Source organism: Capricornis sumatraensis, chromosome 9 (assembly GCF_032405125.1).
Source record: "Capricornis sumatraensis isolate serow.1 chromosome 9, serow.2, whole genome shotgun sequence".
NCBI classification, from domain to species: Eukaryota; Metazoa; Chordata; class Mammalia; order Artiodactyla; family Bovidae; genus Capricornis; species Capricornis sumatraensis.
In genome coordinates, this window is record NC_091077.1 from 50,273,978 (window position 1) to 50,344,150 (window position 70,173).

Sequence of the window (70,173 nt, forward strand, 5' to 3'; positions counted from 1 at the left end):
TTAGGTCTGACCACTGTACCTCTATGGGGTATACGGACTCAGCTCAGTGTGATGCTGCAAGGAAAAATGACAACATTCTCTGGGTTCTATGATGGACTAGGGAAACTGCACTGAACAGCTGATGACTCAGACTTGCTTTTTACCTTCACCCCTGGCCCGTTTGTGTGTGTCCATTGAACTGTTTACTCAGTAACTGTTAATTTCTGGGCCCTCTGTAAGAGAGAGGGTTAAGAAAGTAAAAGGAGCTGAAATCAGGTAGTTTGCTAATGCCAGTAACTGAACAGAGATTAGGCAAATAGCAAACTGTGGACAACAGTTTGTGTTTCTCTGCATTCCCCTTTGAAAATGGAAAGCTGAGTGGTTACAACAGCTGCATCTGGTGGGGAGGTGACTCTAACAGCAGGAGAGGTATAATTCTCGTTGCACATTGTAAACAACCAATGTTAAGCTGCTTTGGCTAAGCCTAGGAATGACTGGGTATCGAGACTTCACTGAAGAAGGAAGAAAATAGGAATCTGCTCTGGGATGCCGTGAACTACATTCCTAGAGGCAGGTAGGTACGGCTCAGGGGGCTGGATCTAATGCTTGGCCGTGAATTTAGATGACCTGCCCCTTGTTCCTGAAGCCAATCCCCAGGAAGGATTCTGTGATGACAAGTCTGGCTCCATGCTGAAGCGCCTCCAACTCTGCCCACCAAACAAAGTTAGCAAATTGTGAAATGTTCATCATTTCCTAATTTTGTATTATAAAATGGAATTAGGAACATAAACAGTAACATGTAGCAAAACCCCGAGCCTGCATAGGACTATCGGCCTCTCAGCCACCTCTGCGTAGGCCAATAAGTTTGGAAAGTTTTTCACAGTTTTCAAGTTTCAGCGATTCTGCTTTCTGTTTCAATCGTTCATCTCTGTATAATCCTGCCAAATTGGTCAACTCCGACTCTGAAAGATAAAAGAGGTAACCAATTCATCAAGAGAGTTGAGCTCCTTTGTTTCACTTCAATACTTCTGGAAGCAAAGCTCCTTTTACTTTATTTAATGCTTTTTCTTTCAATTAAGTTTTAGAAAAAAACTCATTTACTCGAGAAACATGTATCAGGAAGCTATACCACACCAGGTGCTGAGGATTAAGGGACACCTGTGATCCTGGAGTCCGACAGTATCTGTGCTCCATTACAAAAGCACTGGACTTAGTTCTTATCAATAGAACATTTGGCACCAGACTTAGGAAACCTGCACGTGTGCAGTAAGAGGAGACTCTGTTTCAAGGCTTTCCTACGAATGGTATTCAAGTGGCAATTGGGAGAGAATGGAGTCCGATCGCCTGTTCCTGTCATCTGAAACAAAGGCAGCTGCTTCACCCTTCCCGAGTCGCTGGAGCATAACTCACATGCGCTGCTGGACACAGAGCCCTCCTCTGGGGGCCTGCCTGCTCTAGGTGCCCAGGCTGCTGGCTGCATCCTTCATGCCCTCACCACATGGGGGGCCCCCTAACTCAAAGGGCAAAGGCAGCTGGATTCTTTTAAAAGTGAAATCATCTGGATCTGGTGACCTCTATCTCCTTGATGAAATATATTTCATTTTCTCCTCATAGTGGAGAAGGTCATTCTATTTTTAACCAGAATATAATCTCTGCTGTCCTCCTGGACTCAGCAGCGGTTTGGCTACCTCTCTTTTTTATTCTTTTGTATAGTTTCAGAGACACTCTGAGGAAGGAATGCCTGAAGAGAACCTCTAGAGACATGATGTGTATTAACAGGAAGGCATGCTTGGAGGGCCTGTGTAGCTTCAACAGCAGACAGCTACTCAGTGTTTAAAGGCCCACACTTGTGAAAATGCTATTTTAATCATTCTTAAATATGCCTATTCATTCTTAATCACCTTGCTGACAGATTTTGTTTTTCTTTGTGAACGAGAAGCACCTGTCTGATTAATCAGCAAACTGACTGGAAACAGGACTTAATACTTAGCCACGGGGAACAATGAGCATTGGTTTCTGAATAAGTCTCTATCAACACAAAATACTGGCATTTCTGCTCACAATGATTCCGTCTACACCAAGTAAGGCCCAAAGTGCAGATTAAGTGGAGGACTTTAGGGTGAGGGGTGGGGATGCATGAAAACCCACCCTCTACAATAGGGGCTCAGAGCCCGGGCCCTGGCCCAGCAGTTGCTTGGCAAGCAGCAAGTCTCCTAGGCTCCAGAACAATGTGCTTTCACCCCATGGCGTGGGGCCTGCATTGCGTGCCAGCCAGAGCTTGCCTTGGCATGGGCATCCTCGCGGGTGATGCAGCTTCGTGGAGGATCATGGGCCGCACCCAAATGAGAGTCCTTGCTGCCTTGTTCCACCCAGAGCTGGGCACTGACTCTATTTGTCTGGCTGATTTGGCATGTGGGAAACCTGTTCAAGAGGACTCTGTGGTCCTCTGGAGTCACAGCTGCACCAGTATGTAGAGCAGATTCTGTGGCTCAGCTTTTCCTTGAAGTGATTTCCTTAGGGTTTTTTGTTACTGACCTTATCCAAATGTCTCACTGCCTGAAATCTCATTCCAGAAAACATTAACGGCTAGTGATTCTTTCTATTTTCTACACTGACAACCACTGTAATAAGCTGATGAAAGAAAACATACGTGCACATATATGAATGCTTTCTCAAAACATGCTCCAAAGGTTTAGAACCCTGCTCCAGAGCAATGACCTTGCACAAGGACAGTGTTTCAAGGAACCATGCCCCACACCCCCATGATCATGGTTGGAGAAACTTCTCTCCAGATAGCCACTGAATCCTTTTGTACTTCAATGAACAAAAGCTCAACTCAAAGAATATGTTACTTCTGACAAGTTCTGTTAATATTCAGTACCTTCTAAGGAAAAACAAAATCTTTGGCAGGGGCAGAATCCAGGGAACATTTTTTTCTTCTCTGCATAATGTTTCCCCTGCCCTGAATGCCAGTGTAATAGATGAACTGAGCATTGAGCTTTCAGAGTAAACTGACTTGGGCAAATTGCCAAGAGAAGCAAGTCCCAGAGCCTCCTCTCCCAAAATACTCTGCCCAAAAGCTCAGATGGGAGTCCTGACAGATCCCAACCACCCTCATGATCCAGCCCTGTGAGTCAGAGCTACATCTAGTTGAGCAAGGCCAAGCAAGGTCTGGATTCTGTTAGGATCTGGGCACTTACTATATGCTAGACACTATGCTAAGTGTTACACTCATGTCATCTTCTATAATCCATACAGCCTCTTTGGGAGGAAGTTCATTTTATCCCCATTTCAAAGCCTAAGCTCCTGCCCTCTCTGCTATCCTGCTCCAGAGCATGGACAGTTCTCCTCTGCCAGGCAGGGCTGGGGTCTCAGTCCCGCTCAGCCAGGTCGGGAGGCAATCCTGCCTTTCATTTCAGTCTGTGCCAGCCCAGGGCCATGGCCACCTCCCCTAGCACTGGCTTTATTATCTAGATGCAGCTGTGAAGGAGTAGACAGGGCAATCAGTGTTTACATTAAAGGAGTACTCAGAAATTCACTCTGATGAAGCATTCTAAGGAAGAGCAGAGCAAAGAAATTAACAAAAGATTTTAAAAGACAATGGCTAACCTTTGCTAAAAGCAGTTTCCATTCGATATTTTGCCAAGACTGAACTTTGTTCTCAAGCAGGTTTATTTTTACAACCTCCATCCATGTGCTAAATTTAACCACGTTGGCTCCACTTGCTGTTGGATCCAGAGGGCAGATGCTGCCTGTTCTCAAATGGCACTTGGGTTGTGTGGAGGCTCCGGACAGCCACCATCCTTAAATGCCAGAAATAGATTTTTAAGGGGTGTGTGCTGATAACCCCCGGTTTGGAACTTGTGGGTACATGTGTCATGCTCACCCACTTGATTATACCTGGAGGGTGCCAAAGCCCTGGAAGCAGGCCTCATGAGGATGGGAACACAAGGCTAGAAGCCGCTTTAGGTGTAATCCTTTCCATGAAAGTGAAAGTGTTAGTTGCTGTGTCCGATTCTTTGTGACCCCATGGAATGTAGCCTGCCAGGCTCCTCTCTCCATGGGATTCTCCTGGCAAGAATACTGGAGTGGGTTGCCATTTCCTTCTCCAGGGGATTCTTCCTGACCCAGGGATCAAAACCGGGTCTCCTGAATTGCAGGTAGAGGCTTTACCATCTGAGCCACCAGGAAATCCTAACTATGAGCTCTTTGCATAGTTCTAGCCGGTGTGGGTCGGGGGGGAGGGGAGGATTTAAGAAATATATATTTTCATCAATTTCTTGCATAAAGCAATAAATTCAAAACCCTCTCAGGGCCTAAAACAATGGAGACTCTTAGGACATACACTGACCCTCACCTGATTTGGATCAGGCGATCAATTATAATGCCTTTAAGTCTAAGGCCTCTATCTTGCTCTAAAATTATTTCCTGGTTTTTGAAACTAGAAAAACCTAGTTTAACAGTGAGTAGGGTTACTTCCAGACCCCTTGTTTTTTGTTTTTTCAATAAAAAAAGCAATCCCCTCCTCCTGCTGAATTCCCCCTTACATCCAAGTCAATGCCCACTATGCTCCTAAGGCACTGAGAAGTCAGGTGGGCTCCACCCTACAGGAGTAGAGTGTGGATACAAGGTCCCTCAGGGCCAGCGTTAGGACACTAGCCCTGCTCAGTGATCCCTAGCCCTCAGCGGTTTCACTTTTTCCAGTCCTGAGAATCCTCTCTTCAAAAGACATTTGTTGAGCATCTGTTCTGAAGCAAAGATTGTGCCAAGGGCTTGGGACACAAAATTAGTAAGACATGGTTCTTGACCTCAGAGAGCCCAGAGTCCAGCAGGGAGGCTGTCATGTACCTAGAGGACACAAACACTGTGAGGATGGTACTGTCTCAGTAGGATGAGTGAAGGGCTTTAAACACACAGAGGAAGGAAAGATTAATTTGGGGTGGGGTTGGGATGCAGATGGGTCAGCAAGCGCTTAGTAGCACTGTGACTGAGGATCTAAATTTATCAGACACTGTTAGATGTTTAATAATACCCTGTGATAAGTTTTTAAAAATGAGTTAAACGAATTGCCAGTTCAGGTTCAATGCAGGATACAGGATGCTTGGGGCTGGTGCACTGGGATGACCCAGAGGGATGGTATGGGGAGGGAGGTGGGAGGGAGGTTCAGGATGGGGAACACATGTATACCTGTGGTGGATTCATGTCGATATATGGTAAAACCAATTTAAAAACAAAAAAAAATGAGTTAGTTTGCTTTTTAAAAATTAACCAAAGCCAAGTTTTATACAATTACTAATGCCTCTGTGTGTGTGTGTGTGTGTGGGTGGGGGGAATTCAAGTGGGAGGAAAGGGAGCCTGTTGGCCGAGGCAGGGCCGCCTTGTTACAGCACTCCCCATGAATGCTCACTGGAGTCGTAAGCCAAATCGTAAGCCAACACCGTCACCCTCGCTGTCTCCAGACAGGGAAATGGTGTGGAAGGCCTGTTCCAGTAAGACTCACTTTTGTTCTGTGTGGCCACAGCTGATTGGAGGGGAAGAGAAGGGGCACCAGACTCAATAACAACAACCTATCAAACTTTGGTTAGGCTGGATCAGATTTCCCTCTGGGAAATGTGGAATTAGGAAACCATGGACCAAAGCAGCGAGCTACTTAAAGAGGAAGCTTGTGACATAGAAAGGGGCCAATGACTGGTGGGGTTGGGGAAGCTGGGAGAATGAATAGGAGGGTGGCAACCAAAATAAACTAGGGCAAATCAAGGCTGTGAAGGAGAGCCTGAAAAAACGTAGGAAAGCAGTTGGCAAAGAAAGGACAGAAGGCAGATAGGCAGACAGATGTAGCAACTCAGAGACAGACAGACAGGCAACTAGTACTGCCTAAGTCCCTAAAGATTTCAAGCCCTGGCCACACGTATACTGTCGTAAGCCTCCCTCTTTATCATATTTCTAATATGCTGAATGGGGCTCTGTCCTGTCCGTGTTCACATAAACATGAGTAGCTCAGAAAGAGAGGAGAGATCACTACGCTGGGGATCCCTTAGGGTGGCACCTTGCTTAACAGCCCCTTTTAAGCCTCTTACTTTGTTGTTTCTCCTTCCAACAACTGGTCTGGATGTAATCAATGTAATCCTTCTCTATCGTCTTCTCCAGGTCACGCAGAGATGCACCTCTGTAGGCCTTGTCAAAGTTTTTATCCACGAAGTAAGGCACCTGTAGGTTCTGGGTTTCTCTAGAAATGGTGTGGCCCAAGGTCCTAAAATAAGGAGAGGCTCAGGTGTGTTTGTTATATTTGGAAATATCACTCTTAGCACTGGCCTCGCTGATATCATCATCACACTCACCTCTTCATAGATGCAGATACCATTTCTAACACAACAACATTCATTATTTCCCAAGCAAAGCAGTAAGTACAATGTTGTCATTGTCGCTACTCTATGAGCATGTTCAAGTGGATTCAGTCTCAGCATATTTACTTTATTCTCTTAAGTGAGTCATCTCCCTCTCTTCTTTCTCCCGCTTTAAATTTAAGACATATATCATGTTGGGTTTACATATATTGTGAAATGATTACCACAAGGTCTAACATGTCTAATAGGTAATCTGCTAACATCTGTCTTCTCCTAGAGATACAATAAAAAGAAAATAAAGAAGACCAAAAAAAAAAAAAAAGATGAGGATAAAGGAAAAAATTTTTCCTTGTGATGAGAACTCTTATTACTTAGTCTCTTTAACTTTTCTATCATTTCCTATCATACCGCAGTGTTCACTACTGTAACACTGTATTGTAGGTGACATACATCATATTTACTAATATTTCTCTTACAACTATTAGTTTGCACCTTTGACCATCTTCCTTCAATTCCCCCTCCCTCTCTCTTCCACCTTTGGTAACCAGAAATTTGATCTCCTTTTCTGAGTTTTTTTTTAAGATTCCACATATAAGTGATTATATTATACAGTATTTGCAGTACAGATTATACAGTACTTGTCTTTCTCTGACTTACTTCGTTTAGCATAATGCCTTCAGAGTCCCTCAGTGTAGTCAGCAATGCTAGAATTTTCGTTTTTAGGGCTGAATAACATTCCTCTTTGTGTATATGTGTGCGCGTGTGTGTGTGTAGGCTTTTTCCATGTCATGGCTACTGTAAACATTGTTCCTATGAACATGGAGGTGCAGCTACCTGGATTCACCTTTCTTAGACTGTTTTCTCTGTTAAAAGTAGAATGCTGAAAGTTTAAAAATTAATTTATATATTCTGCAGGACCTGGCATGGCAGCTGGCACAGAGTGGCTACTGGTAAATGTTGGTTGAATGAAATGATCGCTACTGTAAACTATTCACAAATAACTAGACAGCTTATACCAACTTAGTTCCAATTTTTAGGACATGATAAAAAGTACTTCACACATAGCTGTTAGATGAGAACTGCAAAAAATTGAGACAAAAGATTTCAATTATACCTCCAGGCTAACTCTTAGTGATATCACAAAGTCTTTGATGTTCAGAAACTTTAACAGGTCGTGGGGTAACTAATGTCTAACCATAAGAAAGTATAGGAGGGAGCTCGAATTCCAGTTAAAACAATGTGATGGTACTGTGCAAATCCAAGCTTTGTTCAGACTGAACAAAGTCTATCTTAAAGGAGTTATATTTGACCTTTTCCTAGCTTTTTCCTTTGATCTCTTAGCTCATGGATCTTGCTGGATGTCTAAGAGCTCAGGCCATGATTGCTCTTGCCTCTTTCTGGAAAGCTGAGGGCAGGTTCCTGCCTACCTCACTGGCCTGATGAGAAAGGAGGTGGCAGTAGCATATGGAGAAATATGGGAAGTCAGGAAATCAGAGGGACTCAGGCCAGCGTGACCTGATAGCAATAACCTCTCTCTGAGTCTCAGCTTTCCTCTCTGTAAAATGAAGATATTGATCTAGAATGATAGCCTTAAGGCTATAGTGATCACCAACAAGAGCTCTTCCTCTTAGGTACTATTCCACAACAGAGTCCACATTTGAAAGGTTTTTGTCTGCTAAACTCTAATTGTGAATAATAGCTCATTTCCCATTATTAATTAAAAAAAAATAAACCAGTGATTCTCAAATTTAGTATGGACCAGAATTATCTGGAAGGTTTGTTAAAACTCATATTGCTGGTTCTCACCTCTAGAGTTTCTGATTCAATAAATACAGAGTAAGGTCTAAGAGTTTGCACTTCTAACGTTGCCATTTAATGCTTGGTCTAGGGATGCTTGGTCTAGGGATCAAACTTTGAGAACTGATTTAACTGAAATACTTAATTGAAGAAATTTAAAAATTCCTATCAGAGCTCATATTTTTCATGCAAAACAAACTTTATAATGATTTCTATATTTTTAGCAAAAGCAAAGAAATGAGATACTATGGTTTGACTGTACAGCCTTATGAATAAAAGTTCTAATCTTGCAGTTTCTTAAATTGGACATAATCACTAGATCTTAGTTACTATGTTCTCAGATTCACAGGGGTGCAGCGATATTTTCACAAGCTCATTAAGGTCCTTTCTAACCCTAACATGGAATGTTAAAGATTTAATCTGAACCTGGAGTTAGTCTGTTAATCCCTCAGAAACCAGCTGTTCCTCTTCCGCAGTTGACCAGATGATGTCGCTGTAGAACAAAACTATCCAGGTCCTGAGTGCATGGGAAACTGCCTGAAGTAACTTTGAGTCTCTGCATTATTACTATCCAGCTGTTCCTTTAAACACAAAACCAGTGTTTTCCACAATGAAAGGTGACATGAAATGTTAGTAATGTACCAGCTTGTTGTTAAGAAAGGTTTTTAAGTATTTGACTTACGATTTATAGAATAGACTATATGGGGGATTAGCAGCTAGCAGTTGAGTAATCACAGATATAATCACAATCACCAGAACTGGAAGTAACTGAATAAATGCAGAATATGTAGTCTGAAAAAGAAAAAATATCTGGTGTAAGTGCTCTTCATCAATATAAAGCTTACTGAAAATAGGACAGTTTTCCCAAAGAAAATATGCATTACTAATGCATTGCACATTACCCAAAGTTTTTCTGAGAAGGTTGTATTTTCTGCTGGGAAGTACCAAACAGCTCCATTCTGTCTGCTGAAAAGGCTGAAGGGGGCCCACCGACAACCTGGACTGACACTCAGGAATCCTGCAGCCTCCTTTTCCAAGACCAATGAAGCAGACACCTGTGCGCTAGTCTGCCCAGCCTGTGAACCTCACGAGGTCATGTTATCATGCAGTTCTGTTGCCTTGGCCTCAGCTGAGCAGACTGGGGGACATCTAGCAGACATCTGATCATAGCAGGGATGATCACATTCTCCCTCCTAAGAATCTGGGATTGAGAGTCATCACCATTCACTGCTAGGCAGTCACTTGAAAGGACACATACTCGGAGGCACTGTAGACTGGACACTTGCAAGGGGAAGTAGAAAAGCCAGGCTGCTTAGAGAGAACAAAGCAGATGCAGAGAGTCAGGAAAACTGGAGAGACAGTCTGGCCCCAAGAGTCACAGAGAGCACAGCTGCGTGATGCCTGACAGCACCCCAGTTCCTGGTTCCCATCTGTCACAAGGCCCAGCGTGCTTCCTGCCCTTGAGCTTCATGAGACTCCTTCGATCCCTTAATTTAAACCCCCTTTAGAACTGAATATTATAAAGGGGGTCCCTATTCTCTGCAGTCAAGAAAATCTTTTTCAAGACAGCCCCATAGGGGAACAGATTTCCTGGGATAGTCACCAAAGAATGGGTGGGGGAGGGGGTACCATTCTGGCCTATTTGGGCCAGTTATCCAGCTCTTCTTACCATGCTTTCGCTTTCCTAAAGCACACTTTAGCATATATCTCAAGCTGAACTTTAAAAACCTGATCTTACTCCATAAAGGTCAGTTTCAGTATGGGCGTTTATGGGCAGCTATTGTCCTGTCCTCCCCAGGTACCTGAGGCTTATGTTCTTCCTCTTCCTTCCGTGTCTGCATTCTTTCATGTCGGTGCCGCCGGCGGTAATAGTGGGTGTCATCTGTCACATTTGAAAACATATGAATATTTCCTGGAAAAGAAAGAAAAATACTTAGCACTCAATATGGCACACACCTCTTCCTTGCCTTTTCCAAGGTCCGTGCTTCCAACTAGGCTCTTTGAGGGTAGATTATTGTCCCATATTACCCAATAGAAAAATAAGACACTAGGTATATCAAGTGAACTGGCTGAAAATGGGACATGCTAAGCTCTCTCACCCTTATTTAAACAGTCCTTTGTAACTAGTGAGTGAGAGAAACCCAAGAGGCAGAGAAAGAAACAGCACCAGGGCCATGAATCCTGTCTGACATGCTCTTATCTGCCTTCTTGCCCAATATCAGATTATGTCACTAGTATCTTTAATAGCAACACCACAAAATTCAATTTACTTCCAATTCTCTGGGGGTATTTTTCTAACCTTTATATAAGTGCTAGTTTACAATAATTATAATAAAGGAATTTTGCTTCTAATTTATAAAACACTTAAAAAATATCCAATCCTTACAGCAGCCCTGTGAGGTTGGTATTATCAGCCCCATTTTTTGGTAAGGAAACAAGATCAGAAGGACTAAGTAAAAATCATACATAGTTGGAGGCTGGAGACGACTTCAACCTCAGCTTATCTGATTCCAAAGTCTTGTTGTTTCTACCATACCATGGACCCTCTATCCAGATCCTGAAAATATATATGACTGTTTTTGGCCACACCACATGGCATATGGGATCTTAGCTCTCCGACGAGGGATCAAACCTGAGCCCCTTGCAGAAGTGCAGAGTCTTAACCGCTGGACCACCAGGGAAGTTCCTAAGACTTTTTAAATGAAAAAAGTTGGGATACTAACCTGTAGGAAAATGTCCTCCAAAGAAGACATTGAACAGCTCTTCTGGAGTGATGTCGGTTTCAAAGTCCCTGTAATAATTATAAGGTCTGGCTCGAGGGGCAGTGAAAGTCACCTGTTCATCCCCATATTCATCATAGCGGAGTCTCTTGTCAGGATTGCTCAGGACTGCAAAGGCATTTCCTATTGCTGCAACAAAAACGAAAAGCACCAGAGTACACAGTCTGTTGCAGCTGAGGGTAATCACAGTAGTAGCAGTGAAGAAGAGCCCAGAGTAGCAGTGAAGAGCTGGTGCTGGACAACTTCACAGTGACCCAAAGAGAGGTCACTGGGCCTGGAAAGTTCACCAAAGTGCTTGCCCTTGAAATCTTCCCAAGATCTAGTTTGATAAGCCTTAAACAACACTGGAGTCAGGATAAACTTAGAAGTACTGTTCTCCCTCAACAAAAATGTGTTATTTCACTTGAGAGCAATAGTTCATGATCAGAAACAGTTTATACATAAGCAATGGTATTCTAACATGAAGTCACATACAGTCTCCTGAATAAAATAATAAATAAAAAGCCTCCTACTTGGTTAAAAGCAAAATCCTCAGTCATCAGTCTTATTTCAGCTTACTTTTAAACATAGTTTTTAGAAATTAGGAAATGTATCTCCAGGGAATTCCCTGGTCATCCAGTGGTTACAACCTGTGCTTACACTACTGAGGGTCCAGGTTCATTCCCTGGTTGGGGAACTAAGATCCCACAAGCCAATCATCATGGCTTAAAAAAACAACAAAAAAAATATGCCCAGTGCCTCAGTAAGGGATCAAAGTCTGAATAGACTACATAAGCATACCATCACTTCTCCTTGTGCACAAATGTGCAAACTTTGTCCAATTTCATTTAAACATACAGTCAGTTCCACCAATCAAAGAATCACCAATCAAAGAAATCTTAAAAAAAAATCTTTTAAGTCATTCCCACCTGCCTATCTTTAATTCAGTCAACACTATCAGAAACATAGTCAGAAAGAGCATTTCCTTGTGAGTCTTCTAGTCAGGGAACTGTATTAAGTATTTATAGCAATAAAACAGTTAAGCAGAATAAAAAAAACAAACAGAAAAACCTAAACAGAGTTGTTTAAACATTCACATCCCTTGAAATCTGGCAGATTTCTTAGAGAAATGGCATTAGTCTGTGACATACTCTACACGAAGGTACGGGGAGAATGTGGTTTATCTGTTTCCTTATAGAAACTGTGGGGAGAATGAGATTCACAAAGGCACATCAACAAAGGTAGCTTGTCCTCTAAGGTAAATGCTGACTTTAAAAAAATGTCTCAGATCTATCATTTTTGTTATTTTTTCTTTTTTACAAACATTTATTTATTTGGCTGTGCTGCATCTTAGTTGGGGCATTAGGGATCTTTAATCTTTCAGTTGTAGTACGTGGGATCCAGTTCCCTGACCAGGGATCAAACCTGGGTCCCCTGCATTGCAAGCACCAAGTCTTAGCCACTAGACCACCAGAGAAGTCCCTACTCTTCCTTTTGAAAAATTCAAATCTCCAGAAAAGTTGAAAAAAATAGTACAATAAACACCTTTACCCTTATTCATCAATGTTAGTATTTTACCACTTTGCTTTTCTCAATGCTCTACACATACATGCATATATATATATTATGTATTCATTTCTTCTTGCTGAATCACTTGGAAGTAGGCTGAAGATATTATGATACTTCACTCCTAAATATTTTAGCATACATCTCTGAAGAAGAAAGATACTCTCCTACATGATCAAAATATCATATTACAGTTAAGAAAATTAACACCAATTCATTATCACCCAGTAAATCCATTCAGGGTTAATGTACTGCCCTTGGTTTCACATCTCTAGTTTCTTTTCATCTGGAACAGTCTCCCCACCTTTTTTGCTTTTCTTTTATTGAATTTTTTGAAGAGTAGTTCAGTGTTCTTTGTAGAATGTTCCATATTTTGATTGTTTCCTCTTTATTAGATACAGGTTAAACATTCTGGCAAGAATACCACATAGTATTACAACATGTCATGTTAAATTGTTCTAGTAATGGTGATGATAAATTAGATCACTTGCTTAAAGTAGTAACAGCTAGCTATCTCCATTACTTAGAAAAATTTCCTGTGCAGTCTGGGCTTCCCAAGTGGCTCAGTAGTAAAGAATCTACCTGCTAATGTAGCAGACTGGGGTTATCCCTGGGTTGGGAAGATTCCTTGGAGAAGGAAATGGCAACCCACTCCAGTATTCTTGTCTGGGAAATCCCACAGACAGAGGAGCCTGGCGAGCTACAGTCCATGGGGTCACAAGAGAGTCAGGCATGATTTAGCAACTAAATAACAACAAAATCAGTAAGTATTATGTGGGGTGATACTTTGACATTATGTGAATATTCTATTCAACAACAACCTATTACACAATGGTTTTAGCATCCACTGATAATCCTTTCCTGAATCAATGACATGCCTCAGGGTGAAGCTCTTTAGTAAAATTTTTTTTATGTATTGGATCCAAAATATTTTTTGAGAATATGTTTCTGAAAGTATCACAGAAATCAATGGAAAAAGCTTTGATCTATAACTATGTTTTTGCTCTTTACAAAGTCTCATAAAGCCTTTTTATACTAACCACATGTTTATAATGCAGGTTTCATGAACAAAGAGTTTCATGGTCAAAGAAGTTTTGAAACGCTATCTAGGCCCTGCCTGCAAGTGGCTATCAACCTTTAAGTTCCACAAGAGGAATCATATCACTTTTACTTACCCTGGCACCTGACACATAGATCTTCAATAAATATTTGCTGAATCAAAGAATAAAAGGTTCTGTAAGGTATTACAGAGAAACCATTTTTTTTTTTTTCCAAAAGAAATTAAGGAGAGAGCTATGCTAATAATCACTATCTAAGAGGTGTGGCAGGAAAAAACAAGACCCTGCTGATAGCCTTAGAAAACAATTACAAGGGAGGCTGGAAACAACTTGCTGTGACCAAACATCACAAGGAGGGCATAATTAAGCATTAGTTTAGGATCAGACCTTTGAAAGCATCTGTTGCTCCAGGAGCACAGTTCTTGTCAGGATGAAATTTCAGGGCAAGTTTTCTGTAAGCTTTCTTAAGCTCTTCATCACTAGCATCTCGTGAAACTCCCAGAATTTCATAGTAATTTCTGCATTTCTTGATCCTAAAAACACAAATCAGAAACATTTTTGGGGTATGTCTACAAAGGTCCCTTTTGTACAATTAACTGCAAAATAGTAAATCAATATCCAATCTGTGAGACCCAAAGCAGAAAGAAAGAGAGAAAACTGGTGAACACATTAATGAATCATTCAGTTCACTAACAATGTCCTCCTCCCAGTGACAGCTTAATTCCTTTCAAAGTATTTTTACATCTAGTATTTTATTCTTTCTATATCCCTGTAAGTGAGTAGAACAAGTATACTACTCCTTATATTAAGGCCCAATCTAAGGTCCTCAAAGTTGAACCACAGGACAGCAAAGGCAGAAGAAATACCCTAACCATTTTTTTTAATGTATCTCTTTTTATGGCTATCTTTTTAAACTTTATTTTAAAAAGTTATAAAGGCACCTTACCTACCTCCTGAGAAATCTGTATGCAGGTCAAGAAGCAACAGTTAGAACCGGACATGGAGCAATAAACTAGTTCCAAATTGGGAAAAGAGTACGTCAAGGTTGTATATTGTCACCCTGTTTATTTAACTTATATGCAGAGTGTATCATGCAAAATACCAGGCTGGATGAGGCACAAGCTGGAATCAAGCTTGCCCGGAGAAATATCAATAACCCTTATGGCAGAAAGTGAAGAAGAACTAAAGAGCCTATTGATGAAAGTAAAAGAGAAGAGCTAAAAAGTTGGCTTAAAAATCAACATTCAGAAAACTAAGATCATGGGATCCAGTCCCATCACATCATGGCAAATAGATGGGGAAACAATGGAAATAGTGAGACTTTATTTTTGGGGGCTCCAAATTCACTGCAGATGGTGACTGCAGCCATGAAATTAAAAGATGTTTGCTCCTTGGAAGAAAAGTTATGACCAACCTAGACAGCATATTAAAGAGCAGAAACAACAAAATTCTGTAAAGCAATTATCCTTCAATAAAAAATTTTTTTAAAAAGCAGAAACATTACTTCACCAACAAAGGTCTGTCTAGTCAAAGCTATGGTTTTTCAAGGAGTCATATGGATGTGAGAGTTGGACTATAAAGAAAGCTGAGTGCTGAAGAATTGATGCTTTTGAACTGTGGTGTTGGAGAAGACTCTAGAGAGTCCCTTGGACTGCAAGGAGATCCTAAAGGAAATCAGTCCTGAATATTCATTGGAAGGAGTGATGCTGAAGCTGAAACTCCAATAATTTGGCCACCTGATGTGAAGAACAGACTCATTGGAAAAGACCCAGATGTTGGGAAAGATGGAAGGCATAAGGAGAAGGGGATGACAGAGGATGAGATGGTTGGATGGCATCACCGACTTGATGGACATGAGTTTGAGCAAGCTCTGGGAGTTGGTGATGGACAGGGAAGCCTGGCATGGGGTTCCAAAGAGTTGGACATGGGGTTGCAAAGAGTTGGACATGACTGAGCAACTGAACTGAAACGATGGTAGAAGAAAAATACCCCCAATACTAAACTATATACAGTGAAACAACTTCCTGATTCCCCATTTTCTGTCCCCCAATATCCTATGCTAAGAATAACCACAGTTAGAAGTTTTTCGTGGGGATTTCCTTGGTGACCTAGTAGTTAGGAGTCTGAGCTTTCACTGCCATAACCCAGGTTCTATCCCTGGCCAGGGAACTGAGATCCTACAAGATGCATAGCACAGCCAAAAAAAAAGTTTTCTGATTCCCATGTACAGAGACAGCACATGTATAGAAACGGCCCCATTTTTTTTTTTTTACTTTTTTTTCTTATTAATACCTAAATGTAAGCATATTATAATCACCCTTCTACATCCTTTTTTTAAACAACACTTTATCTTGGGGATTGACCAGTAACTTACAGAGATGAGAAGTACAGGGATAATAGTTTACACCACAAGAGCAGCAGTTCTGAACTTTTTGATATAAAAAGTCTTTTATACTCTTATAAAAAGGTATAATTGGATATTATATAGCCTCTCAAGTGAAAAAGGCAAATATGTGTTTGTATTATTATGAAGAGATTATGTGTTTTTTTTTTGGGGGGGGGGCTGCACCAAGCAGCATGTAGAACTTTCCTGATCAGTGGTCAAACCTGCACCCCCTGCAGTGGAAGCAAAGAATCTTAACAACTGGACCTCTAGGGAAGTTCACAAAGATAGTTTAAAACTTGCAGACCCCTTTCCAAAATGGTCTTGGGATTCTCAAACCACACCTTTGAGAATGGATGGACTACAATATGAACTCTGGAGTCAAAATGCCTTGGTTGGCATCTGAGTTTAATACTTGCAGACCCCTCTCCAAAATGGTCTTGGGATTCCCAAACCACATCTTTGAGAATGGATGGACTACAACATGAACTCTGGAGTCAAAATCCCTTGGCTGGCATAGGACTTTGCTGTGGACTTAACTCTGAATTGTGTTATCTTTTGAAATGGGCTAATAATTATACCTATATTTCACAGAGCTGTTATAATTAAATTAAGTATTCATTAAAATGCATGATAGCATCTGACATGATGTAAATACTGGCTATTGTTAAAAATCTACCACATTCTACAGATGGCCAACAGGCACACAAAAAGATCTCAACATTGCTAATTACTAGAGAAATGTGAATCAAAACTACAATGAGGTATCTATCACCTCACATTGGTCAGAATGGCAATCATCAAAAAGTCTACAAAATACAAATGCTTGAGTGGGTGTGGAAAAAAGGAAACCCTCCTACATTCTTCGGAGGAATATAAATTGGTGCAGCTACTATGGAGTACAGTATGGTGGTTCCTTAAAAAATCTAAAAATAGAACATATGGTGCTGGACATACATCCAGAAAAGCTGAAAACTCTAATTTGAAAAGATAGATGCACTCCAGTGTTCACAGCAGCACTCTTTACAATAGCCAGATGAATGGACAGAAAAGATGTGGTGTATATATATATATAGTGGAATATTACTCAGCCATAAAAAAATGAAATGCCATTTGTAGCAACAAGGATGGATCTAGAGATTATCATACTAGATGAGGTAAGTCAGACAAAGACAAATATATGATATTACTTGTATGTGGACTATAAAAAGATGACACAAATGAGCTGATTTACAAAACAGATACAGACTCACTGACACAGAAAACAAATTTATGGTTACCAGAGGGGAAAGCTGTCTAGGCTGGCCATAACTTCCCTTCCAAGAAGCAAGCATCTTTTAATTTGATTGCTGCAATCACCATCTGCAGTGATTTTGGAGCCCAAAAAATAAAGTCTGACACTGTTTCCACTGTTTCCCCATCTATTTCCCATGAAGGGATGGGACCAGATTCCATGATCTTAGTTTTCTGAATGTTGAGCTTTAAGCCAACTTTTTCACTCTCCTCTTTCACTCTCATCAAGAGGCTCTTTAGTTCTTCACTTTCTGCCATAAGGATGATGTCATCTGCATATCTGAGGTGACTGATATTTCTCCTGGCAATCTTGATTCCAGCTTGTGCTTCATCCAGCCCAGCGTTTCTCTACTCTGCATATAAGTGAAATAAGCAGGGTGACAATATACAGCCTTGACGTATTCCTTTTCCTATTTGGAACCAGTCTGTTGTTCCATGTCCAGTTCTAACTATTGCTTCCTGACCTGCATACAGGTTTCTCAAGAGGCAGGTCATGTGGTTGGTATTCCCATCTCTCTCAGAATTTTCCACAGTTTGTTGTGACTCACACAGTCAAAGGCTTTAGCATAGTCAATAAAGCAGAAATAGACGTTTTTCTGGAACTCTCTTGCTTTTTCCATGATCCAGCGGATGTTGGCAATTTGATCTCTGGTTCCTCTGCCTTTTCTAAAACCAGCTTGAACATCTGGAAGTTCATGGTTCACGTATTGTTGAAACCTGGCTTGGAGAATTTTGAGTATTACTTTACTAGCATGTGAGATTTGTGCCAATTGTGCGGTAGTTTGAGCACTCTCTGGCATTGCCTTTCTTGGGGTAGGAATGAAAACTGACCTTTTCCAGTCCTGTGGCCACTGCTGAGTTTTCCAAATTTGCTGGCATATTGATTGCAGCACTTTCACAGCATCATCAAGGTCTGTCTAGTCAAGGCTATGGTTTTTCCAGTAGTCATGTATGGATGTGAGAGTTGGACTCTAAGGAAAGTCAAGTGCCAAAGAATTGATGTTTTTGAACTGTGGTGTTGGAGGAGACTTTTGAGAGTCTCTTGGACTGCAAGGAGATCCAACCAGTCCATCCTAAAGGAGATCAGTCCTGAGTGTTCATTGGAAGGATTGACACTGAAGCTGAAACTCCAATACTTTGGCCACCTGATGCGAAGAACTGACTCATTGGAAAAGACCCTGATGCTGGGAAAGACTGAAGGAGGGAGAAGAAGGGGATGACAGAGGATGAGATGGTTGGATGGCATCACTGACTCAACGGACAGGAGTTTAGGTAAACTCCAGGAGTTGGTGATGGACAGGTAGGCCTGGTGTGCTGCAGTCCATGAGGTCGCAAAGAGTCAGATACGACTGAGCGACTGAACTGAACTGAACTGAAATGAGGGGAAAGCAGGGGTGGGGGAGTGGGAAGGAGGGGGATAGATTAGGACTTAGGGATTAACAGATACATACTACTTCATATAAAATAATCAATAAGGTCATACTATATATATATAGCACAAGGAACTGTACTCAATATCCTATAATAATCTATAATAGAGAAGAATCTGAAAAAGAACATATATATATATATATTCAGTTTTACATAACACAATACTCTGCTCCACACTAGAAACTAACACAACATTGTAAATCAACTATACTTTTTTAAAAATCTACCACATTCTTCTAAAGGGTGCATATTCTTGCACTGTTATGGATGTATGGGCTTCCCAGGTGGTTCAGTGGCAAAGAATCCACCTGTCAATGCAGGAGATGGGTTTGATCCCTGGGTCAGGAAGATCTCCTTGAGGAGAAAATGGCACCCTACTCCAGTGTTCTTGCCTGGAAAAACCCCACGGACTGAGGAGCCTGGCGGGCAACAATCCACAGGGTTGCAAAGAGTCAGACACAACTGAGTGACTGAGCATGCATGCACGTACATTCCCTACTGATGGGCATTTAAAGTACCTCCAGTTTTTTCTATCACACAACTCAGCTGAGCAGGCAGAGGCTCACAGTGTTGCTGAAGAGTTCATAATAAGTTAGTAACACAGTCAGGACTATTAATGCAGGGTCTGGAATATCAGTCGGGGTCCTTCCCCAATAGCTGCTTGTGGGGATTCCCCACCCTAGTTTCCAATTCCTGAAACTATGGATTCCCCACCCTAGTTTCCAATTTCTGATTCAATGGCAAATACTCCCCTGCCTCTCTCTTTCTCTTTCCATCTCTCCCTTATCAGATATATAATTTGAAAATATTTTCTCCTGTTTTATAGGTTGATTTTTCACCTTCTTGGTGGTATCTTTTGAAGTACAAAATTTTTAATTTTGATGAAGTCCAATTTGCCTATTTTTCTTTTATAACGTGTACTTTGGTTGTCAACACAAAATCACTCCCTAATCCAATGTCACAAAGCTTTACATTTATGTTTTCATCTAAGAGTTTTATAGTTTTAGCTCTTATATTTAGGCCTTAGGTCTTAGAATTAATTTTTTTATTTGTATGAGGAAGGAGTACAAGTTCATTTTTTGCAATGTGGATATCCAGTTGTCCCAACAAGAAGACTAATCTTTCCCCCATTAAATTGTCTTGGCAATCTTGTCAAAAACCAATTAATCATAAATATAAGGGTTTATCTCAGGAGTGTCAATTCTATTTCATTGATCTAAATGTCTGTCCTATGCTAGTGCACACTATCTTCATTCTGAATCTTTGTAGTAGGTTTTGAAATTGGGAAGTATGAGTCTTCCAACTTTGCACTTTTTTCCCAAGACTGTTTTGGCTTCCCTGGTGGCTCAGATGGTAAAGAATCTGCTTACAATGCAGGAGACACAGGTTCAATCCCTGGGTTTGGATGATCGCCTGGAGAAGGGAATGGCTACTCACTCCAGTATTCTTGCCTGGATAATCCCTTGGACAGAGAAGCTTGGCGGGCTACAGTCCATGGGGTCACAAAGAGTTGGATATGACTGAGTGACTGACTAACACTTGGTTACTCTAGGTCCTTTGCATTTTCATATGAATTTCAGGATCAGATTGTCAATTTCTGCAAAAAAAAAAGGTAACTGGGAATTTAATAGGGCTTGTGTTGAATCTGTGGATCAATTTGAGGAATATTATCAATATTAAGATTGCTGGGAAAAATATCAATAACCTCAGATATGCAGATGACACCATCCTTAAGGCAGACAGTGAAGAACTAAAGAGCCTCTTGACGAAAGTGAAAGAGGAGAGTGAAAAAGTGGCTTAAAATTCAACATTCAGAAAACTAAGATCATGGCATCCAGTCCCATCACTTCATGGCAAATAGATGGGGAAATAATGGAAACAGAGAGAGATTTATCTTTTTGGGCTCCAAAATCACTGCAGATGGTGACTGCAGCCATGAAATAATAAGATGCTTGCTCCTTGGAAGAAAAGCTATGATCAACCTAGACAGCATATTAAAAAGCAGAGACATTACTTTACCAACAAAGGTCCATATAGTCAAAGCTATGTTTTTTCCATAAGTCATGTATGAATGTGAGAGTTGGACCATAAAGAAAGCTGACCACCAAAGAATTGATGCTTTTGAACTGTGGTATTGGAGAAGACTCTCAAGAGTCCCTTGGACTGCAAGGAGATCAAACCAGTCAATCCCAAAGGAAACCAGTCCTGAATATTCATTGGAAGGACTAATGCTGAAGCTGAAACTCCAATACTTTGGCCACCTGATGTGAAGACCCTGATGCTGGGAAAGATCGAAGGCAGGAGGAAAAGAGGAAGACAGAGGATGAGATGGTTGGATGGCATCACTGACTCGATGGACATGAGTTTGAGCAAACTCCAGGAGCTGGTGATGGACAGGGAAGCCTGGCACGCTTCAGTCCATGGGGTCATAGAGTTGAACATGACTGAGCGACTGAACTGAACCAATATTAAGCCTTTCAATTCATAAACACAGGCAAACTTCCCATTTATTTAGAGTTTCTTTAATTTCTTTTAATGAAGTTTATAGTGTTCAATGTACAATCTTACATTTGTTAAATTTATTCCTAAGCATTTTATTCTTTTTGATGCTGTTATAAATGAAATTGTTTTCATTTTCAGATTGTTCATTCCTAATGTATAGAAAAATAATGTATAAAAAATAATGTATAGAAAAAAAATAATAATGCAAGTTTTCCCTTATAGGTGCCCAAGGGCATAGACCCATTGTTGCTACTGGTTTTTCCTAAGTTATATACCAAAGATTCCAGAAGGCTTTTCCTCAAAGAGTCAACCAGGTGGTGCCCAGGACCCTGGGGCAGCAGCTGGCTCCTAAAGAAAGTCCATGACCGTGGGCACCTCTGTCTCTACCCTCCATGGTCGTGATGCCACCTGGCCTTCTCTTGCATGTTGGACAAAGGATGAACCACAAGAGTTTCTTATCATCACTTTCAAAAGAGTTTTTCTCAAAATAGCACTTACTGCCAGGGAGAGGGAGGGAGGTTTTATTCATTTCCACAGTTTATACTGAACCTTTGGAATTACTGTTTTTCCCAAATTTTTCTCTGGAGTGGATGTGTCATTGAGCCAGCCATTCCCCAAAGCCTTAGTACCCCCAAGCTACCAGCCAGGAGGGGCTCACTACCCTCCCAGAGCTTCTCTTGGCTCTCTTTTAAAAGTTCCCCAACAAATAGGATTCTTGCTGGGAAAGGAAGCTTGGTTAAGAAATGTCAAATACGGCTTTATAAATAAAGTCCTGCCCTGTGATGAAGTGGCCACGCTAGCCAAGAGAGATGCTCAGAATTGGATATGGATGAGAGCAACCTGCCTGTGCTGACCCCGGTGCTCTGCCCCCATCACCGTGACCCTCTGGTTTCAGTAGATGTCCCTAGATGGGCTGAGCCATGTGCAATAAGAACATGGATCCACTATATTTCTTGATTAGAATTCTGAAACTGTATATCTATAAATATATGTTTACTAAGTGAAAAAAATAAAAATAATGATTTTTGTATGTTGATCTTTGCTGGAGTCGTTTATTAGTTTTAATAGTTTGTGTGTGCATATTCCTTAAAATTTTCGATACTAGATTATAACATATGTGAACAGTTTTACTCCTTTTTTCCAAACTGGTTGGCTTCTTATTTTTCTTGCCTAATTGCCCTGGCTTGAACCTTCAGCACAATGTTGAATAGTAATAGCTAGAGTGAATGTAGTTGTCTTGTTCCTGTCCTGTTTCTGATCTTGGAGAACATCAAATTATTCATCATTAAGTATGATGTTAGCTGTGGATGTTTTTGTAGATGACCTTTATCTGGTTGAGGAAGTTCCTTTCTATTCCTAGTGTACTGAATACTGTTATCATGAGAGTGTTGGATTTTGTCAAATGCTTTTTCTACACCTATTGAAATGATCATATGACTTTTGTCCTTTTATTCTATTAATATGGTATATTACATTATTTTATTTTCATGTGTTAAACAACCTTGTACTCCGAGGATAAATCTCACTTGGTCAAGATATACAATCCTTTTTACATGTTTTATATGTTGCAGAAATCTGTACCCATCTTGTGATGCTTTCATCTGCTTTTGGTTATAGAGTAATACTGGTCTCGTAGAATGACTTGGAAAGTGTTCCCTTCTTTGGTATTTTCTGTAATAGTTAATGAAAGATTAGTTAATTCTTCAGACATCTGGTAGAATTCACCAGTTAAGTCATCGGTGCCTGGACTTTTATTTGTGGGAAATTAAATTTATCCATTTATGTTCTCTAATTTGTTGGCATATAATTGTTCACAGTATTCTCTTACATCATCATTACTTTTGTAAGATTGGTAGTGATATCCCCTATTTCACTTCTGATTTTATTTCTCTGAGTCTTCTCCCTTTTTTGGCTTGGTCAGTCTAGCTAAGTTTGTCAGTTTTGTTGATAACCAACAACTTTTGGTTTTGTTGATCTCTATTGTTTTGCTATCCTCTATTTCATTTATTTTCACTCTATATTATTTCCTTCTGTTTGTTTGAATTTATTTTGTTCTTCCTTTTTTAGATTATTGATTGATTTATTGATCATCAAAAAAGCTAGAGAGTTCCAGAAAAACAACTATTTCTGCTTTATTGACTATGCCAAAGCCTTTGACTATGTGGATCACAATGAACTGTGGAAAATTCTGAAAGAGATGGGAATACCAGACCACCTGACCTGCCTCTTGAGAAACCTATATGCAGGTCAGGAAGCAACAGTTAGAACTGGACAGGGAAGAACAGACTGATTCCAAATAGGAAAAGGAGTACGTCAAGGCTGTATATTGTCACCCTGCTTATTTCACTTACATGCAGAGTACATCATGAGAAACGCTGGGCTAGAAGAAGCACAAGCTGGAATCAAGATTGCCAGGAGAAATATCAATCACCTCAGATATGCAGATGACACCACCCTTATGGCAGAAAGTGAAGAGGAACTCAAAAGCCTCTTGATGAAAGTGAAAGAGGAGAGTGAAAAAGTTGGCTTAAAGCTCAACATTCAGAAAACTAAGATCATGGCATCTGGTCCCATCACTTCATGGGAAATAGATGGGGAAACAGTGTCAGACTTTATTTTTTTGGGCTCCAAAATCACTGCAGATGGTGACTGCAGCCATGAAATTAAAAGACACTTACTCCTTGGAAGAAAAGTTATGACCAACCTAGATAGCATATTCAAAAGCAGAGACATTACTTGCCTACAAAGGTACATCTAGTCAAGGCTATGGTTTTTCCAGTAGTCATGTATGGATGTGAGAGTTGGACTATGAAGGAAGCTGACTGCCAAAGAATTGATGCTTTTGAACTGTGGTGTTGGAGAAGACTCTTGAGAGTTCCTTGGACTGCAAGGAGATCCAACCAGTCCATTCTGAAGGAGATCAGCCCTGGGATTTCTTTGGAAGGAATGATGCTAAAGCTGAAAGTCCAGCACTTTGGCCACCTCATGCGAAGAGTTGACTCATTGGAAAAGACTCTAATGCTGGGAGGGATTGGGGGCAGGAGGAGAAGGGGACGACAGAGGATGAGATGGCTGGATGGCATCACTGACTCGATGGATGTGAGTCTGAGTGAACTCCGGGAGTTGGTGATGGACAGGGAGCCTGGCATGCTGCGATTCATAGGGTTGCAGAGTCGGACACGACTGAGCGACTGAACTGAACTGAACTGAATGATTTGAGATTTTAGAAAAATAAACATTTATAGCTATAAATTTCCTCTAAGTATTGCTTTACCTGTATCCTATATGTTTTGGTGTGTTGTGTTTTCATTTTCAATCATCTCAAAGTATTTTCTAATTTTCCTTATGACTTCTTCTGTGACCTATTTGTTATTTAGGAATATGTTGTTTAATTTTTACACATTTGTGAATTACCCAAATTTCCTTCTGTTGTCAATTTCAAAGAACATATAGTGTTTTATTTTAATCCTTTTGAATTTATTAAGGCTTGTTTTGTAGCCTAACATATGGTCTACTCTGGATAATGTTCCATGTATACTTGAGAAGATTGTACATTCTGCTGTTGTTGAGTAGGATGTTGTACAGATGTCTGTTATGTCAACCTGGTTTTCCCTGATTCTCTTAGAGTAGAAGTTACTTCAGATTATAGCCTAACACTCCACTTCCACCTAATTTTGCCTCTGAGGCCAAGATGTTATTGTGCTTCAATGATAATAATAATAATAATAGCAGTCATCTGCGCTAGGCACTCTACATAAAATCCCTCATTTAATCCCACCATAGGCTCACCTTTGTACTCCAAGCAGTTGCTCCTCTGTATAAGTGGAGTTCCCCTCACCCTGTCGGGTCTGACTCCATTCATTCTCAGACTTCTTTTCCTTCTGTCCCTTCATGCAGTTACAGCAACCACAGGGGTCATGACTTTCAGGAGGTCTGTCTTCTGGGTATTTGTTTCTTCTGACTGCATCAATGTAAGCTGCAAAACAACAGTACCTCCATGAGGGTTCACTCTGACCTGCAAATCAACTTTGCTACTGGCCTTAGCTATCTGGGAGGCTGCCTATAGGCCAGTGAATGTTTGAGGGCCAGGTTAGTGGTGTCATACTGACTTTTACAGATCCAAATCCATACAAAGCAGAAGAAACATCTTCCTTGAGAAAACAATACAGAAAATATAGAAGCAATCATGGAAAACTTTTAATGTCAGAAACATGAAGCATTAAAATGTCCATCATCCCTATAGGCATCACCAGCAAATAATCTTGATTCAGGGCCAGTAAAGGCACTCCAGAGGCATCTGCCCAATACCTTAGATTTAGGGCAGCACCAGGGAAGTCTATTTCTCTGTGGGTCATGGTCAGAAGAGAATTGTTCTTAACATATTATTTTTTGTTGCAATGTTTTCCACGACTAAGATTTAAAGTAGAGATGAGTTCAATGTTTAAATGGTTATAGAACAAATACGTACAAGACATTTGACTAGATAGATCAAGGAGGTGTATCAGTAAGACCTACTCCTGACCACAAAGAGGTTACTGTTTAAAGGGAGGGAATTTAATTAATCATAATGCCTGCAGAGTGTGAAGAGGGCCAAAGCAATATAGTCAAAGAAGGCAGAATGCTCACGTCCTGTCTAGAGGATCTGGGTAAGACAAAAAACCCTTTTCTCCTGCTTAATATCTTAGTGACTACCCATTGCTCCATGTCCAGATCTCTTCTCATGGGCCCAGTCTGTCTCTTTAGCTTCAAATCTCACCACAAGGTCCTCTGTACTCTACCTTCTACCACAACAATCTCCCTTCAGATCAGCAATGCCTTGTTTTCTCTGGGCCTTAGCACATGCTGTTCCTTCTGCCTGCAAAACTTTTCTCTAAGTAGGTCTGGCTAGCTCCAGCGCATCCTTCATGTCATCATATGTAATGCTTTCTTCATGAGGCCTCCTCTGAAACCCAGGTCGTGTTGAGTGCCTTAACAGTATGCGCCCCCAAACCTATGACCTTTCTGTGTAGCCCACGACATTTTGGCCTTCTTTTGTAATTGACTGTTTACCTGTCAAACTCCCTCATTAGATTGAGAGTTCTGTGGGCTCAGGTGACCATGTCTGTCAAATCCATAATGCAGAATACATACTAGGCATTGGTTCAGTCCTCTTTGCCTGACTGTAGGATGTAATGGGCTGGCCTATCCGTCCCAGTGCTGGATGCAGGGACAAGACGAAACCCAGGTCTAGGGTCAGGCAGCCCAGTTTGGAGGCGAGGATAAGGACCGGGTAAGCAAGCTGCGGGAGACCGCGTTACCCCGCCCACCCTGGCGCGGGCGGGGCCTGATAGCTGCAGGCCCTGGGCGGGGCTGGGGGCCGGAGGCAACAAGTCGTCACAGGTGACTGTGGGTACCAAGCCGGGTCCTCAGCTTGAGCCAACGCTTCTGGATTCCATATCCCGGTCCCCTGTCCTGAACAGTCTCCTACTTCACCAGGAACCCCACTCAGGCCCAGCATCTTCTCACAGGCCTCTGTCCTTCATCTCAGGCCCAGGATCTCAGCCTTTTCAGGTGCCATCAGGAGTCCCATCCCTGATTTCTCCGAGACCCTGCCCTGTCCCACCCTCCGGCCAGGACCTGGTACCTTCCGTCCAGCGCTCCCCGCTGCCCAAAGTCGCTGCCATAGCGGTTCCCAGTCAGCAGGTCTGCCGAGCCTCCCCCGCGCCCGACGCTAAGAGGGAAGAGGGGCAAAAAAGCGCGAGGTATGCTGGTCATTGTAGTCCAATCCTTAGGAACTGCGGCTCACTGGACTACAATCCCCGGCCTGCATTGCGCCAGGGGTCGCAGCTGCAGTGGTGTAAAGGGGCGCGACCCTTGAAGGGCCTGTGGAAGAGTGTTGCTGCCAGTTGACTGCTTTCTGGCTAGCGGCTCATGGCTGCTACTGCGACAACTGCGGGCAGAGCTTTTCCTCATCTGTAGTGTGGGGATAGTGGCTTCCACGCCGCATAACACCTGGGAAGTTCAAGGAGACGCGATGAGATCCACTGGGAAAGACACTGCAAACTATGGGCTAGAGGGTGACATTGTGACTATTTTTAGCCTCAGGGATGTCCTTTTAAAATATACGCTGACACCCCACCCCCATCCCCACCCCCACCCCCATTCTGTGTAAAAGTGTGTGTTTGGTCCAGGACAAGTTTTGGTGATGTTGAACCCAGCTCTGGGAAGAATCAAGGAAATAAAAAGGTGAGAGTTTTATGTGGTTAGAGGGGAGCGTCTCTGGCATAGTTCCATTAGAGTGTCTAGTAAAAGCCAAGCATAGAGAAAGAAGAAAAAGGCAGGTTTTGGAGCTGGTGTTAGATTCCTGTATTTGCTTTTCCTTAGTCTTCATCCATCCCAGGATGTCTGAAGTCTCCATCAGACATCCATCCCTGAAGTCTCCAGGGCCCCTCTGAGACTTCTCTCCTCCACCCCATTCGTTTACTGGGCCCATCCCTTTTTCTGAAGTACCAGGCCTTAGGAGATGAGTGAAAAGGAAATGAAGAATTATCCCTGCATTTTCCCACTCATGTTTGCATAGAGCCTAGTGAAGAATAAAAGTGATTCTTAAGTGTCCTTACTGATTCATCCCTGTAGGTGATTTGGGATGGCCAAAAATCAGGTCTGCAGAAGTGAAACATGATCATGTACATCCCCAAACAAAAAATCACCTGGAATTCACTGAGATCTTACTCACAAAGACCAAATAAGTTATGTCAATTATGGTATCAAATAGCAGCTACTTAGGTATTGGGGTGGAGTCGGGAGATGTACAGCCCTAGACGCAAACTGAAAGGGTAAATGCCTTCAGTTGTATCAGTTCCACCCCTTCCCTGCAGTCATGGCCCTGGGATACATGAGCATCAGTGTGTACACAGAAGGCTGGGTCCTGAAGAAGCCACTTGTGCGCTTCAGACAAGGGGTCTGATCAGGGACATCCTTTAGGTGGTTAATGGAAGCTTGTTTGGTTTAGGGAGGCTAGACAGGCTACTCTAGAAGATGAACAGGGGAAGGTGGAATATGTCTTGAAGTCCAGGGACACTGAACTAGAGTCAAAGATGTCAGAATACCGTGAAGTCAGAGGTATCTGGTCGAGAGTGGGGATGCTAGAGCATTATATGGGAGAAATTGGATTGAGAAGAAGTGCTATGAATTATGGGGCTACTTAGGAGTAGGGTCACAGACTACTAACCAAACTGATCACATTGACCACAGCCTTGTCTAACTCAATGAAACTTTGAGCCATGCTGTGTAGGGCCACCCAAGATGGATGGGTCATGGTGGAGAGTTCTGACAAAACGTGGTCCACTGGAGAAGGGAATGGCAAGCCACTTCAGTATTCTTGCCTTGAGAACACCATAAACAGCATGAAAAGGCAAAAAGGACACTGAAAGATGAACTCCCCATGTTGGTAGGTGCTCAATATGCTACTGGAGATCAGTGGAGAAATAACTCCAGAAAGAATGAAGAGATGGAGCCAAAGCAAAAACAACACCGAGTTGTGGATATGACTGGTAATGGAAGTAAAGTCCGACGCTCCAAAGAGCAATATTGCATAGGAACCTGGAATGTTAGGTCCATGAATCAAGGCAAATTGAAAGTGGTCAAACAGGAGATGGCAAGAGTGAACATCAACATTTTAGGAATCAATGAACTAAAATGGAATGGAATGGTCACTCAGATGACCATTATATCTACTACTGTGGCCAAGAATCCCTTAGAAGAAATGGAATAGCCATCATAGTCAACAAGAGTCCAAAATGCAGTACTTGGATGCAGTCTCAAAAATGAAACAATCATCTCTGTTTGTTTCCAAGGCAAACCATTCAGTATCACAGTATTCCAAGTCTATGCCCCGACCAGTAATGCTGAAGAAGCTGATGTTGAACAGTTCTATGAAGACCTACAAGACCTTCTAGAACTAACACCCCCCAAAGATGTCCCTTTCTTTATAGGGGACTGGAATGCAAAAGCAGGAAGTCGAGATACCTGGAGTAACGGGAAAATTTGGCCTTGGAGTACAGAATGAAGCAGGTCAAAGACTAACGGAGTTTTGCCAAGAGAATGCACTAGTCATAGCAAACACCCTCTTCTAACAACACGAGAGAAGACTCTACACATGGACATCACTAGATGGTCAATACTGAAATCAGATTGATTATATTCTTTGCAGCCAAAGAGAAGCTCTATACAGTCAGCAAAAACAAGACCAGGAGCTGACTGTGGCTCAGATCATGAACTTCTTACTGCCAAATTCAGACTTAAATTGAAGAAAGAAGGGAAAACCAATATACCATTCAGGCATGACCTAAGTTAAATCCCTTATGATTATACAGTGTAAGTAACAAATAGATTCAAGGGATTAGATCTGCTAGAGTGGCTGAATAACTATAGATGGAGGTTTGTGACATTGTACAAGACACAGTAATCAAGACCATCCCCAAGAAGAAAGGCAGAAAGGCAAAATGGTTGTCTGAGGAGGTCTTACAAATAGCTGAGAAAAGAAGAGAAACTAAAGGCAAAGGGGAAAAGGAAAGATATACTCATTTTAATGCAGAGTTCCAAAGAATATCAAGGAGAGATAGGAAAGTCTTCCTCAGTGATCAGTGCAAAGAAATAGAGGAAAATAATAGAATGGGAAAGACTAGAGATCTCTTCAAGAAAATTAGAAATATCAAGGGAACATTTCATGCAAAGATGGGCAAAATAAAGGACAGAAATTGTATGGACCTAACAGAAGCAAGGGATATTAAGAAGAGGTAGCAAGAATACACAGAAGAACTATACAAAAAAGATCTTCATGACCCAGATAACCACGATGGTGTGATCACTCACCTAGAGCCAGACATCCTGGAATGTGAAGTCAAGTGGGCCTTAGGAAGCATCACTATGAACAAAGCTAGTGAAGGTGATGGAATTCCAGCTGAGCTATTTCAAATCCTGAAAGATGATGCTGTGAAAGTGCTGCACTCAATATGCCAGCAAATTTGGAAAACTCAGCAGTGGCCCCACGACTGGAAAAGGTCAGTTTTCATTCCAATCCCAAAGAAAGGCAATGCCGAAGGATGCTCAAACTACCACACAATTGCACTCATCTCACATGCTAGTAAAGTAATGTTCAAAATTCTCCAAGCCAGGCTTTAGCAATACATGAACCGAGAACTTCCAGATGTTCAAGCTGGTTTTAGAAAAGGCAGAGAAACCAGAGATCAAATTGCCAACATCTGCTGGATCATCGAAAAAGCAAGAGAGTTCCAGAAAAACATCTACTTCTGCTTTATTGACTATGTTAAAGCCTTTGACTGTGTGGATCACAACAAACTGTGGAAAATTCTTAAAGAGATGGGAAGACCAGACCACCTGACCTGCCTGTTGAGAAATCTGTATACAGGAAACAACAGTTAGAACTGGACATGGAACAACAGACTGGTTCCAAATAGGAAAAGGAGTGTGTCAAGGCTGTATATTGTCACCCTACTTATCTCACTTCACTATGCAGAGTACATCATGTGAAATGCCAGGCTGGATGAAACACAAGCTGGAATCAAGATAGCTGGGGGGAATATCATTAACGTCAGATACACAGATGACACCACCCTTTTGGCAGAAAGTGAAGAATTAAAGAGCCTCTTGATGAAAGTGAAAGAGGAGAGTGAAAAAGCTGGCTTAAAACTCAGCATTCAGAAAACTAAGATCATGGTATCTGGTCCCATCACTTCATAGCAAATAGATGGGGAAACAATGGAAACAGTGAGAGACTTTATTTTTGAGGGCTCCAAAATCACTGCAGATGGTGACTGCAGCCATGAAATTAAAAGATACTTGCTCCTTGGAAGAAAAACTATGACTAACCTAGACAACATATTAAAAAGCAGAGACATTACTTTGCCAACAAAGTTTCGTCTAGTCAAAGCTATGATTTTTCCATAAGTCATGTATGGATGTGAGAGTTGGATTATAAAGAAAGCTGAGCACTGAATTGATGCTTTTGAACTGTGGTGTTGGAGAAGACTCTTGAGAGTCCCTTGGACTACAAGGAGATCAAACCAGTCAATCCTAAAGGAAATCAGTCCCAAATATTCATTGGAAAGGCTGATGCTGAAGCTGAAGCTCCAATACTTTGGCCACCTGATGTGAAAAACTGACTCACTGGAAAAGACCCAGATGTTGGGAAAGATTGAAGGCATAAGGAGAAGGGGAAGACAGAGGATAAGATGGTTGGATGGCATCACAGATTCGATGGACATGAGTTTCAGTAAGCTCCGGGAGTTAGTGATGGATAGGGAGACCTGGTGTGCTGCAGTCCATGGGGTCACAAAGAGTTGGACGTGACTGAGCTGAACTGAACTGAACTAGGAATAGGGTCCAGGTTCAAGAATGCTGGACAAGATTTGGGAAGCTGAGGCCTCTTGGAAATGTCTGGTACCTCAATGACCTTTCCCGTTATCCTCTAAAACCTCACTTCCTCCACTTCTAGATGGCTCAGTGACTTCTAGATCAGTAAAAAATGGTTTAGCATTACAACTTTCTCAGATATTACCATGCAAATATATCCTTCAGCTCATTTACACTTCAATTAACACTTCTGGGTGAATTTTTCTGTGACTATATCACCAGGACTAACTTAGAACTCCAAATCCTCAACATTTAGAACACGTCTGTGCCAGTTTTTGCTTAAGCACGCCAACCACACAACAAAAATAATTCCCACTGTCAAATTCAATCTCTGTTTGGTAAAAGAGGAAACTGTGGGCTTAAAGGGCTCAGGATGGAGGTGCTGGGGAAGGTAATCAGCAGGAAGAGTGAGAGCACCTGGGAAGGAAATAAGGGACAAGAACTTGGCAGTTCTCAAAGAAAGGGAGGTAGGTGCAGAAAGAAGTTCAAAGAGATGAGAAAGGACATCCACAAATCAAGGGGGAAACTGCTGGGCAGAGCCACACAATGTTTCCTAGCAAATTCAATAGAACTAAGTAGTACCAGCCTGTCTTGCCTGGAAAATCCCATGGACTGAGGAGCCTGGAAGGCTGTAGTCCATGGAGTCGCTAAGGGTCAGGCATGACTGAGCGACTTCACTTTCACTTTTCACTTTCCTGCATTGGAGAAGGAAATGGCAACCCACTCCAGTGTTCTTGCCAGGAGAATCCCAGAGACGGGGGAGCCTGGTGGGCTGCCGTCTATGGGGTCGCACAGAGTCAGACACGACTGAAGTGACTTAGTAGCAGCAGCAGCAGCCTGGCTTTGGGAAATTGTGTTCAAGACCTAGGCTGGGAGGCCTGCAGTAACTCTTCATCTGCTAAACCACTTCACCTAGAATCAGCCTCAGATTTTCTATCAGTTTCTCTACTTTTAGAAAAATTTGTTGAACTGTAGTGAATTTTTGCTGGTGATACTGAGGTTTGCTGTGTGCCCTATATGATTGAGGTGCTGCTCCATCCAGCCCTGGAAGAAAGATACTGAATAAATCATCCCTGTGTTTGATGGAGCCTGTGCTCCTGAGATGACTTGTCAGTTGACCTCCCATTGGATGCAGGGAGGAGCAAGGGAAGGACACACAGCAACCAGCCCACCCCTGCCACCTGTTCCTGCTTTGGAGTCCTGGAGTCCTATGTTAGAATAGGGAGGAAGCCATCCAGTAAATGACCACCATCCTGTTGTCTAGACATCAAGGAAGAAATATGGGCTCAGGGAAGCTGCAGGGAACGGCTATACTTGGATTTCCTGTCAGAGGTGGGGTTCTGTATTTACATAAATAGTAGGATTCTCCAGCAGAAACCCCTCTAATATAGCTTGTAGAGAGCAGAATTCAGCATGAAGTGAATTCATCCTTAACCTCTTCCAAAAAGGTATTTATTTGACAACAGGAAAGTCAACTTAGCTAATGTGGTATTTCAATGTCAATTTCAGGGTAAAGGCTTTTAGTCTCTTGTTGATACCAGTTCACTCCATCTCTCCCACATATAAATTCCTTAGGACTAACAGCTCATATTTGCATAACATTGTCCAGAATCAGGGGGAAGTTTGTCGCCTTAAAATGAAGATGTCAACTGAGTTACCTAGAATGAAAGCATGTCCTTAACCTAATTAGTCCAGCATGATAAGGAACTGAACCAAGTCCCCCTTGAAGTCAGAGTAACAACAATTCAAAAAGAATCCAGTACTTCTAGACATTGTTAGGTCACCTGGAGAGTTCTATCCCATTGAATGGATTTTTGTACTGGAACTGGCTAGGAAGTCATATGTTTTTTGCATTGTGACTTAAATGAAATATATCAATCATTTTTTAAATGCTATAGAATTGCTGTCACATGTTGGGTACTCCAGGAAATAGAGTCTCTGAGACTTGCATGCTGAAGGTTTATTGCTGAGTGTTCCTAACATCAAGTTGTGAGTTATAAGGGAAGCAGGATTAAGCAGAGGGAGAAATTGATATAAGGAGTCCAGGTCTTCACCCCTACCTCCACCCCCAACGACTGGTCATAAGTCAGCTATGAGCCCTCAGCAGTCAATACTCCCAACAGTTTAAGGTCAAGAGACTTGATCCTGAAGTGGGACCTGGGTAGTGGTACTCCACATTATTTGCTGCAGTTGCCAGCTAGCCCTTTTCCTTTCCAAGCGTCTTCATATTTACTATTCCATTTTACCTACCAAGTAGCCTGTGAGATAGACAGGGCTAGGCCAGGATCATTCTTCCACACTGATGCGCACTAACACATAGGAAAAATCTAAGTCCCAGAGTCACCCAGTACTTGTCTCTGGCTCCCACCCAGAGATCTCTCCTCAAAATATTGTGTTCATTTTCTCTTATATTTTGAGTTTACCAAATGTAGACTATAAGAACTAAAAAAGATAGGGAAGACCAAGTAGTCTACCTACCTCACTTTAAAAGTAAGAAAATAGTTTCAGAGATAGAAGTGGTTTCACCCAAATCAAACTGCAAGTCTGCAGCAGAGCCCAGCCTTTTGACTAGATTCTCTGCACTCACAAGCCAGTTTTCATGACCTCTGATGTACTGGGCATGTACCACATAGAAGCTACAGACATGAGCAGGTTATAGGCCCTGCCCTAGAGGATTTTACAATCCAGTTGGTTTCTTCAGACCACTTTAATAGTTTCATTGAGACAAGTAGAGTGAAACTTTCTGTTCTAAGCTTTCTCTCTCCTGTTACTTCATAGAGTCTAAATCCAGAAGAAAATAGCATATGGTTGCTTCAGAATGGCTGATTTGTATTTTCTTGTGTTCTAAACTGCCATCAACCAGATGCTTATGGTGCTCCCTGCAGACATACCCAGATGACTCTTCCATTGGCTCTCCCAAGATTCACTTCCAAACCAGTGTCCTGGAAAAGATTACTAAGAGTACAGATGACTTTCTTTTTCTCATTCTCTTTAAATGACTTTACTGTGTTTGTGAACCTTCATTCTGTTTCTCAGACACAGAAATCATCGCTGTGAGGGGCAAAGAGGGTAGATTTAGGTTTATGAAGTCATAGATCTATCCTTCCCAGTGCTATTCCCACCGGTAGGATGAAAGTGAATCACGTCTACCTGGAGCAGGCAGAGGACACTTGCCTTTATGTTATTCAGCTCTTGTCACCCGAGTGTCTGAATCAAAATGTGTTGTACTGCTCGTGTTCTCACTCTGCAGACCAGCTGGTGACAGCTGGTCACTGTTTATAGCTCCTTTTCTCTCCCTTCTATTGGAGTGGTTAGTCCTTATCACTACTTAATAAATCAAGTAAAACAATGCAGACCTAATAAAACATTTTCTCCACTTCCCAAGTTTCTGAGAGCTCCCCACAGGGGTAGAAACTTGTACACATGCCTTACCTCCAAAAGGAGGCCCCAGAACTGCTAAAACACTAAGAAATACTCATGGGAGCATAGGCCTTAAAAGAAATTAGACTGCAGGTCAGAAAATAACTTTAATGCCAAGGAAAAAGGATCAGTTCACTTTGTCATTTTCCTTGCTCTGGCTCTGTAGACTCCTCCTTCCTGTGACTTTGAAATGGCAGGGAGGAGCAGGCTGTGTTTCTAGGCTGACTGTCCACATGGGAAAGTGTCTCTCATACTGGCAGCTCCCTCTCAGCTCTGGAGGGATGCTAGGGTCTTTTCAATCTGGGAGTAAATGGGAAACAATAATTTATATCTGGTTCATTGCCTCTACTGATTCCATCACCTTCTTCCTTACAGTCACAGGGCAGTTGCATCATCATCAGATCCATTGAGACCCAAGGTTGCTTTTAAAGAACCTGCAAAATAAATATATGATGAGGATGGGTGAAGTTATTAGCCATGGTTGGGTAAAGAAAGAAGAATCTGGGCCTTCGAGAGTATCTCCTTTCAGGTTAAGGAAATAGAGCCTGAAAGGAAGAGGAAGGAGAAGGAAGGAACCAGGGAAAAAAATGCACCTTCTCTGCTGAGGGGCATCCTTTGCTGTTATTCATGTTGATGTTCTTCATCGAGATAAGAGTGATGCTCTCTTTCTCTCCATTGGCTGTGGAACCGCTGGGGAAGGAAGGGAACATGGGTTTTAGAGAGAAGGAGCCGCAGGGCATTGGGGGTCAAGGAATTGTTGAGGGGGGGTGTTGAAATTTAGACCTTTGTTTTGAGAAGCCTTTATTTTGGTGATAGACTGTCATCAAATGAGTATATGCTTTGAAGCCCAAAAGACTTGTGTTTAAATCTTAGTTTTATTACCTACTACTTGTGTGACCTGGACCAAATTAAAACCTCTCCTGCATGCTAAGTTGCTTCAGTCGTATCTGACTCTTTGTGACCCTATGGAGTGTAGCCCACTAGGCTCCTCTGTTCACGGGATTCTCCAGGCGAAAATGCTGGAGTGGGTTGCCATTTCCTCCTCCAGGGGATCTTCCGACTCAGGGATCAAACCCACGTCTTTCATGTCTCCTGCATTGATAGGCAGGTTCTTCACCTCTAGCGCCACAACTTCTCCTAAGTCTTATTTTTTTTAATGTGTAAAATGCATAAATATCTGCCTTGAAGAACTCTAAGGACTTGAGATAACATTCAGTTCAGTTCAGTCGCTCAGTCATGTCCGACTCTTTGCGACCCCATGAATCGCAGCACGCCAGGCCTCCCTGTCCATCACCAACTCCCGGTATTACAAAATACCTAAGATAGTGCTTGACAGATACAAGGTATTCAGAAAGTGGCTCCTTAAGTATGTACCCTCTGTTTAAGGAGTATATTAGAATCTGAGTCCTTTCGCTTTTCATGAAGAGGTTAATATAGGCTTAGCCTTGGGGGTAAAGTCCATCTCCTCTCACCTGACTGTTTCCTTTCAGTTCCACCCCTATCCTGTCCACCCCCAGCCCAGGCCTCAGTGAGGCTGTCAGGACTCTGTGTGTGGGTGTGGGTGTGTGTATGTGTGTGTAAAAAGCAGAAAGCATTGGTTCCCTCTTGGAGTGGAGGAGTAAGAGGTCAGTAGATGATTCCTTGCTTGCACTTCTAATAGTCTTACCTTTCAGAGAGCCCTGAACTCCCAGGTTTCTGGGGATCTGTAAAAACCCAAAGGCACAGGTTGGAGGCCACAGGCTATAACTCAGGAGCCCAATTGGCCCTTCAAAGCCCACCTAAGTGGACCCCCCACTACCCCATTTCTCATTTCCCCTGCGTGCTGTTCCTTCCCTCAGTTCTGGGCTGGCTGTCAGGCCTAGAGTCTGGCTATCAGGCCTAGAGTCTGGCTGTTTTAGGAGCCCAGTCCTAAAACAGTCCTAGGTCCCAGTCCTAGGTCCCTCATCAAAGAGAGGCAAAGGGGTCCCTGAGGGTCAGGGCATGTACCTTCAGACTCCTTGTTCTTCTGACACTTAAACCTTAGACTGACCACACTGACCAGGACAATCACCACAACCACTAGGATGGCAATGAAGCTGATAACACCTGAACAGGGAGAAGAATGGGGTGAGGAAAAGGCAGAGGAAGGGACCAAAGAGGGCAACAGGAGTCCAAATTCCCTTCCCAGCTGAGTGCTGTTTATACAGGTTCTGGGAGCAAAGTGAATTCCCCTTCACTCCTAAATGAATGCGCTCTCAGCCTGTATCCCTGGCCAAAGTGACCTCCACAGCCCACCCCATCCTCTCTTAGGAACATGGAGTCCAGCAGAGTCCAAAAGAGCTGAGTGGAGGACCAGTGGAGGCTCCTTCCCCACCAGCATCTTCCTCATCTGTCAACCCTCCTGAAACAAACGGGCAAGATTTGAACTTGTGTTCCCAGACCCAGAGTTCAAGTCAGTTCAGGCATGAGCCTCCCACCCGCCACTCCCCACCTTCTCCCTCTCACCAAATGCAGCCACAGTGAGCACCGTCTCTGATGTGGGGCTGGGTGGGACAGTGGAGTCTGCTGTCATCCTAAAACTCATGTTAGGTGATGTGGAAGTAACATTGTGAGAGGTGTCTAGAAAGGAGCAGGGAGGGATGCGGGAATCAGTGGAGGGACTGACTAAGCCTCCATGAGAAAGCCAGTCCCCTTGCACTTCCCCCAAGTAGAGGACTGAGGAGAGAACTCCCACAAAAAGACACCCTCCCACCCTTCAAATCTGGGAGACATGAGATCATGGGAAGAGCACTGCTGGTTGCTCATGCTCCTAGTTCCAGAGGACTTCAGAAAGTTCAGGATGCTTCCCCTCATTATGCTCTTCCCACCACACCCATGGGGCCCAGAGGAGGGCTGCAGAGATAGGGAGCCAGACTGGGCTCCTAAAACAAAACACGGGGAGCCATCTGTGTTTTGCCAAATGTTGAACTGGGAGGAAGGAAGGGCACTGGATGTTTGTCCCCGGGCACTGGATGTTTGTCCGCTGGCACTGACCTAACAAGTCAGGCTGCCAGTTAATGGACACAAGTTTCTGATGCTCTTATAATGCAACATGGTTGCCCGTCTCCGCCCAGCTTCAACACATTTACTGCAGGCCTGATTGCAATTCCACAATTCCACTTCCTTATCCTCACCCCCTGCCCCACCAAATAAGGTGGGAAGTATAAAAAGAGTCGAAGAGCAGAGGGCTGGGACAAGAGAAAGGGTCAGGGCGCTCTGCTCTGTGAGCACAGACAGGACATACCTCCGCTCATGCTGTTGCTGCTCCTGCCACTGCTCGGAACATCAGCGCCTGCACATAAAACAGGGCCTAGATGGAAGGCACCGACCCACTCCTGGCTTTCTCCCATACTGCTGGGTGAAGGCCAGCCTGCCCTGAGAAGCGTGTAGCCCTTCCCCAAACTTTTATGCCTTCCTTTCCATCATTTTGTATTTTCTTACCCCCCTCCCCCAACTTACCCCATCTATGTCTTTATCAATTCTGAGTCCAGGCTCCTTTTACCTTCACTGTGACCCATTCCTAGCTCCATTCTCCCCACCCTCAGCCCCAGGCCGCTTTAGTTGTCTCCCAAAGCAGGGTACCACTGGTGTGGATCCTGGTGTGAACCCTCACTGTGGGGCAGGACCCTGGGCCTCCTGAATGAGGAAGAAGGAACCCAGTCAGATATGACCCAGTGTTTTTCCACCCCCGGCCCCGGGTACTCACCGAGTCCTGATGTGTGTTTCTCTGACTGGGACCAAGCCAGTCCCGGAGAGGACAGCAAGTGATCAGCCACGGTGCTTGAACTCAGAGTCACGGCTTCTGTGGAGAACTGTGAGGGCGTCTCTGATGCTGCTGCAGATTAGGAAGCACGTGTGGCCTGCTTAGGGCCTCTGCCAGCATGTGGCCAGGGAGGCTCTTTAGTCCCAAACCTGCCTTAAGTTCCTCTGGGCCTTTACCTTCGCAGTGCCCTCTGCCTGCAGTATGCCCTACCACCCTCCAACCCACAGCCTCCACCTGACTGACTTCTTTCTGGGCCTCAGCTTCAGAGACCACTCAGTCTGGGATGTCTGGCCCTACATCTGAAGTGGTTGATACTGCCTGGGTTCCCACAGCACCTTTGGCTTATGCCCATCACGGCCCTTCCCCGCCTCCTAACTGTCAATGTGAGGTCCTATTTACTTGCCTAGTCCCCTACTACTCTGTATTGTCCTTTAGAGCAGACTCTGTGTCTGCCTCATTGTTGGACCCTCTCTGGATGGCATCTATAACCTGAGCAGCGGGGTACCTGTGATCCAGGTGCTGGACAGAGGGTTTAAGCTGTTGGCCTCTGCGGAAGGACCTGCAAATATAGGCAGAGGGCAGTTGGAGGCTGGGCAGGTTTGGTGATGCCACCACGCTCCCTAGCCCACCCAAGAACCCTTGGGCTCCAAGCAGGTCTAAAGGGCTGGGGAGAGGGCAAGGGGTAGGGCTTGGCTACTCAGCAGCCACACTCACTTGTTTCAGGGGAAGTTGGCTGTGTGGTTGAACTTTGACTGGTGAAGGCTCCTGAAACAGATCATCTGAGACTGAGGGTCCACTGCCTCTGACTGCTCTGTCTCCCTCTCTTCTTCACTAAGCTGGTGTTTTCTAGACTTTTCTCCCTACCCCACCCACCACCCAATCATCCATCTCTCTCCACTCTCAAGGCACGTGAGAGATTACTGCAGAACGGGCCTGGAGCTCTTCCTTCCTAAGCACCCAGCCCTGAATGATGGAGTAGGCCCTGTGAGCTGGAAGCTGTAGCCGGCAAGAGAAAGGCGAACATACAGACTAGCTTGGCGACATTTCTGCCCAGTGTGCACCCTGGAGAAGAACCCAGGCCTTTTGGCTTCCAGCCCCCTGTGCTAGAAGGCAGACTCCCCGGCAGAGGGCTAGCGGATGTGACTCCAGCTCGTGGCGCTGGTTTCCTCTGTGATTCAGTCGCACTGCCACCACCACTTCAGAGTTCAGTGTCCCAAAGTCCTTTCCGGCCTCTTCAACCCCACATGGGTTACATACAAACCTGACACGAGTCCAGGGGAAGGTTGTTTCAAATTAGCAATATGTCCGAGGACAGAGGGCCAGTGACAGGACACGTCTAGACAGAGACCCAGAACTCAGGCCTCTCACTGTAGCTCTCCCTGCAGTGCTGCCGAGCCATTCCTTTTCTGTGAATGCTGTCATCCTGGCCTTGCCCCAAGGGAAGGGGATGAAAAGATGTGGTGGATAAGATGGAGTTAGGGGCTGGGCTTGGTGTCTGGGCTGTCTCTCTGTCCCTCCAGCTGGAGGTGGGGGCCTACACAGGAAGCAAGTTCGGAGGTACACACTGGAGGCAGGGAAATTCTAGAACGAGCAACCAGTGTACTCTAACAGGTAGAGGCTACTTTGGAAATGGTCACTGTTAGCCAAACCCAGGGAGGAGGCAATTATCAGGAGGCCCGGGTCACAAGCCCTCGTTCCCTTTTGTGTACGTACATGTGTGTGCCTGTGGGCCTCCACGCAGAGGTCCTGGTGTGTGTGTGTGCTGGTGTGCCCATACATGTGTCCCCTGTGTGTGGGGGACCTCTTTGCTCATTTTCCACAATGAAATCATTCCTGAAACCTGTGAACAATGTGAAAGGAAAACATTGTAGGGAAGTGGAGCCGCCCAGCTGGGTTCCCGTCCTCCACTGGCTGGGCAGGGAGTGCAGCCACTGGCCTGGCCTCTTGCTCCCTCAGCCCCTCGTCAACAGGGAAGCACCAGGCCTGGAAGCCCTGGGGCCCAGGTGAACAGAGGCAGCTAAGGGCCAGGGGCCCGCCCAGCCTGGGGCAGCCTGCTGGTCTGTTTATTTTCTTTAACCACTGCCTTTCTCCGTGAGGCTATCACTCAGATGGAGAGGAATTAATTGCTCCCAAGCCCAAGCTTGCCCAAAGCCTGGGCCATGTTTTTCCAGGTGACCATCTCTCATAGCCCCATTCCCTCTGTGGGTGGGGGTGTCAAGCGGGGAGCTAAAGCTTCTAGGTGCCCCAGCCTAAAGAGAACTCTTCCCAGCTGACCCTGGGCGAATACTTTCGATCTGACGCATGTCTATCAGTAATTGATAGACATATATCAGATAGATCAATCTGTCAGTTATTGATCAAGCATATCTAAGGTACCATCTTAGTTCTAGAAAGTTACAACTTTGGTTTTTAGTGGGAAGGCACAGTTCACTGCTTTCTTGAACTTTTCTAGAAGCAAAACTAGTTAGGAGTTTCAAAGTCACAAGCCCCAGCTAGCAGTTGCCTGCTCTCTCTTTGTCTCCCATCTCCCCTCCCCCAACCAGAACACTGTGTCAACAGTGGAGTCCTCACCGAGGAGAGGAGGGACTTGGGGAGCTTGTGTTCCTACAGGCCCAGGTGCCTCAGACCACTGGGCATGCAGAACTGGAAGAACACTGACCACAGGGGTTTCTTATTTTCTGGTGTCCTCTCCCTTATCCCTACCTGCTTCATTCCCTTCTAGCTTCTCTCCTGTCTGTCTTCACCACCACCACCACACTATGTTCCTCAGCAGCATAGTTAAGTAGTTAAAATCATGGATTTTGTAGACTTGACGGTCTTAGGTTCAAGGCCTGATTCTGTCACTTACCGTCTGACCTGGGCCTCAGTTTTCTCTTCTTTAAAATGCAAGTGATTTTAGTAGCCCACAAGTGGCTGTGAGGGTAAGAAAATGCACACAAAGCACTTAACACAGTTCCTGACAGCTCATGGTCAAGAAATTATGGACATTTCAATTTTGCCCCTTCTCTTTAATCCTCTAAGTTTCAAGTCTGCCCTGAATCTGTGTCTCCATAGTCAAGTCTCTCTGTGAGGCTGAATATCCTCGAAAGAATCTCCACTCCAACAAAGAAGACAACAGTGAGCGCTCTGAGATCCTGGGAGGAGCGGTTAGGATAGTCAAAGGTGCTCATGGTTCAGGTAGAAAAACTAAGGACATTCCCAGCCCTGGTGCTTGCCTGGGGCAGGATGGCAGGTGGGGAAGCTGGGAGAAGCCTAGGTTTGTGAAAATGTCCCCTCATGAGTCTCACTTTTTCATTTCCTCCTCTGCCATTTCTGCAGTTTCTACAACCACCTAGTCCCGGAGCCTCAGGTCAAGTGAGTGACTCTGTCCTCCTGGGAGGGGGTCGGCAGGGCATAGGATTGGGATGATCGGAGTTGTACACTCAGTCTTTGGGCTTTCAGAGACATGTCTGACCTCTCCAGGAGACAGACTGTTGGAGTACTCAGGCCCTCTCACCCACCACCAAGAAAAAACCATCCTCCCTCCCCTCCCCGTCCAAATACTCTGGAACTTCCTTCTGCTGCTTTGAGCACATGCTCCTAAATCCTCAGTGGAGGGCTTATGGAGGGTGGAGTGGGGGTGGGGAGGGGATGACCAAAGGGAAGTTTCTGCCCTGTGAGTCAGAATCTCCTGGATTTCTCATGATTCCCAGCAACTGCTCCCTAATTAGAAGACCCCTTATGAGCTACCTCACAAGTCATAAGCTACCAGAGCTTGTGTTGTTTCCAAGTCATTTCTTTTGGGGATGATTTCATCTGGTCCCCTAGATGAAATGTGTACAGCTTCTTGGGCAAATAGTTCTTTGTATCTAACCTGAGTCCTCATTGCTGTGATTTGACTGTAAAGTCAATAATTGGAGATCCTAGGTTGTTATTCCTCATATGGAAGAAGAAAAAAGATCACCTGTGAAGCCCAACGTACGGACCATTTTGTGCTAGGACAGCCTGGAGGGAGCTTTCCAGCTTGAACCTCACACCAAGACAATCACTTCCCACATTTCAGGGGACCAGGCTCTTTGGGGGGCCCAGTTCTCCCTGGAAAGTTTCCCACCAAAGCGTCTAAGAATATCTCTATTTTACTGCTGCCTGGGAATGACCAGCTCCCCAGGCAAGTGATCCCCTTCATAACAAGGCTCTGGAATTTCCCTCCAGGAGAGTGAAGTCTTGGATGGAGAGCCTGCGTGCTGTGTGTGGCCCAAAGGAGGGACAGGCGCCCAGAAGTCCTGGCCACTGGAGAGGAACTGCTGGAGGATGGTGGTGGGTGCCTCTTACCTTGGAGCAGCAGGAAGCCCAGGATGGCCCAGCGCAGCTGCGTTTCTCCGATGCTCCCCATGTCAGCTGGATCTGCAGGCAGCCTCTGAGTGGAAGCTCTGTCCATAGTGGAAAAGAGAGAGGGACTGCTGGGGCGGGGTGGGGGTGGGGGCCGGCTCTCCAGGAGCTTCCTGTCAAAGAATAGAAGGAAACAGATTGGGACTGGCTCCAGGGGCCCTGCTCAGTCAGGCAGCTCAGCTGAGGATGTAAGGCCGAAACAGCAGCGCCTGCGCCCAGGCTCCTCGTGGCCTTGGCTAGGGCCACGTGGTCTCCACCAGGACCTGGGCACAAAAGACAGTGATGGCGACCTGGCCCCGCACCCCCTCTCTTCTCCTCTGCAGGGGGCCATCTGTCCCCCCACACACCACCTGGAGGTTTTCTTGGAGCATCACTCTGTCTCACTGAGCCCTAAAGCTCGGCCACCCACCCTCTGTAGACTCTGAATCCTCTACACACCTCTCCCTCCTCAGGGCTCCAGATCCAGCTGGGACTCCTTGCATCTTTAGGGAGGCATTAAAACATTCTTGTTATTCTGCATAGAAAAACTAAAGGACCACGTTCTAAGCATCCCTCCCTCAGCCCTCCCCTCGTGTTGGAGTCAGATGTTCCCTGTGCTCCAGCAGCACCCTGTCCTTAGCATCCAGCCAGCCAGTTGCACTCACTCTGCAGGTCAAGTCAGAAACCCAGTGACCAGAGCTTAAGTGAGCTTGGAGGTTGAGTGGGGTCCCTAAACGTCAGCATGTGTAGCAGCTGGGCTGAGACACAGGAATCAGGAGGCTTACCTTCTGGGATCAGATCACAGGGTGAGAGGAGTTCCTAGGGGGTCTCCTGGTCTCCAGACTAGAATAAAGGGTGGTGGCTGCACAGTGAGGAACAGATTGAGGGATGGCTGGTCCTATGGAGTTAGCTGGGAACCAAAAGTTATCCTTTATAAACTGTTTCCAGGGGGACTTCCCTGGTGGTCCAGTGGCTAAGACCCTATTCTCCCAATGCAGGGGATCTGTGTTCAATCCCCGGTCAGGGAACTAGATCCCACATGGTGCAACTAAGACCTGCCCCAGCCAAATAAATACATTAAAAAAAAAAAAAAAAAAAAGTTTCCAGAGACAGGCGAGATTAGTGGGCACTTTTTGTAACTCAGAAGCATTAAAGCACTCACATTCACAAATGAAGTTATAGACAAATGCAAACAGACATAACAGAATTCATACTTGTAAAAACCAATGAAGAAAAAGCACAAAGAGAGAAGAAATGCCTTGCATGGGAACGATAAATAACAAATTCAACAAGATGATTACCCCTAGAGTGAGAAGGAGGGGAGAGGTAGGGAGTGAAGCTTCTATTTGTAATGTTTTCGTTCTTAAAATTCTTTGAAATAAATGTGACAGACTATTGAGATGAACAGAACTGGTGACTGGACCAGAGAGGCTCAGTATATTATAGTCTGCACTTTTCAGTCTGCTTGAGAACTTGCTTTAAAAAAAAAAATCGAAGGATAATGACTTCAGGGAATCAGTTGGGATGTAGAGCCGGCAAGCTGGGGGGCGGGGGCGGGGTTAGGGCAAGTGTTTGGGATCCGGTGGAGGAGAGATGAGCAGGCCGACTCAAGCTCCTGAAGGTGGCAGGGGACGTGAAAGGAGGGGCCTAGGAGTAAGATCAAAGCACTGTCAGAGGTGAGGGCTGGGCCCAGGGTAGTCCAGATGTTCAAGGAAGTGAAAGCGCGGGAGAGAGCGGTGAGGGTGTGTGCGCAGAGGGTGTGTGCCCTGTAAGCCCCATAGACGTGGCAGCTCCGGGTAGGGACCTAGCTGAGGCAACCGGCTCTCCTTTGCCCCGCTGGCCGCCAGTCCCAAGAGAGCCTTGCACAGCCGGACAATGCATCAGGTAGATTCTCAGCTCACCCTCTTCTGCCAGGCTGGTGAGACTCCCCCCATCAAGGGCCCCAAGTCCTGCACCAGCCTATGCTTCTCTTTTCCCCTGTACATCCGGAACTGCTTCCCCACCCCCTACCCTGGGAGCTCTGTGGCCTGGGCCCTAGAGAGTGAAAGACTTTCAAGCAGGGGAGGTGAGGTAGGTATTAAGCTTTAAAGATGCCAAAGGACAGGTGCTGGGGATGGGTGGGGTGGACAATGTGACTCAGTAACTAAAAGGAGTGGGTTTGTCCTGGCCAGCCCTCCCTGGACCCCAGTCGCCTACCCATGGGGATGGTCAGGCTGAGGCTTAGGGGACGGTCTCCACCCCAAGGGCTGCTCCTCATGGTCCAGCTGGGGAAGGGAAGACCAGGTGGAGAGCTTCCTGAGCCTGTGATAACCTTGCCAGCTCTGGGGCCTATGGTTTGGAGATTTGCTACCTTGATAGTAAACCCCATCACCACCCAATACTTAGCAGGGTAGAGACAGACAGAGGTAAGGATCATGACCCCCAGCTTTAGGCAGAAGAATGCTGGGACCCTGAAAGAGATAGAGGCTGGGAGGAGGTCTCCTTAGTCCATCTTGGATGGAACCAGGAATCCTTGGTGAGTGTTCCATACCCTACAGCGCCCGCCATAACTTGATCCGGAAGTGGATATCATGGGATGAGGTATAGCTCTTACCTCCCCCAAGCCTCTGGGGTGCATGCCTCCTCTTCCTCTCTCCCTCCCCTGGAGTACCAGCCTTCTTCCTACCATGTGGGTGAGGAGTAGTGGGAACCTAAGAAGCTGGACACAATGACTCCCTTTTCCCGGGACTGAAAGGAATAGTTGCTCACTGACCCCTGGCCAAGACATGGGAGAGCAGTCCAAAATGTGCTAGGACTCCTGACCCAAGAGATTAGATGTATTTAGGAATTTTGCTGGAGACCTGGGAAGAGAGATCAGTGTGAGGGGACTTGGTGGGGGAAGGAAGGATAAACTTCATATGCTAGGCTGTAATAAAGCCCCTCTCTTGGTCCCTTTCTGAATGACTTTGTCTCCTGATCTCTGTTTTGTCCCTTCTGTTTCTGTTTCTCTGTATTTATCTTCACTTCTATCTCTTTATCTCTCTCTTTCCTTGTATCTTCCTCGTTTTCTCTGTATCCCCTTGTCTCTTTCTTTCAATCTATTGCTGTGTGTTTATCTCTATGTTTTTCTGTCTCTGCCATCTCTTTCTATTTCTCCATGTCTTACTGTCTCTCTGCCTCTGTCTGTCTCTCTCTCAGTTCCCTTTGGGTGTCTATCTCTCTCTAGCTTGGTCTTTCTCTGTGTCTACATGCCCATGTCACTACCCTCTCCCTCTACCGCTTCCCTCCCAGGCTGGCCACCATCCGTGGCTTTCTCCAACTGTCAATGGCTCAGCAGGGCAGGAGCCCCAGAAGCAGCTTCCGGAGGTCCTGGGCGGGGCCTGGGAACCTCGTCCAGGGATCGGGCTGCCCCTGCTCACCATCATCGTCGCTGTCTTTGTCTTGCTGGCAGTCTGCATCGTGGTGGCAGTCCACTTTGGGCCAAGGCTACACAAAGGCCATGCCACTCTTGTCACAGAGCCACCATCCCCAAAGCCAGAGGGTGGCATCTACCTCATCCGCTGGCACATGCTGGGCCATCAGGACAGTCACGCAGATGCCCAGCAGGAACCTCCGGGCCCTGACTCCTGCCCTGTGCCAGATGGACCCAGGTTCAGCATCGATGAAGTCACGTTTCTGTAGGAGGGAGACTCTGGAAAGTTGGCCTCAGCTGTGTCAGAACAAGAAACTGGACAGAGTAGTGCATGCTAAATTGCTTCAGTTGTGTCGACTCTTTGCGACCCTATGGACTATCACCCACTAGGCTCCTTTGTCCATGGGATCCTCCAGGCAAGAATACTTGAGTGGGTTGCCACGCCCTCCACCAGGAGATCTTTCCAACCTGGGGAATGAACTCGAGTCTGCCTGTGTCTCCTGAATTACAGGTGGGTTCTTTACACACTGAGCCACCTGGGAAGCCCGGACGGAGAAGTAGGGCAAAAGCAAACCGGGGCTTGGGCCTCAGAGCTTCAGAAGGGCACACCTGGACTCCCTGGAGCTGCCCTCTCAGTAGAGTATTTGTAGAAGAAGCCCTGTGAGGACCAAAATAATAGAAGAAACTTGAGCGCCCTGCCCAGAAACACGCTGCTGTGAGTGTTCCCAGTGTCCAAAGCCACCCTAACAAACCTACCCCCTCCTCTTCAGGAAGCGCCAGACCCCTGAACCTCCTCCTCTGAATTCCTACTCCCTCCTGCACTCCTTTTCTCCCCTTTTGGTGTCAAAGTGAGTTCAGCTGGGAAGATTCCACCATCCACCCCACCCTTGTGTAAGGATGTCAGAGGTTCCTGGGGGAGGCCCTGTCCCCATAGCCACCAGGTCCTGTGAGGGCAACCAGAGAGAGCCAAGTCAAAGAACCTAGGGGTATGCCTTCTCTGGGACTCGGGAAAGGAAGGCAGATCCACTGCCCTTCCCTAACTGAGCTTTGGCTGTCAGGTCCCCGGCCTTGCAAACTTCCAAGGGCCCTAAAAGCCCTAAGCACCACTTGCGTGTGTGTGCGCTAAGTCGCTTCAGTCATGTTCAACTCTTTGCAACCCAATCGACTCTAGCCCTCCAGGCTCCTCTGTCCATGGGATTTTCCAGGCACAAATACTGGAGCGGGCTGCCAAGCCCTCCTTTAGGATATCTTCCCAACCCAGGGATTGAACCTGCATCTGTTACGTCTCCTGCATTGGCAGGAGGGTTCTTTACCACTGATGCCATCTGGGGAGCCCACTTGTAGATTCCCAAGTTGTTTTTGAATCACCTCCACCATCCTGAGGCACGATTCTATCTCACTTTCCCAGGATGGGGTAGGGGAAATTGGGGGGCTTTCATTACCTCCCACTTTCTGTGTGCATTGGTCTGTTGGAACCAGTCTAGAATTTACCACAGGACATTTCCCAGATCCAGAACCTTCCAGCTGGTAGGAAAACAGGAAAGGAAAAGGAGCTCTGTGGAGGTCGTCTGAGGAAAGGAAGGAGTAGAGGTTCCTGCAGAGGGAGAAACATGGAGGTTGGGAAGATGCAGGAGGCAGGGAAGGCAGAGCTGAGCCTCTCAGTGGCTCTCTGGAAAGGCTTCCGTTCCTTGGACACTCTTGAACTTCACTTGACTTGTGCAGTCAAGAACATGCAGACAGACATTTGTGGAGGGACTTCTGGGTGCTTTACTCTGGGGAACACCTGAGTGCAACAAGTCAACCTTGGAGACTGCCCTTGGCGATACCCCAGCACAATCAAGGACTCTGAGAAACAACAGATGAAGAGGAACAGAGACTAATGTGTCGAGAGGACTGGCCTCCACTGGGATTGGTAAGAGGCAGCTATAATGTTAATAGTTGCTCCTTCTTGTGGGCCCATTATGTGCTGGGCTTCAGGCTCATTTGTGGACCTACAGATATTATAATGTTTACTCCTCATACAGCCTTAGGAGGAGGAGGAGCCACTGTTATCCCTATTTACATTTGGGGATATCAAGACCCCAGCAGGACCCAGGTACTATGTGGTAGAGTCAGGCCTTGAACCTGGGACTGGCAGACTTCACAGTCGGGGCACCATGTTGGGGGCTGGATGGGTAGGTAAAGATCTTGTTGGGCTGATTTTTAGGTATTGGAATGACTGATGTGATGTTGGGGGATCCTCAGGGGCAGAATGGCTGGCACAGCAGGGGAGGGGAAGGGACTGTTTCCCCTTCACTCCCTTGGCTCTGGCATCCTTGGGAGCAGTATGTTGCTTCTGACAAATGTGTGTCTGTGTGGAGTTTTTCTCCATAGTAATGCTGTACTCAGAAATTCATATTGAGCATTTGTGATAAAAACAAAGATGGGAGAGAGGGAATAAGTCTTGGGTGGAATGGATGGAACTGGCAGAAATAGGCTGTCTGGCCTCCCAGATGGGGGCAACTTTGCCCCCACAGTGGTTGCCGCAGTGGATCAGTTCTAACAACGATGGCACAAAATGTGGCAGGTGAGTAGCCAGCTGTGTTGTCCAAGGTCTCCAGAGTATATCCCATCACCTCACACAAACTCTCCTCCCCCTTATTCAGGGGAGTCTCATCCGGGGACATTTATTCAGTGGCCCCTGCTTCTTTGAGTAGTCCCTTTGCCCAGGACACAGCTGTGTTTACTCCTTATGGCATCTCTGTGCTGGCTCAGGTCCCTCCCTGTCCCCCAAGCCACCCACTAAAGAGGGCATTGAACAGGCAGGTGAGTGGGATGCGGCTCTGTCTACATTGAAATGATGGCCACTACCCCACAGCCCTGAGCTAGTATGAGGAAGCGTGTAAGGAACTGTGTGCAAGCAGATTTGGACATTGTCGATAATAAAGGGCAACCGCCTGTATCAGAGTCTGGCCAGAAAAAGATGGCATACTCAAATAAATAACCTGAAGAGTGTTTAAAAAGGGGACTACTTAAGGACTTCCCTGTTAGTCCAGTGGTTAAGACTCTGTTCTTCCACTGTATGGGACTCAGGTTCAATCCTGGATCAGCGAACTAAAATCCCACCTGCTGTATGATGCAGCCAAAACATTTTTTTTTTTTGTAATTTTAAAAAATTTTAATACAAATTGAAGGGGACTATTTAGAAAGGGCAGGTATAAAGAAACTACAAGTGAGAGGGAGAATTCCAGGTGAGCATCAGTGAGATGCCAGTACCATGGTCAGGCCTGAAGAGGGTTGGGGAGGAGCAAGTTAATGAAACCTGGAGATAGACAGGGTTACTGAAAGGGTCCTTTAGTTCTAGAGATGAAGAGAGCCCACAGTGACCTTGAAACTCCTGGGAGGGATGTGGAGGAATAAATATCCCAGCCTCACCCCCCTCCACCCCCTTCTCTCACTGCAGCTTCCCACTGTCTGAATGTGACCAGAAGTCAGAGGGCGAGGGCATCTGTTGACGCCATCCTAGGACAGAGGAGAGGTGGAGGGTAGGTCTGAGCATCCAATGGAGGACACCTGGAAGATCCCTTAAGTTTACCTTATTTATAATAAGTAGATATTACCTTGTAATAAGTTTACATTTTTTAGTTTTTAAGGATTTCTTCATTTATTTATTATTATTCTGGCTGTGCTGGGTCTTTGTTGCTGCACGCACGCTTCGTCTGGTTGCAGTGAGCAGGGGCTACTCTTAGTGCAGTGCACGGGCTTCTAATTCAGTGGCTTCTCTCGTTGCAGAGCACAGGCTCTAGGCGTGGCCTTCAGCAGTCGTGGCGTATGTGCTCAGTAGTTGCGGCTCACAGGCTCAGTAGTTGTGCGGAACAGGCTTAGCTGCTCTGAGGCATGTGGAATCTTCCCACACCAGGGATCGAACTCACATCCCCAATGTTGGCAGATGGATTCTTAACGACTGGGCCACCAGGGAAGCCCCTGACCTGGCATTTAGAGTTTGCAGAAAACTCATACAGCCATACTACTCATAACTACCCTGTGAGATAGATAGGGCAATGATTATAATCCCATTTAATAGATGAGGACACTGAGGCTCACAGAGGTAAAACAACTTGCCCAAGGTCACAGGACTCATCTTGAAATGTCATGTCCAAGGACCTTCTCTGAGAGGGAGGAAACGGTTCTGCTAGGCCTCCAGCTGCTGAAGAAAGAAATCCTCTCAGAGTCTCAGGGTTGGCCGGGGCCTCAGGAAAGGTGACTGGGGCCTCAGAAGACATCTGAGCGGAGCGGGAGAGGCTTTTCCATGCCACTGATGAGGAGCTCAGGCTCTTGGGACAGTGCAGAGGAACCGGGTATCACAGAGGTCTCCATGCTACCCATGGTAACCTCCCTTTCCTCCTGCCGAAGGTGCTGGAGAATTTCCTGTGACAAGGAGAAGCTGCTTCCCTCTGAAGGTTCTGGAATGAGGAGGGGAATTAGGGGGGTGAGGGCCTCACACACACCCACTCCAGCATACCCAGAGGACTTGCTGGGGGTCTCCTCTAACCCTCCCTCTGCCACCTCCTCCCCACCCCTAGCCATTGGGACTGGAGTTTCATGAAATCCTAGAGCCAGCAGTGGTTTTAGAGACAAGAGAATTCTACCCTCCTGCTTTTAGAGATGATACATTAGAGATGAAAGGGACAGAGACCTGCCTAAGGTCACAGAGCAAGGGAGTGACACTGCTGAGGCTGCAGTCCTAGTGTCTTGATGGGTAGCCGGGAGCTATCTGCTTCCTCTGGTACTCTAGATGAAGAGGCCCCTGGGGCCACCCCTTCATGCTCTACCCAGGACCCATAGCCAAAGACCTCAGAAAGCCATTGGGTGTCCCATGGTGGGGAGATAGGACCTTCTCCAAGGGAGACAGGGGCAGGGCTTGAATGTCCTGACCGCTCAGGAAGGGTGAAGACTGTCCTATCTCCTGCTGACCCTCTGGGAGGCCCTTGAGGCCCCCAACCCTTCCTGTCCTTCAGCTTGTCACCCCCTTACCCTGGTAGACAATGAGGCGGCAGTTGTTCCGAGACTCAGGGGCATTTGCCAGGATGTCTTCAAGTGTCCGGCAGAAGAGTTTGGCCTGTTCCAGCCGATCCTCTCGGCTAAAGCCAGCTCGGCCATCCTGTGACATGGCGAACAGGGTCTGCAAGGGGGTGGCATATTCCAGGACACAGATGCCTGCCTGGAGGAGGTAAAAGGACAATAAGACTCAGCCCGGGGCCAGGCAGACAGACTCTGGACCCCACTGCTCAATCTGTAGGGGTGGAGTCTGGGAGATGGCTACCTGATGGGGTCCATGACCTTTGCCTGTGAACCTTACTCCTAAAATCACGGCCAGGGACTGCATTAAATTTACCCTTCCCAGATCCTTCATCCAGGCTGTCAACTACTTCAGCTGGATGTCAAGTCCGGGGACTAGACTCTGGGTTCAACTCTGCTTGGGTTCCCCACAGCCTACATGAGATCATTCAGACATTCTCTCGACCTTCATCTGGGCAGCTTTATGTTCCAGAGCATGGTATACTCAGGGTGAAATCGTCCACTTCCACCTGGTTTTCTGAGTCTCAGTGTCCTCTTCTACAAAGCAGGGGTTATAACAGTCCCTACAACCACAGAGTGGTGGTGAAGATTCGATGAGGTGGTCGGATGAAGCACCTGGAAGAGCATCTGGCTTGCAATAAGTGCGCAAGAAATGTTACTAGGAATTCCATGGTGGTCCAGTGGTGAGGACTCCATGCTAGGGTTCAGTCCTTGGTCAGAGAAGTAATATCTCGCAAGCCTCATGATACGGTCATAAATAAATAAATAAATGTTACTTAATCATTATCACTCAGAACCTAATTTTGCCCAGCCCTGGGACCGATCAGAGAAACTGAGGCACAGAGAAGGGCAGTAAATTTTTATCACAGCTTGGCCAGGGCTCAGAGTTCTGAGTCTATAGGCCTGACCCCTTCCCAGTGCCACCTGCTTCCCTGCACACGCACCCGCTGCCCATTTTCCAGAAGCTCATAGATGCTGTTGGTGTAAACCCGGCCCTTGATGCCAGCACGGTCGGCACTCTGCTGGGGCAGCTCGTGTAGGAAGCGAATGTTGGGGTCAACCACGCTCAGGTCGTCAGGCACCCCACAGTCCAATGGGAAGAGGATGTGCAGCCGGTGGCTCCCTGCACCCTGTAGCGTGTTGTTGTGGAACTGATTGTAAATTTGGATCCGGGCCCGGAACCCTAGGGTGGAGAGGTCCAAGAAGTCATTTCCACTAACTCTGTCTCCCAACCAACTCAGGACAGAGATGCAGGCCCTTGTTGCCCTCACTGTGTGGGTGCAAGAGCCCTGGGGGGCCAGCCCACAGGCATTGCCTGGGGGGCCAGGAGAGGCAGAGCATTAGGCAATAATGCTTCACCTACTCCCACCACCCCTTTCTCCCCCTCACTTGACCTTTGTCCAGATTTCTATTAGCCCCATTCCTTCCCACTACAGCTTTCAGGGCTCTGAGAGGCAGGCAGAGCCCTGGGAGTTGCCATGCCCAGCAACCCCAGGTGCACTGAGCCAGACCTCTAGCCGAAGCCCTACTGTCTAGCAAAGGCAGCCATGAGATGGGGGAGAACCACAGCCCTGGCCAGCAAGTCAGAAGAATGAGATGCGATTTGTAAGTTTCCAGTGGGGTAGTCAAAGGTCCAGGCTTTGGACAGACCTGTGTTCGAATCCTGCTTCCTCCTATAGCTAAGGTGTGTGACTTTGGACAAGTCACTTTATCTCTCAGAACATCTCTGATGTTCTTAACTCTAAAACAGGGGTGATGATTATCCTGTCCTCACAGAAGTGAAAGTGAAAGTCCTAGTCTTTGCGACCCCATGGACTATAGAGTCCATGGAATTCTCTAGACCAGAATACTGGAGTGGGTAGCCTTTCCCTTCTCCAGGGGATGTGAATTAAAAGAGAACCTAAATGAAGGGCATACAGCTTGCAGCTAATATTTATTGAAAGAATCCATAGGTGACCTGGGACAAGTCCCTTAATGGATCTAAGCCCCTAATTTCTTCCTGCAAACCAGGCATAATAGTAATAGCTTTCAAGCCTATAAGATCACTTTTGGAATCATATGGTTTGTTAGACTGAAAATGCTTTGAAGGAAGCTCAACTCTGTGTTCTGTGATGACCTCGATGGGTAGAAGGGGTGGCGTGGGAGGGAGGCCCAAGAGGGAGGGGATATATGTATACACATAGCTGATTTAATTCATTGTACAGCAGACACTAACACAACATTGTAAAGCAATTATAACCCCAACAGCAATAAATAAATAAAGCTTTGGAAAAATAAATAGCAACTGAGAACTCTTGGGGAAAGAAAAAGAAAATGCTTTGAAAAATATAGTAACTTCTGGAAACAAGGTTGCATGTCTTACTGTCTATCTTGTAGATCTAGAAATGGGGGCACAGAAGACAGCCCACCTGGCAGGATCAGCCGCAGGTATCCAATATAATATGACCAGGCCAGCCCATGAGCCACGTTGAAGTTCCTTTTTTCACAGATTGCAGAGACCTCTGCTGGGGCCAGGCCCTGTGGACAGCAGGGTGGGGCCAGAGGGCCTCCATGAAGGATGAGAGTGCTCCTCCCCCAAGATTTCCCAACCTCCTGCCAACTGGCTCCCTTCTCTGCCATTGCTGAACCCAGACCATTCTAGGCTCTAGTCCAAGAATCAGCTTCTAAACTGATCCCACTCCCAGTACTGAGCTCAGAGCAGGTCACAATAGCTGCATCTCCACCCGACCAGACTCTCCACCTCCCTGTGTGTGATACCTGGAGGCCTAGGAGGATGTTAAGTGCCTGTGAGAGGCCCAGGAGAGCAAGCATCCAAGTGAAGGGCAGGCCAGCCATGTTTGGGAGGGAGCAGTAGAAATAGCAGGACAGCAGCAGCAGGGCCCCGCAGCGCATGGAGGAGCACAGGCAGGCCCGCACAGCCCTCCAGTAGCTGCCGTGGTACCTGCAGGTGACATGCAAGTTCCAGACCCAGCCCAGCTCAGCCAGAGAGGGGCAGGAGGTACTTCAGGGAGTCACCTGGAGTGGACGTGGCGCAGCTCCTCGGCTAGACTGCAGATCCCCTTGATCAGCAGTCCCATCTGCTGGGAGGCCAGGTGGAGCACCAACCACTTGAGAGTGTAGTCTGGTGGCTCCCCCAGGCCCCAAAGGGCCATCAGACAGGCACTTAGCAGGACCAAGGCTGCCTTTTGGGCCCTGTGACCCCTGGGCTGTGGGATGGATGGATGCAGGCTGGAGTGAGGCATCTGTGGGTACCAAGAAATCCATGGTTGTGCTCCCCTCACTCTCCTACAGTTCCAGGACTGAGGCCCTGAGTGGGCACGTCCCCCAGCTCTCCAGTTCCCTGGTGCCCAGACATACCCAGAAAATGCTCCTGGAGACACCTCTAGGGGACAGGTTGGGCATACAGCATCCCAGAGCTCCAACCCAAAAAGATTTGTTGCAAACAGAGTAGGTGGAGAAAGAAATGCATGCACACATGAGTTGGAGCCAACTCGGGGAAATAGTGAAGGACAAGGAAGCCTGGCATGCCGTAGTCCATGGGGATGCAAAGAATCGGACATGACTTAGCAACTGAACAACACATACACACCTCACCCAACCCCGGTGAGACCACAAGTGTGGTGAAAAAGAAGATAGCGACTACCCCAGACCCAGACCTGAAAGTGTCCTGTGAGGTGCCACTCACCAGGGGACCAGGGCTTCCCTCTCCCACAGTCCACCCCAGGGAGGACCTTAGGCAGCAAAGCTGTAAACCACAGTCCAGAGGGTGGAGGCACCCACCTCTGCTGCCTCTGTAGGGTCTTCAGCCTTAGAGCTCCGGCTGGTCAGCTCCTGATCTTACCTTCTACCTCTCAGACTGCAGGTTGTTTCTGGAAGATGACAGGAAGAGAAGGCCCAGCACAGGGGCTCCCAGCAACCAAGGGTGGCCTCTCAGGGTAGAGCCTGAAAAATGAAAGGTTAAAAACAACTGAAGCTTCCTCCACAGCACTCTAGCGCTGGCATCTCACCAGACCACAGCCTCACTGTGCTCACTGAGGAGGTTATTTCCTGCTCCCAGGGTGTCCTGGTCAGCCACGCCTGCCGTTCCATTGTCCACCCCTCAAACCGAGGGTGTTCAGAAACCCTCTCACACTCCTCACAGCCACGACCCTGAACACCAGCTGTCCCTCAAGCACCCCCAGTCAAATACACTCTACCAACACCCTCATGAGACTCACACACCCTCGCGAGACTCACACACCCAGCCAAGCATACATACTGCACCATGCTGCCCTGCCTGGTGGTTTTATTCTGATTTGCAAATGCAGATCCTCTTTTTTTGAAGACTGTGACATCAGACTAGAGGCGGGGAAAATGAACAGTTATTTCCTGTAACAATAGCCTTCTAGTAAAAAGACTTAGTGGGAGCCAAAGGGCTGCTGAAGTGTGGGCTTTTGGCTCTCCATAGGAAGTATTATAGCAACACTTCTGACTTCCCAGAGAGAACCTCGTGCTTCCAGCTAAAAAGGCAGTCGCGTGGATAATGATAGTAAAAATGATAATAATAATAATAATTAAGTGCTTACTGTGCTCCAGACATTATGCCAGGTGTTACATATATTGTTTCACTTACTCCACTCAGCCACCCTATCAGGAAGGTATAATACTATTCTCACGGACAATATGAGCTTCAGTGAGGTGAATTAACTTGCCCCTGTCCCCCCGCTAGTAAAGGAGGGAGTGGGGACATGAATCAGGTGGGTGACTTCAAAACCCAGCTGGTTCTGTGCTTTGATCCCCCAGAAAGGGGTGGAAGGACCAGGGTCAAATTTCATGCTTGCACTTTTCCGGAGGGTGGAGAGTGTTTCTGGCCATTTTCTGGCACACCAGTAAGCTGATCAGATTCGAGAAAAGGGTGGGCTCAGGAGTGGGGTTGGGACAGAAGCCACAGAGCAGAAGTGGTCCATATATGCCCAGGCCAGAGGGTACTCGCCTAGACCCTTCCCCACATCCCAACCAGACACAAGAAGACACACCACGTTCATAGATGCCACTGGCCTCTTGGGAGCAAGGAGGCTCCCAGAAAACTCTCATTTTTAAAAATAATTTTCCAAGAATGGAGAAAATTCCATGAACTTTCTCTCCCCTACAAAGTCTCACAAAGGGGGCCCCCTGTGGTGGACAAGGGCTCTGGTGCTTCAAAACCAAAGAAAGTCAAGGTTGTCAAAGAAAGCTTCTGAGCAGAGTCCTCCCAGAGTGGGCAACTCCACAGCTGTCCCAAAGTCCCCCTGTGCCAAGCAACCTTTGGCCTTTACTATCCTGCCCTTTACTATTCTGTTGTACAGAATTGGACACGACTGAAGTGACTTAGCAGCAGCAGCAGCAGCAGCCACATCTAGAGAAAAGCCTGAGTGGCAATGAAGACCCAACACAGCCAAAAATAAATAATTAAAAAAAAAAATCAGACAAAGGCACAAAGATGTCCATTTTCAGATGTTTGTGCAAGTGTTGTTTATACCAGAGAAAAACTAAATGTCCAACAATAAGGGACTAATTAAATTGTGGTTTATCTTAGAATGTTAGGTAGCCACTAAAAATGAAGATGTAATTTTGTATGTTGACTCTTAAATATTTTTAGCATATTGCTTCTTACTGGAAAAAAGCAGAGTACAAAATAGTATAATTGCATTTTTAGAAATACACATTACGAGAGAAAAGGTCTGGAAGGCTACATGACAGGAAAAATGCTAACAATGATTACTCTGTGTAGCAGGACTATGGGTGATTTTCGGTATGTTTTTTCCTTTTAGCTCATCATGTTTTTAAGGTTTCTTTTCCTGACATTGAACATGTATTAGTTGTTTGGAGTACTCTGGTGTTAGAGAAGGACCTTTCCTTGCCTCTTCCACCTTCTGGCAGCCCCAGGTGTTCCTTGGTTTGCAGCTGTAGCACTTGAGCCTCTGCCTCCATCATCATAGGATGACGGTGTTTGTCCCTGTCTTCACATGGCACTTCCTCTTCTTATAAGGACACCAGTGTTGTCCATTGGATTAGGACTCACCCTAATCACCTCCTCTTAACTCAGTTGCAGCTACAAAGACATTGTCTCCAAATAAGGTCACATTCACAGGTAGAGGGAGTTAGGACTTCAGTATCTCTTTTGGGGGACACAGTTCAATCCATAACAAGGTCAGTGCTGGAAGAAAGATTGCTGGAGAATTGTTTGGAGCCTTGTGGGTTGTAGCCAGGGCCTCAGGGCATGGGGAGTGTCAACAACTGCATGGATGGGATTGTCCTCATCAGCTGTGCTGATGGGCAGAGACCTCAAAGCTCTTCCAGATGGCCATCTGGCATCCAAAGAGGAAGCTGAGGACCACAAAGGGAAGTTAGGTCCAAGTGGTAGAAGACACATGGAAGCTGTAATGGGGTTGGAAACAGAAATGAAAGCCATCTCAGACCAGCACTTCCGGGGTGTCTAGAGGCAAGAAGCAACTACCAGTAAGTGAAGGAGAGGCCCCAGGAGCAAGCAGGCTGTGGAACAGAGTGTTGGCACTCAGAAACACTGACCAGAGGGCAGCAGCCTGTGAGCTTGGCAGTCTGCAACTTGAATCTAACTTCCCTCCCTTTGGCCCAGTTATTTAACGTCTTTGAAGTTTAGCTTCCTCATACCTAAGTTGGGGTAGTAATACTTACTTTTTTTTTCTCATAAAATTGTCATGAGAATGAAAATAAATAATGTGTTTGTAGGCCTGACTTGTAAGTTCTCAGTGACAGCTAACTCTAATCACCATTACCATCACCATCATCATCATAACCATTGAGAATCACATTCTTCGAGTTGTCAGCCCATCTCATCTTGGCCTCTATCCTGGGCTCAAGCAGACACAGAGACTTGATGTCTCACCCATGGGTGGCTCTGAGTCTGACCCCAGCCACCTCATTATTGTAAATTTATTGCCCCATCACACAGCTGTCTAGTGTGTCATGGTCTTTCTTGGACAAGACAACATCCTAGTAAATGTGATAGAAAAAGGGGCTGGATGATGCATGACTGGGGTTGGGGAAGCACAGCTGATTGAGCTACTGTATCCTCAGAGGATAAATAATGGCCCTACATCTTCCTGGAAGGTGGTATTCACGAGGATGGTGAAATCTACAGTGCCGGGAGCCAGCGTGAGGAACTCCGCCCGTGGCAAAGGTCATGAGGAAGGAGGCTCGGCATACGCAAAGGCGGGATCGAGCCTCAGGAGACCCCCTGTTCCCCAGCATCTACCCCCAAAACCAGAGTCTGCCTACTTTACTGCTTTATGCTCTCACCTACACCTCTGACTTTACAGGTGGCTATCCCCCACCACCTCTCTCTATATAGGAGTTAACTTAGGACTCCAGATAATAAATCTCCTGGGTGTGACAAGGGTTTCTCCAGTCAAACCTCTCTGCTGGCAGACTAGCTTGTGTGACAGGATTATCCACACTCTTGCTACATGATTGTTTACAACCTCTCAACCATAAACAGAACAGAGAGTTTGGAGTATTTTGAAAGTCTTAGTTAGCATAGGGTTTTTCTAAAGATAAAAATCATGTTGGTGCAAGGTTTCATGGCTGAGTTAATGATTGCCGCCAGGCCTCCATATCCTTAGGCACCTGGGAGTATGTTAATCAATGTGATTGGAATGTAGAAAAAGATATAGTAGTTTTGATGTTAGCAATACTAGACTTTTGAGTTAATGAATTTTCTCTTTGTTATAGATCACTGTGCTCCTCTTTCTTTGTTATAAATCACTGTGTCCTTGCTATGTAAGAATGTAACTTTATCAATATCTTAAGACTAAGTAGATCTTAAGGGGAAACAAGTTTTCTGATCGACTAACCTTTATTAATAGAAAGTACAGTGGGGCCATAAAATGTTGATTGGTCTCCAGACCAGAAGATATTGTGAACAAGACCCTTGTAAGAACAAAGATATGCAAAGAACACTGTCTTTAGATATGGGTTGGAACAGCTGACCCTGCATGACTCTGTTTCTTACATTTATCCCTAAATGTATAACTAAAAGTTATGTATAACTGAAAGTATAAAAGTGGACCTGAAAAATGAAGAAACGGGACCAGTTCCTGGAAAGACTGGTTTCTCCCGTGTGGTCTTTTCTCGTTCTCTTCTTTTCTGGCAGAATTCCGATCTGGAGCATGGAGGCTCACCATGTATACTTACTTCCCCTGGCTTCTAAGACCCACGCGAGAGGGAGCCCAAGGCGGGGCACCCTCCGCTATTCAAGCAGGCAACCTAAGTAGATGGCGCAAACTCCTTGTCTTGGAGTTTTATTGGTTTTCCACGTAAACCAAGTTATTCAGCCTCTTTTTCTCCACTAATATTTCCTACTACACTACCCTTTTCTAATCTCTCTTCATATCTATAATTAAATAGTTCTTTTCAGGATACCAACTCCATCCCCGCTTCGAATTCCCTGGATCCACCGGGGCTGGACTCTGGCACTACCATTGTTTTTTGTTAATTTTGGGTAACAGCCTAATTGAAATATTCACATACCATACAACTTACCTATTTAATGCACAGTTCAATAGTTTTTAATAATATATTCATATCACCACAATCAAATTTAGAACATTTTCATCACCTGAAAAAGAAATCTTCTAGGCTTCAAGGTGAATTCTTTATTCCTTTTGGTTTCTGCCCTCCAAAGTTTGGTCCAGTGATTTGTGTAAGCTTTGTATAGGGTGATATTTGTGCTGAGGTTTTTTTTTTTCCTCTGATGTGCAGGGCTGAGTGAGGTGGTAGAGCTCTCACTGTTTGCAGATGACATGATACTGTACAGAGAAAATCCTAAGATATTATCAGAAAATTACTAGAGCTAATCAATGAATTTACCAAAGTTGCAGGATACAAAGTCAATACACAGAAATCACTTGCATTCCTATATACTAACAATGAAAAATCAGAAAGAGAAACTAAGGAATAGTTTAAAAAAAAACCATGTTGATGTATGGCAAAACCAATAAAATACTGTAAAGTAATTAGCCTCCAATTAAAATAAGTACATTTATATTTAAAAAAAAGAAATTAAGGAATCAATCCCATTCACCATTGCAACAAAAAGAATAAAGTATCTAGAAATAAACCTATCTAAGGAGACTTTTTACTTTCATGAATTGTAGAAGGAAATGGCAACCCACTCCAGTGTTTTTGCCTGGAGAATCCCAGGGATGGGGGAGCCTGGTGGACTGCTGTCTATGGGGTCGCACAGAGTCGGACACAACTGAAGTGACTTAGCAGCAGCAGCAGCAACAGCATCAAGGAGACAAAAGAACTGTATACAGAAATAAAAGACACTGATGAAAGAAATCAAAGATGACATAAATGGATGGAGAGATATTCCATGTTCCTGGGTATGAAGAATCAATATTGTGAAAATGACTACACTACCAAATGCAATCTACAGATTCAATGTGATCCCTATCAAATTACCAATGGCATTTTTCACAGAACTAGAACAAAAATTTTCACAATTCATATGGAAACACCAAAGACCCTGAATAGCCAAAGCAGTCTTGTGAAAGAAGAATGGAGCTGGATTAATTAACTTCCTGATTTCAGATTATACTACAAAGCTACAGTCATCAAGACAGAATGGTACTGGCACAAAAACAGAACTATAGACCAATGGAACAAGATAGAAATCCCAGAAATAAACCATGCACCTATGGATAACTTATTTTTGACAAAGGAGGCGAGAATATACAATGGGGCAAAGACAATCTCTTCAATAAGTGGTGCTAGGAAAACTCGACAGCTACATGTAAAAAAATGAAATTAGAACACTAACACCACACACAAAGATAAACTCAAAATCGATTAAAAACCTAAATGTAAGACCAGAAACTATAAAACTCTTAGAGGAAAACATAGGCTGACCACTTGATGACATAAATCAAAGCAAGATACTCTATGACCCACTTATCTGTCTTTTTGATTATAGCCATTCTCATTTCATTGATATGAAGTAGTATCTTATTGTAGTTTTGATTTGCATTTTCCTGATGGTAAATATGTTGAGTATCTTTTTATGTGTTTATTGCTATTGCACATCTTTTTTGAGAAAAGCTTACTCATATTTTCTGTCTATTTTTAGTTGGGTACTTGTCTTTTTACTATTATTTAATAATTTGTTATTGTGATAATCATAGGAGGGTTTTTTTGTATATTCTAGATACAAGTCCCTTATCAGATAAATGCTTTGCAAATTTTTTCTCCTATTCTTTAGGTTGTTTTCTCACTTTACTCATGGTGTCCTTTGAAACACTGCTGCTGCTGCTAAGTCGCTTCAGTCGTGTCCAACTCTGTGCGACCCTAGAGACAGCAGCCCACCAGGCTCCCCGGTCCCTGAGATTCTCTAGGCAAGAACACTGGAGTGGGTTGCCATTTCCCTCTCCAATGCATGACAGTGAAAAGTGAAAGTGAAGTCGCTCAGTCATGTCTGACTCTTCGCGACCCCATGGACTGCAGCCTACCAGGCTCCTCTGTCCATGGGATTTTCCAGGCAAGGATACTGGAGTGGGGTGTCATTGCCTTCTCTGCCTTTGAAACACAAATGTTATTCATTTTTATAAGACCTAATTTAGCTTTTAGTTTGTTGCTTGTCCTTGTGGTGCTACATCTAAGGAGCTATTGCCTAATCAAGGTCACAGTGATTTGTATATGTTTTCTCCTAAGAGTTTAATGATTTTGGCTTTTACATTTATATCTTTGGTCCATTTTGAATCTTTTTATATGTGATATGAGTTAAGGATTCATGTTCTTCTTCATATAGATACTCAGTTGTCCCAGCACCATTTGTCAAAAACTAGCCTTTCTCCATTGGCACAAATTGTTTTGTCAGTTGTCAAAAATCAACTGACTCAAAAAAAAAAAAAAAAAACAACTGACTCAAAAAAGAAAAAAAATCAACTGACTCAAAATGTGAATTCTGTTTATGAATTCTCAATTCTTTCCCATTGATCTATGTATCTATTGTTATCCTAGTCCACACCATCTTGGTTACTGTAGCTTGTAGTAAGCTTTGAAATTAGAAAAGTTTGAGTCCTCCAACTTTGCTCTTTCTTTTCAAGATTGTTTTGGGTATTTGGGTTGCTCAGCTCCAAAGCTGAGTCCTCCCACTTTGCTCTTCCTTCTCAAGATTGTTTTGGCTATTTGAGTTGCTTAATTTCCCATACAAATTTTGGGGTCAGCTTATCAATTTCTGCAAGGAAGTCATCTGGGATTTTGACAGGTATCGCATTGATTCTATAGATCAGTTTGGGTAATATCATCATGTTAACATTATCAAGCCCTTGAACATGAGATGTCTTCCCATTCATTCAGGTCTTTTAAAATTCATTTTAGCAATGTTTTATATTGTATACAGTAAAAGTGTTGCACTTATTTAGTATTTTACTCTTCTTTGGAATTTTTAAATTGTGGTAAATGTGTATAACACAAAATTTGCCTCTTTAATCATTTTATTTTTTAAATTTATTTTTATTACTTTTTATCAGTCAGTTCAATTCAGTCGCTCAGTCATATCCAACTCTTTGCAACCCCATGGACTGCAGCATGCCAGGCTTCTCTGTCCATCGCCAACTCCCAGAGCTTGCTCAAACTCATGTCCATCGAGTCGGTGAGGCCATCCAACCATCTCATAATTGTGTTTATTTATTTGGCTGCACTGGGTCTTTGTTGCTGTGCACAGGCTTTCTTCAGTTGTACACAGAGAGGGTTACTCTTGGTTGCAGTGCATGGGCTTCTCATCATGGTGGCTTCTCTTGCTGTGGATCACAGGCTCTAGGGCACTCAGCCTCAGTAGTTGTGGCATATGGGCTTAGTTGCTCTCCAGCATGTGGAATCTTCCTGGACCAAGGATTGAACCTATGTCTCCTGCATTGGTAAGAGGATTTTTATCCACTGTACCACTGAAAGATTGTTGTTGAGCCATGAAAGATGCTGGGATTCTTGGCCTCTGGAGGAGAGGAATTCAATCCGGGGCCAGTAATGAGGCTGGATCACTCAGAGCTTTTGTGTAATAATGTTTTATTAAAATATAAAAGAGATAGAGAAAGCTTCTGACATAGACATCAGAAGGGGGCAGAAAGAGTGCCCCCCTGCTAGCCTTTACCAGTATGTTGTATAACTATCCGTTCAGTTCAGTCGCTCAGTAGTGTCAGACTCTTTGTGACCCCATGAATCGCAGCATGCCAGGCCTCCCTGTCCATCACCAACTCCCGGAGTTCACTCAGACTTATGTCCATTAAGTCGGTGATGCCATCTAGCCATCTCATCCTCTGTCGTCCTTTTCTCCTCCTGCCCCCAGTCCCTCCCAGCATCAGAGTCTTTTCCAATGAGTCAACTCTTCGCATGAGGTGGCCAAAGTACTGGAGTTTCAGCTTTAGCACCAGTGCTTCCAAAGAAATCCCAGGGTTGATCTCCTTCAGAATGGACTGGTTGGATCTCCTTGCAGTCCAAGGGACTCTCAAGAGTCTTCTCCAACACCACAGTTCAAAAGCATCAATTCTTCGGTGCTCAGCTTTCTTCACAGTCCAACTCTCACATCCGTACATGACTACTGGAAAAACCATAGCCTTGACTAGACAGACCTTTGTTGGCAAAGTAATGTCTCTGCCTTTCAATATACTATCTAGGTTGGTCATAAATTTCCTTCCAAGGAGTAAGCGTCTTTTAATTTCATGGCTGCAGTCACCATCTGCAGTGATTTTGGAGCCCCCCAAAATAGTCTAACACTGTTTCCACTGTTTCCCCATCTATTTCCCATGAAGTGATGGGACCAGATGCCATGATCTTAGTTTTCTGAATGTTGAGCTTTAAGCCAACTTTTTCACTCTCCTCTTTCACTTTCATCAAGAGGCTTTTGAGTTCCTCTTCACTTTCTGCCATAAGGGTGGTGTCATCTGCATATCTGAGGTGATTGATATTTCTCCTGGCAATCTTGATTCCAGCTTGTGCTTCTTCTAGCCCAGCGTTTCTCATGATGTACTCTGCATATAAGTTAAATAAGCAGGGTGACAATAGACAGCCTTGACGTACTCCTTTTCCTATTTGGAACCAGTCTGTTGTTCCATATCCAGTTCTAACTGTTGCTTCCTGACCTGCATATAGGTTTCTCAAGAGGCAGGTCAGGTGGTCTGGTATTCCCAACTCTTTCAGAATTTTCCACAGTTCATTGTGATCTGCACAGTCAAAGGTGTTGGCATAGTCAATAAAGCAGAAATAGTTGTTTTTCTGGAATACTCTTGCTTTTTCCATGATCCAGTGGATGTTGGCAATTTGATCTCTGGTTCCTCTGTCTTTTCTAAAACCAGCTTGAACATCTGGAAATTCTCGGTTCACGTATTGCTAAAGCCTGGCTTGGAGAATTTTGAGCATTACTTTATTAGTGTGTGAGATGAGTGCCATTGTGCGGTAGTCTGAACATTCTTTGGCATTGCCTTTCTTTGGGATTGGAATGAAAACTGACCTTTTCCAGTCGTGGGGCCACTGCTGAGTTTTCCAAGTTTGCTGGCATATTGAGTGCAGCACTTTCACAGCAGCATCTTTCAGGATTTGAACTAGCTCAACTGGAATTCCATCACTTCCACTAGCTTTGTTCATAGTGATGTTTCCTAAGGCCCACTTGACTTCACATGCCAGGATGTCTGGCTCTAGGTGAGTGATCACACCATCGTGATTATCTGGGTCGTGAAGATCTTTTCTGTGCAGTTCTTCTGTGTATTCTTGCCACCTCTTCTTAATATCTTCTGCTTCTGTTAGGTCCATACCATTTCTGTCCTTTATTTATTTATTTTATTTTATTTTTTTGTCTTTTATTATTTTTTCAATTTTTTTTTTTAAATTTAAAAATCTTTAATTCTTACATGCACTCCCAAACATGAACCCCCCTCCCACCTCCCTCCCCATAACATCTCTCTGGGTCATCCCCATGCACCAGCCCCAAGCATGCTGTATCCTGCGTCAGACATAGACTGGCGATTCGATTCTTACATGATAGTATACATGTTAGAATGCCATTCTCCCAAATCATCCCACCCTCTCCCTCTCCCTCTAAGTCCAAAAGTCCGTTATACACATCTGTGTCTTTTTTGCTGTCTTGCATACAGGGTCGTCATTGCCATCTTTCTAAATTCCATATATATGTGTTAGTATACTGTATTGGTGTTTTTCTTTCTGGCTTACTTCACTCTGTATAATCGGCTCCAGTTTCATCCATCTCATCAGAACTGATTCAAATGAATTCTTTTTAACGGCTGAGTAATACTCCATTGTGTATATGTACCACAGCTTTCTTATCCATTCATCTGCTGATGGACATCTAGGTTGTTTCCATGTCCTGGCTATTATAAACAGTGCTGCGATGAACATTGGGGTACATGTGTCTCTTTCAATTCTGGTTTCCTCGGTGTGTATGCCCAGCAGTGGGATTGCTGGGTCATAAGGTAGTTCTATTTGCAATTTTTTTAAGGAATCTCCACACTGTTCTCCATAGTGGCTGTACTAGTTTGCAAAAATGACCCAATCAAAAAATGGGCCAAAGAACTAAATAGACATTTCTCCAAAGAAGACATACGGATGGCTAACAAACATATGAAAAGATGCTCAACATCACTCATTATTAGAGAAATGCAAATCAAAACCACAATGAGGTACCACTTCACACCAGTCAGAATGGCTGCGATCCAAAAATCTGCAAGCAATAAATGCTGGAGAGGGTGTGGAGAAAAGGGAACCCTCCTACACTGTTGGTGGGAATGCAAACTAGTACATTTCTGTCCTTTATTGTGCCCATCTTTGCATGAAATGTTCCCTTGGTATGTCTAATATTCTTGAAGAGATCTCTCTAGTCTTTCCCATTCTGTTGTTTTCCTCTATTTCTTTGCATTGATAGCTGAGGAAGGCTTTCTTATCTCTTCTTGCTATTCTTTGGAACTCTGCATTCAGATGCTAATATCTTTCCTTTTCTCCTTTGTTCAGCAAGGTGTTAATTAGAGAAAGGAAAGGTCTCAAAACTCAGAGTGGCACCAGGCCCCTCACCCACAACATGCATTTTGAGATAACATTGGAACCAGGTGAGTCATCCCGGGCCATAAAATGATTGACATGAATCTTGAAGAAAGGCAGGTTTCTAAGTAAATATATAGTTTCATTAACATAGATTAGGAGAGCAATGTATGAGTAAAGTATACAGGTTTGTTGAGCACTTACCAGTTCTGGGTCTTAAGTGGAACCTACTTGAAGGAAGACAGAGTCTAGGGTAAATACATAGTTCATTAACATAGCTTATGACAACCATTTACATAAGAAAAACGCATTGGTTAGCTCAAGGTTTGAGAAAAGTTAAGTTCAGGTGGAGCCAGTTGTCATGGCAACACAGAATTTTAAGACAAACCTCTTTATTTTATTTATTTATTTTTTTTACAAACCTCTTTAGATTTGTATAGAGAAGGGGAAAAATCTAACACTTGCTTGTTTCCACCTGCCACTTAAGACAGACAGAAAATATGTCTAACACTTGCAGCCTATTTCCTCCATTTGGAGACCCCTGGCCTTCCTGCCTGTTACCCTCTCACCACCAAGGAAGTCCTAAAATTCACTTGTTTATTTACTCTTAGGTAGGCTGGATCTTCGTTGCTGCACTCATGCTTTCCCCAGTTGCAGAGAGAAGGGATCGCTCTCTAGTTTCGGTGCTTGGACTTCTCATTGCACTGGCTCCTCGCCCTGCGAAGCACAGGCTCTAGGGCTCGTGGGCTTTAGTATTTATGGCCTATAGGCTTAGTTGCCTTGAGGCATGTGGGATCTTCCTGAACCAGAGAGTGAATCCATGTCCCCCACATTGGCAGATGGATTCTTTTTTTTTTTTTTGGCAGATGGATTCTTAACCACTGGACCACTGGGGAAGTCTACACTTTAACCACTTTAGGTGTACGATTCAGGTGCAGTAATTACATTCACAGTGTTGTACAATAGTCATCACTATCTGTTTCCAAAATTTTTTACCATCCCAGACAGAAGCTCTATACTTATTAAGCAGTAACTCTCGACTTTTCCCTCCCTTCAATTCTGGTAATCTACTTTTTTGTCTCTATGAATTTGCCTGCTGGTGGTGGTTTAGTCGAAAAGTCGTGTCTGACTCTTGCAACCACATGGACTGTAGCCCTCCAGGCTCCTCTGTCCATGGAATTTCCTGGGCAAGATTGCTGGAGCAGGTTGCCACTTCCTTCTCCATGAATTTGCCTACCCTCTGTATTTTATATAAGTTAAATCATATGCTGTTTGTCCTTGGTGTCTGGAATATTCCACTTAATATAATGTTTTTAAGGTTCATCCACAAGTGGTATTGTTAGGGGAAGCACGCCGATTGAAACCACTCACCCTGGCCAGGCACCATAGTAACCATCTGCATGAGTTGTTTTATGACATGAGATCCTGATAAGGAATATGGAACTAATAAGCCACCACCAACCGGAAGAGTTCGGGAAAGGTCTAAAGGAGACACCGTGTGTCCGTCCATTTCCTGGAATCCCTCTCGCTAGCATTCATCTTGGCTGAGCGATGCGTGCGCCACCAGGAAAGACTCTGAATTAGAATGATTGGCCAAAGACCACCCGGAAACTAATCCCATCACCATAAAACCCGAGACACTGAGCCACCCGGCAGAGCAGTTCTCCTGGGTTTCCTTACCCTACTGCTCTCCACCCAGGTTCCCCTTCCCAATAAAATCTCTTGCTTTGTCAGCACATGTGTCTCCTCGGACAATTCATTTCCGAGTGTTAGACAAGAGCCCAGTTTCAGGCCCTGGAAGGGGTCCCTCTTCCTGCAACAGTATCATGTAGCAGACATCATTTCTTTTTATGAAGGCAAACTTCGGGGAGGGGAGCTAAGTGACTGAGAGCAAGTAAGAGAGGGAGACTCACTTTTAACTGCCTTCCTTTTCTTGACTGAATAATATTTCACTCTATGTATGTATCACATTTATTTATTGATGAACACGTGGGTTGTTTCCACCTTTTGACTACAGTGAATAATGCTGCTGTGAATATTTACACACACATATGTGTTTGAGGTCCTGTTTTCAATTCTTTGGGGTATGAAAAGTGGCATTGTTAGGTCATACAGTAATTCTATGGTTAATGTTTTGAGGAACTCTCAAATTATTTTCTATTTTATTCTTTTTCATGTTATTGTAAATGAAATTGTTTTCACAATTTTATTAGATATACAGTGTTGTAACTTGCTCTTTTTAAGATGAGGGATCATTTCATAGACATATTTGTGGATCAATAAAGCTAAAATTTCATCGTAATGTTTGGTGTATACCTAGTACTCCATGGTATAGAATTATGAATCATGATTTAGTCAGTGACCTATTTGGAGACTTATCAGTTCAGTTCAGTCACTCAGCTGTGTCTGACTCTTTGCGACCCCATGGACTGCAGCATGCCAGGCCTCCCTGTCCCTCACCAATTCCCAGAGCTTGCTCAAACTCATGTCCATCCAGTCAGTGATGACATCCAACCATTTCATCCTCTGTCTTCCCCTTCTCCTCCTGCCTTCAGTCTTTCCCAGCATCAGGGTCTTTTCAAATGAGTCAGTTCTTCGCATTAGGTGGCCAAAGTATTCGAGTTTCAGCTTTAGCATCAGTCCTTCCAATGAATATTCAGGACTCATTTCCTTTAGGATGGACTGGTTGGATCTCCTTGGAGTCCAAGGGACTCTCAAGAGTCTTCTCTAACACCACAGTTCAAAAACATAAAATCTTCAGTGCTCAGCTTTCTTTATGGTCCAACTTTCACATCTGTACATGACTACTGGAAAAACTATAGCTTTGTCTAGATGGACATTTGTCGGTAAAGTAATGTCTCTGCTTTTTAATATGCATCTAGGTTGGTCATAGTTTTTCTTTCAAGGAGCAAGCACCTTTTAATTTCATAGCTGCAGTCACCATTTACAGTGAGTTTGGAGCCCAATAAAGTTAAGTCTCTCACTGTTTCCATTGTGTCCCCATCTATCTGTCATGAAGTTTTGGGACTGGATGCCATGATTTTCATTTTTCGAATGTTGAGTTTTAAGCCAACTTTTTCACTCTCCTCTTTCACTTTCATCAAGAGGCTCTTTGCTTCTTCTTCCCTTTCTGCCATAAGAGTGGTGTCATCTGCATATGTGAGGTTATTGATATTTCTCTTTGCAATCTTGATTCAGTTTGTTCTTCATCCAGTCCCTCATTTCACATGATGTACTCTGCATATAAGTTAATACAGGGTGACAATATACAGCCTTGATGTACTCCTTTCCCAATTTTGAATCAGTCTGTTTTTCCATGCCCAGTTCTAACTGTTGTCTCTTGACCTGCATACAGACTTCTCAGGAGGCAGGTCAGGTGGTCTGGTATTCCCATCTCTTTAAGAATTTTCCACAGTTTGTTGTGATCCACACAGTCAAAGGCTTTTACGTAGTCAATGAAGCAGATGTTTTTCTGGAACTCTCTTGCTTTTTCCATGATCCAGCAGATGTTGGCAATTTGATCTCTGGTTCCTCTGTCTTTTCTAAAACCAGCTTGAACATCTGGAAATTCTCAGTTCATGTACTGTTGAAGCCTTGCTTGGAGAATTTTGA

At 44.7% G+C, this 70,173-nt stretch overlaps 4 protein-coding genes across 6 annotated transcripts; 1 reads left to right on the forward strand and 3 right to left on the reverse strand.

The window, feature by feature from the left end:
• Positions 1 to 807: 807 nt before the first annotated feature.
• DNAJC18 (DnaJ heat shock protein family (Hsp40) member C18) lies at positions 808 to 26,820 on the reverse strand. Its single transcript, XM_068981329.1, has 8 exons — positions 26,736 to 26,820; positions 24,902 to 25,088; positions 13,891 to 14,036; positions 10,844 to 11,029; positions 9,923 to 10,032; positions 8,803 to 8,912; positions 6,057 to 6,229; positions 808 to 941 (listed from the first exon to the last, which is right to left on the reverse strand). The coding sequence occupies exons 1-8, from the start codon at positions 26,773 to 26,775 to the stop codon at positions 817 to 819; spliced, it is 1,077 nt and encodes a 358-aa protein (XP_068837430.1). The 5' UTR covers positions 26,776 to 26,820; the 3' UTR covers positions 808 to 816.
• An 8,288-nt stretch (positions 26,821 to 35,108) lies between these two features.
• ECSCR (endothelial cell surface expressed chemotaxis and apoptosis regulator) lies at positions 35,109 to 43,145 on the reverse strand. 2 transcript variants are annotated; one of them, XM_068980585.1, is made up of 10 exons: positions 43,038 to 43,145; positions 39,441 to 39,491; positions 39,232 to 39,285; positions 38,670 to 38,798; positions 38,208 to 38,255; positions 37,430 to 37,543; positions 36,932 to 37,030; positions 36,612 to 36,648; positions 35,539 to 35,635; positions 35,109 to 35,379 (listed from the first exon to the last, which is right to left on the reverse strand). In XM_068980585.1, the coding sequence occupies exons 1-10, from the start codon at positions 43,141 to 43,143 to the stop codon at positions 35,371 to 35,373; spliced, it is 744 nt and encodes a 247-aa protein (XP_068836686.1). In that variant the 5' UTR covers positions 43,144 to 43,145; the 3' UTR covers positions 35,109 to 35,370. The 2 variants fall into 2 exon arrangements, with proteins under 2 accessions (XP_068836686.1, XP_068836687.1); XM_068980586.1 differs by lacking the exons at positions 39,232 to 39,285; positions 39,441 to 39,491 and having other exon boundaries at positions 43,038 to 43,125.
• Positions 43,146 to 44,948: 1,803 nt separating this feature from the next.
• SMIM33 (small integral membrane protein 33) lies at positions 44,949 to 46,733 on the forward strand. Its single transcript, XM_068979582.1, has 2 exons — positions 44,949 to 44,957; positions 46,344 to 46,733. The coding sequence occupies exons 1-2, from the start codon at positions 44,949 to 44,951 to the stop codon at positions 46,731 to 46,733; spliced, it is 399 nt and encodes a 132-aa protein (XP_068835683.1).
• A 3,462-nt stretch (positions 46,734 to 50,195) lies between these two features.
• Positions 50,196 to 55,833, reverse strand: STING1 (stimulator of interferon response cGAMP interactor 1). Of its 2 annotated transcripts, none has more exons than XM_068980856.1 (8): positions 55,781 to 55,833; positions 55,364 to 55,464; positions 54,538 to 54,764; positions 54,280 to 54,463; positions 53,931 to 54,039; positions 52,467 to 52,705; positions 51,478 to 51,664; positions 50,196 to 50,906 (listed from the first exon to the last, which is right to left on the reverse strand). In XM_068980856.1, the coding sequence occupies exons 3-8, from the start codon at positions 54,762 to 54,764 to the stop codon at positions 50,716 to 50,718; spliced, it is 1,137 nt and encodes a 378-aa protein (XP_068836957.1). In that variant the 5' UTR covers positions 55,364 to 55,464; positions 55,781 to 55,833; the 3' UTR covers positions 50,196 to 50,715. The 2 variants fall into 2 exon arrangements, with proteins under 2 accessions (XP_068836957.1, XP_068836958.1); XM_068980857.1 differs by lacking the exon at positions 55,781 to 55,833 and adding an exon at positions 55,555 to 55,639.
• Positions 55,834 to 70,173: the final 14,340 nt, after the last annotated feature.

Coding starts and splice junctions, on each gene's coding strand:
- STING1 (XM_068980856.1), bottom strand. CDS start 54,764: ATGCCTCACTCCAGCCTGCATCCATCCATCCCACAGCCCAGGGGTCAC. Junction 54,464..54,537: donor CTGCGCCACGTCCACTCCAG/GTGACTCCCTGA, acceptor TGTCACCTGCAG/GTACCACGGCAGCTACTGGA. Junction 50,907..51,477: donor CCGCCTCATTGTCTACCAGG/GTAAGGGGGTGA, acceptor TCCTCATTCCAG/AACCTTCAGAGGGAAGCAGC.
- DNAJC18 (XM_068981329.1), bottom strand. CDS start 26,775: ATGGCAGCGACTTTGGGCAGCGGGGAGCGCTGGACGGAAG. Junction 11,030..13,890: donor AGCAACAGATGCTTTCAAAG/GTCTGATCCTAA, acceptor TTTTTGTTGCAG/CAATAGGAAATGCCTTTGCA. Junction 8,913..9,922: donor AGGAAGAACATAAGCCTCAG/GTACCTGGGGAG, acceptor TTTCTTTTTCAG/ACTACATATTCTGCATTTAT.
- ECSCR (XM_068980585.1), bottom strand. CDS start 43,143: ATGGACAGAGCTTCCACTCAGAGGCTGCCTGCAGATCCAGCTGACATG. Junction 38,256..38,669: donor GAAACACACATCAGGACTCG/GTGAGTACCCGG, acceptor TTTTATGTGCAG/GCGCTGATGTTCCGAGCAGT. Junction 36,649..36,931: donor GAAGAACAAGGAGTCTGAAG/GTACATGCCCTG, acceptor GGGTTTTTACAG/ATCCCCAGAAACCTGGGAGT.